The following is a 72089-nucleotide window of genomic DNA, read 5'->3' as shown; positions in this document are numbered from 1 at the left end:
TTGTTTGGAATAAGACCTAACGATCGACCATTCTCAATTCCGTCCAACGAGAATTCTAGCTCAAACTCTGGTTCGGGCTGCTGCTGCTTAATCATGGAAAGTCAACGCAGAGGCTATAAATATGAAACAGATTTCTGCTGCTTTCATCGACAAGTCATCTCTTCCAATTAGTAGTGTCTTTTTCTCTGTCTGAGATGGCGAAGCTCAGATATTTTCTCATCTTCTTGTTCTTCATCTTCTTCTTCCCCTTAGCTGTTTATGGGGATTACAACGTTGTCCAGTTTGGAGCAAGAGGCGACGGTAAGACCGACTCGGGTAGGGCATTCCTTAATGCATGGCAAGCAGCTTGCTCGTCGGTCAGGCCGGCGACGGTTTACGTGCCACGAGGATCATATTTGATCAAGCGGATCATCTTCGAAGGTCCCTGCAGAAATAGCAGAATGTCCATGAAAATGGACGGTATACTGGTCGCATCCACCAACTATGCAGCATATGGTAGCGGAAACTGGGTCCTGTTCCACAAGGTCAAGGGGCTTATCATCGACGGCGGAACACTAGATGGCCGAGGGAAAGGTCTGTGGGCTTGCAAGACTGCCGGCAGGAACTGCCCTCAAGGAGCTCGGGTTGGTACCCGAACATCTCTTAGTCTCTGCAAAGTGTTGTTTTTAGTGGGTGGGGTCCAGCCCATGAGTGGGCCCCACCACTAATCTCTTTCATGTGAAAGAGATAAAGTATAAGAAAGAAAAAGGGGGTTTTTGGCCGAGCGATAGAAACAGAGAGCGAAGAAAAAAACAAAGGGGAACCAGTGCGAGAGAGAAACAGTGCGCGAGAGAAAAGAAAGGGTTTTTCGCCGTGAGCGAAAAACAGTGCCGTGAGCGAGAAACAGTGCCGTCAGCGAGAAGAGAAAGGGGCTCGACCGAGAGGAGAAAGAGAAGAGAAAGAAGAAGAGAGGAGAAAAGAAAGAAAGTTTTTCCGAAGCTTCTCCAAAGTCGTTTTTCTTTCATCCTTATTTTGGTGAAATCTCCATATCCGGTGATCTCTAACCTCTATTTATTTGGTTATCTCTAAATTAGTGTGAATGAGTTTGAATTAGAAACTTGTTTTCTCTCATGATATTTGTAAACCTCAAGTTTGGGCAAACTTGAGAGAAATTGATATTGTAAGCCCATATTTAATAGTGGAAGATTATTCAGATTTGCCCCATGGTTTTTTCCCTTCACACTGAAGGGTTTTTCCACGTAAATCTTGTGTTGTGGTTGTATGATTGAGCTTGGTTGATAGAGCTTCCATTAAGAGCATTTGGTAGTTTGAGAATTTGCTTTGTGGTGCTTCCCATAACAAGTAGTATCAGAGCTTTTGGTTATTTGGGGTTTTTTTATCCAATGGAGAGTTCAAATGCAGCTAATAGAATGGTTGGTTTGAATGGAGAAAATTGGATAATATGGAAAGCAAAGATGGAAGACTATTTGTATTGCAAAGACTTGTATGCACCCATTGAAGGGGAAAAACCTGAAAATATTTCAGATGAAGAATGGAAGAAACTTGATAGAAAAGCAGTTGGACATATCCGACAGTGGGTGGGTGGATGATAGTATTTTTCACCATGTCTCAAGTGAAACTTTAGCCAAATCATTATGGAAAAAATTAGAGGATTTATATGAGAGAAAGACAACTAGAAATTAAGCTTTCCTCATAAGGAAGCTTGTGAATTTGAAGAACAATGACAATAGTTCCATTGCACAGCATCTCAATGAGATAAAGAGCATTGTAAATCAATTGACAGCCATGAAGATGGTTCTTGATGATGAGCTCCAAGCCCTTCTATTATTGTGTTCTCTACCAGATAGTTGGGAAACCTTAGTGGTGTCTTTGAGCAACTCCGCTCCGGATGGAATTGTGAGTATGAGTCTTGTCACTAGCAGCTTGTTGAATGAAGAGACAAGAAGAAAATCACTAGGTTATTCCCACTCTCAAGCATTGGTGTTTGAAAAGAAAGGTAGAAGTAAAAGTAGAAAACCTCAAGAGAGAGGAAAATCTAGAGGAAAGTCAAAGTCAATAAGGGATTTTGAGTGCTACTATTGCCATAAGAAGGGACATATCAAGAGTGAGTGTCGGTTTCTCAAGAAAGCAAAAAAGGAAGGAAAATATAGTGCCAAAGAAGAAGAGAATGAAAAAGATGAAAACACAATAGTGTTGGATAATGAAGTTGCCATTATGACTTGTGATGTAGATTCTCTTTTAGCAAGTGATTTTGAAACAAGTTGGATTGTTGATAGTGGTGCTTCCTTCCATGCTACTCCTCATGCAGAGTATTTTTCTATGTTTCAGTCAGGTGATTATGGAACAGTGAAAATGGGAAACACAGGTTTTTCGAAAGTTAAAGGAAAGGGGGACATAGTCATCAAAACTAACCTCGGGTGCAAGATGATTCTTCGAGATGTAAGGTATGTCCCAGATCTTCGCTTTAACATAATCTCTGCAGGCATATTAGATGAAGAGGGATTTGAGAGTCGTTTTGTTAATGGCAAGTGGAAGCTTTGCAAGGGATCACTTATACTAGCAAAAGGAATCAAGTCATGTACTCTTTACAAAACTGAAGTAGAAGTCATTAATGAAGGCTTGACTACAACCCTAGAAGCAAACTCATCAAATTTATGGCATAAGAGACTTGGACATATGAGTGAGAAAGGGTTAGAGATTCTAGCAAAGAAGGACCTTTTACCTAAAGGTATGAAAATTTCTCCTTGTGATGATTGTTTATTTGGTAAACAACATAGACTTACCTTTGCTAGAAATGCTCACAAGAAAGATAAAAAGATTCTTGATCTTGTCTATTCTGATGTATGCTCCATGGATGTTAAGTCTCTTGGTGGTGCAGAGTATTTTGTTACTTTTATAGATGATGCTTCCAGGAAGGTTTGGGTCTACACTATGAAATTCAAATGGGAAGTTTTTGATATATTTCAAAGGTTTCATGCCATGGTTGAAAGGGAGACAGGTAAACAACTTAAATGCTTACGTAGTGATAATGGAGGTGAATATACTTCTAGAGCATTTAAAGATTATTGTTCAAAACATGGAATTAGGCATGAGTTGACAGTTCCAATGACCCCTCAACACAATGGTGTAGCTGAAAGGATGAATCACACCATTGTGGAAAGAGTAAGGTGTATGCTTTCTACAGCTAAATTACCTAAATCCTATTGGGGGGAAGCTGTGAGGACTGCAGTTTATTTGATAAATTTGTCACCCTCTTACCCTTTGGGAGAGGATATTCCTCAGAGAGTATGGAAAGGAAAAGACATCTCTTATTCCCATTTGCATGTATTTGGTTGTAAAGCTTTTATGCATGTACCCAAAGAAAACAGGTCAAAGCTTGATGTGAAATCTATTCCATGTGTATTTGTTGGATATGGAGATGATGAATTCGGATACAGATTATGGGATCCTAAGAATAGGAAGTTGCATAGAAGTAGAGATGTGGTCTTTCATGAAGACAAAACCATTGAAGACCTTGAAAAAGTTGAGAAAAGTCAAAGTACTCCAGATATTACCTCATTCTTACCTCCTATGTCTCTTCCTACACCAGTTATTGAAGAAAGTGTAGAATCTCATGAAGAGGATGATGTTATCCATGAAGATGTGACTCTTAATGATGCTGAATTGGGGGAGCAACTAAATGAACCCTCTCAAGAAGTTGAAGAAGAAGAAACTCCTATTGAACAACCGGTGGCTGAACTTGAATTAAGAAGATCTCAAAGAGGTAGAATTCCTTCTCAGAAATATCCTTCTAATGAGTTTATTACTCTTACTGATGCAGGTGAACCTGAAAATTTTCAAGAAGCTCTGAAAGATAAGAACAAGAATATGTGGTTGAAAGCTATGAAAGAGGAGATAAACTCTTTGCATAAGAACCACACCTTTGAGTTGGTGACACTGCCGAAGGGTAAGAAGACCTTGAAAAACAAATGGGTTTACAAACTGAAACAAGAAGGGAATAATCAAGTCAAGTACAAAGCAAGATTGGTTGTAAAAGGTTTTAGCCAAAAGAAAGGAGTTGATTTTGAAGAAATTTTTTCACCTGTAGTGAAGATGCCATCAATTAGACTGATTCTTAGTCTAGCTGCTAGCCTAGACTTAGAGATTCAACAAATGGATGTCAAAACAGCATTTCTCCATGGTGACTTAGAAGAAGAGATATATATGGAACAACCAGAAAGGTTCAAAGAAAAAGGGAAAGAACATATGGTTTGTAAGTTGAAAAAGAGTCTCTATGGGTTGAAACAAACCCCAAGACAGTGGTATAAAAAGTTTGACTCCTTTATGATGGGTCAAAGCTACAAGAGGACATCTACAGATCATTGTGTTTACTGTAAAAGGTTCCCAAATAGTTGTTTTATAATTCTTTTGTTGTATGTTGATGATATGTTAATTGTTGGGCAAGATATGAATTCGATTGACAGGTTGAAAAAGGATCTCAGCAAGTCCTTTGATATGAAGGACTTAGGTGCAGCCAAACAAATTTTGGGCATGAGGATTTCTCGTGATAGAAAGAAGAAGAAAATTTGGTTGTCACAACATAAGTACATTGAGAAGATTCTTGAGAGGTTCAACATGAAAGATGCAAAACCGGTAAGTACACCACTTGCAAATCATTTCAAATTAAACTCCCAACAGTGTACTTCAATTGAGAAGGAAAAGGAAGTCATGGAGAAGATTCCCTACTCCTCAGCAGTTGGAAGTTTAATGTATGCTATGGTATGTACTAGACCAGACATTGCTTTTGCAGTTGGTGTTGTGAGTAGATTTCTTGCAAATCCAGGGAAAGAACATTGGGCTGCTGTTAAGTGGATTCTCAGGTACCTCAAAGGGTCTAGCAAATTGTGTTTGTGTTTTGGTGGTTCAAAACCTATATTAGAAGGTTTTACAGATGCAGATTGGGCAGGTGACATAGATGGGAGAAAGTCTACGTCAGGTTACTTGTTTACTTTTGCAGGGGGAGCCATCTCTTGGCAATCTAAACTTCAAAAATGCATTGCTCTCTCTACAACAGAGGCTGAATACATTGCAGCAACTGAAGCTAGTAAAGAAATGTTGTGGTTGAAGAGGTTGATGGGTGAGATAGGCTTCAAACAAAAGAGGTATGCAATTCATTGTGATAGTCAAAGTGCTTTGGACTTGAGTAAGAATTCTACTTTTCATAGTAGGACAAAACACATTGATTTGAGGTATCACTGGATTAGAGATGTGTTGGAAAATGATATGTTATCACTTGTGAAGATCCATACTGATAAAAACCCATCAGATATGATGACAAAAGTGGTGACCAAGGAAAAACATGAGTTTTGCACTAGTCTAGCCGGTATGGAAGATTGTGGTGAGCCCTCCTCATGGTCTGGAGGGGGAGATTGTTGTTTTTAGTGGGTGGGGTCCAGCCCATGAGTGGGCCCCACCACTAATCTCTTTCATGTGAAAGAGATAAAGTATAAGAAAGAAAAAGGGGGTTTTTGGCCGAGCGATAGAAACAGAGAGCGAAGAAAAAAACAAAGGGGAACCAGTGCGAGAGAGAAACAGTGCGCGAGAGAAAAGAAAGGGTTTTTCGCCGTGAGCGAAAAACAGTGCCGTGAGCGAGAAACAGTGCCGTCAGCGAGAAGAGAAAGGGGCTCGACCGAGAGGAGAAAGAGAAGAGAAAGAAGAAGAGAGGAGAAAAGAAAGGAAGAAAAGAAAGAAAGTTTTTCCGAAGCTTCTCCAAAGTCGTTTTTCTTTCATCCTTATTTTGGTGAAATCTCCATATCCGGTGATCTCTAACCTCTATTTATTTGGTTATCTCTAAATTAGTGTGAATGAGTTTGAATTAGAAACTTGTTTTCTCTCATGATATTTGTAAACCTCAAGTTTGGGCAAACTTGAGAGAAATTGATATTGTAAGCCCATATTTAATAGTGGAAGATTATTCGGATTTGCCCCGTGGTTTTTTCCCTTCACACTGAAGGGTTTTTCCACGTAAATCTTGTGTTGTGGTTGTATGATTGAGCTTGGTTGATAGAGCTTCCACTAAGAGCATTTGGTAGTTTGAGAATTTGCTTTGTGGTGCTTCCCATAACACAAAAGGACATGGTTATGGTTTACTTATAACTCATGCTCGTTTCGATTGCAGTCGTTGGCCTGAACCTATGCAAGAACATCAGGTTTCAAGGGATTCAGCTCTTGGCTCCTGATGAGAGCCCCAACACGGACGGTGTCCACGTCCAACTGTCCATTGGCGTCACCATCATCAAAAGCGCCATGAAAACCGGCGACGACTGTATCTCTATTGGGCCAGGAACCAGGAACATGTGGATGGAGCGGATAGAATGTGGCCCTGGACATGGAATCAGGTAAGAATGACAGTAAGAATGAGTATATAAAAGTTAATGGCCGACTCCAGTAAAAGGTCACCTAACTTTCTCATGTGGCAGCATTGGGAGCCTGGCTCAGGAATTCAAAGAAGAAGGTGTCCAGAACATAACAGTGAAAACGGTGGTCTTCAGGGGAACTCAAAACGGGGTGAGGATAAAGTCCTGGGGAAGACCGAGTACCGGATTCGTGAGAGATGTGCGCTTTATGAACCTCGTTATGATAAACGTTCAAAACCCGATCATAATCGACCAAAATTACTGTCCCGGAAACAGAGATTGCCCCGGCAAGGTACAGCCCGGCCAGATACGTCGTTTTCGATCTTCCGAAATGAATTTCATAAATTATTTTACTTTGATTATATGATCCTTCCCGCTAACAATATTGCCGACCTTCAGCATTCCGGGATTAAAATCAGTGGAGTCACCTACAAAAACATCAAGGGGACATCCGCGACGCCGGTAGCTGTAATGTTCCATTGCAGCCAAGCTAACCCTTGCAGTAGAATCGGGTTGAAGGACGTGAAGCTCTCCTATCAAAACAGGCGAGCGCAGTCGTCATGTAGATTTGCAGATGGATCCGTTAGTGGTTTAATTGATCCACCCAGTTGTCTTTGAGCAGCGAGGGTATCGAGGAATATCAGGAAAAACGGAATTAGAAGAAGAAAAAATATCTGCTATGAGCTAACATGATTAACGAACCGGATCGCTACACGATCATGTGTTCGAGTTGTAAATTACTCTATTCTTGTCCTTAACACTGAATTTTGCCATAAGATTGAATCAAATCAATTTGCTCAAGGTTGAGTTTATCTTGTGCTGTTCTTCAGTTGAGATTGGTTAACATATATGCGATCAGATTTGTCGAAATAGAAAAAATACAAGCCTCTGAAACGGCACGAGAGGGGGAAATATGAACCCTTCAAAGCAACAATATCCGCCATTGTATACCCTATTAATACCTTAATGCAATTATTTTACTTCAAGATGTTATTTAATTTAAAACAATATTTAGTAAGAAATTATTTAGTTTTAAAATTCTTATTTGTTGGAACAAATTTTCTACCTTCTTTTATATAATAAAAAATATAAAATTCTTATATTAATTAATTAAAATTTTAATCTTAACTATTTAACACCTTTTATTATAGATTAAATATTTTTATTAAAATTTTATTTGAAAAAACTATTTTAGTGTTTAAAAAAGTAATTTATCAGTACACATTTTATTACCAAATATTTAAAAATATATAAAACTTAATTTATATTTAAAAATATTATTTAACTGTTAAAAATATCTAAAATATTTTTAAAGTATTTTATTAATTTTTAAAATAAATTTAAATGAATTTATAATTTCGAAAATAAATTTTAAAATATGTTTAAAATATTTTTTAATAAAATTTAAAATATTTGTTTACAATGAATCTTTTTATTAAAATATTTATAAATATTAAAAATAATTAAAATATTTTTAATTTTTTTAAAATATACATTTATTTTAAATAATTTCAATTTTTTAATATAGGTAATTTTTATCTAAAATATTATCTTTTCTAAATATTTATTTGATGTCGCGGTATTCTACATGGAGCATGAAGTGGCTTCCTGATGATGTGGCAGGTGACATGCATTAGACTATGTGGGTGACGTAATCAAATTGTATGTGTCACCTTTGACGGTACACATGCAGTAAAACGGTCAAAATTGGGTATTTGTGATATTAAGTTAAAAAGTTTGCTATTTTTGTTTTTATTTTATAAAAAATGGGTAGTAAAGAAAAATTCCCTACTTATAATGGCAGATCAATGTGAAAGTATTTAATTATTTTTAATAATTTTCAAAATATATTTTAATTTCAAAAAAAATTTCAAAATATATTTTAATTTTAATCATAATTTTTTTAAAAATAATTATGATTAAAAAAATTATAAATATTTTTTAATTTTTATAATAATTTTCAAAATATATTTTAAATTTTATAATAATTTTTAAAAAGTATCTAAATTTTTACAACAATTTTAAAAATAAATTTAAATACAAATAAAAATTAAAAAATATTTTTTTAAATTTAAAATTTATTTGAAATTTTTTTAATAATTTTAAAAATATATTTAAAATACTTTCAATAGTTTTCTAAATATATTTAAAATATTTACAATATTTTTGAAATATATTTAAAATGTTTTTAATAGTTTTCAAAATATATTTAAAATGTTTTCAATAGTTTTCAAAATATATTTAAAATATTTTCAATAGTTTTAAAATATATATAATTTTTAAAAATAAAATTTTAAGAAAATATATTTTTATAAATATTTAAAAAATGTTTATATTTTTGTTTAGAAAGTTATTTTTTTAAATACTTTAATTTTTTTCAATATATAATTTTTTTTAATTTTGATTATATATTAAAAATATTTTTGATAATTTTAAAATATATTGAAATTTTTTATGATTTTTTAAATATTTTTATAGAATTTTTTATGACTATTCATGCATATTTAAAATAATTTTATTGATTTGATGGAAAATATTTAAAATATTTTTCATGGATTTTTAAAAAATCTTTAAAATTTTTTATACTTTTAAGAAAAATATTTTTTTTTTTAATTTTTTTTCAAGTTTTAATTTTTTTCTGAAAGTAAAATTTTGGTTTTTAAAAATATTGATATGTATTTTTATGGTTTTGGAAATTTTTTCAAACTTTTAAAAATTTAATATATTTGAAAAAAAATTATGTTAAAATGTTTTATTATAAATTAATTCTTTTCAATATTTAAATTTTTTTTTGTCGAATTTTTTTCCAATGTTTTTTATTTTTAAATATTGAAAAATAAATATATTTAAATTTTGTTTTTTAGTTACACTTTTTTAAAAACTTTTTTCAGTAAATGACCTAACTTTGAAATTATTTTGAAAAGTATCCAACTTTGACTGGTCCACTGTCCATGTGTTGAGTCAAATATGACACGTAAGTTTTAACTAAGTACGTGTTGCCACGTCATGAGCACTACGTAAGTAAATAGACACATCGACTGCCACATCATGATTTTAATCCGTCTACAGCCAAATAAGATGCCAAATTATTAAATGACAAAAAAATTGAATAATTTTTTTAAAATTAAATTTATGTATTCACTTTTTATTACCTTATATTTTAAATAATAATTTATTAAAAAATAATAAATAATTAAAAATTTTATTCTTACCTATTTAACACCATTTATTTTCGATTAAAATATTTATTAATTAAAAATATATGAAATTTCGTAATAATAGTTTAAAAAATAAAAAATAAAATAAGTATAGTTCTTAATTTAAAATCTTACTAACTTATTATCACTTTAAAATATTTATAAATAGAAAAAATCTTACTCTTACCCATTTATTATCGATTAAAAAAAATTATAAATTGAAAAAATTACACAAAAAATTTATTTTAGAGTTTAAAAATACAATTTATCTGAACAAAATAATAAATTATTAAAAATCTATTAATTAAATAAAAATTTTACAAAAAATTTTATTATCGATTTAAAATATTTATTAACTGATAAAATATGAAAATTTTATTTAAGAGTTTAAAAAATAAATGCATCGGTACACTTTTTATTACCTTATATTTAAAATAATAAGATTTTAAAAATTCTTACTCTCACCTATTTAACACTTTTTTATTAGAGATTTAAAATATTTTTTAATTAAAATGTTTTAAAAATTTTAGTTTTGAGTTTAACAATCAGATTTATTAGTACATTTTTTTCAAATTTATCGATACACTTTTTATTACTTTATACTTAAAATAATGAAAAATAAACTAAATATACTAATTAATTAAAAAATCGTACTCTTACTTATTTATCACATTTTATTATCGATTTAAAAAAATTAGTTTTGTGTTATAAAATCAAACATTTCGATACACATTTTGTTACCTTATATTTACAATAATAGAATATAAATTAGTATATTAATTAATTAAAATTCTTACTCTTACCTATTTAATACTTTTTAATTATTGATTTAAAATATTTTATTAAATTAAAAATATTATATTAATTGAGAAAAGATTTTTTAGAGTTTAAAAATCAAATTTATCTTTACACATTTTATTACCTTATATTTACAAAAATAAGGAAGGATGGATGTAACAGGAAGTCATATATTAATAAATGTTTTTACATAAAAATGTCAAATAACATAAAAGTTATTCAACAATATTTAAAAATTAATCTAACTTAGTTAATGAAATGAAATGTGTAAGTTTTTTTAAAACCAAAAATTAGTATTTTTATTTTTTAATTGCAAAATAACCTAAATGGATTGTGAGAGAAATTGGTAGTTTTATATGCACTTACTAACTTGGACTCTTGCATGAAAAATATCTATTGTTTAAAGAAAAGATTTAAGACTTTCTAACAAAGACTTTACAAAAACAAACTACTTAATTGACTTTCACAAAATAAAACTCTCATCTTCATAAGATTTTCTATGTCTTGTTTCTTCTTCTTCTTTGTTTTTTCATAATGCTGAAAAATAGTAAGATAATGATAGAGACATAAGGAGAAAGAAAGAGAATAATGCGTGGGAAATTAACAAAGAAGGAAAGAGTGGAATGGAAGAGGGAAGAAGAGGTTGACTAGGTGTTTCATAACAGAAATATGTTTCTCTCATTACCAATAAAACTGATCCCCTACAGCTAAGCTGAAAAGTTCTCATAGAAAATAAATCATCAGTGAAGACAAGTGATCCCCCACAAAGAATTAAAGATCCATTACACAACAACCAAAATATCTGCAGGTAACCTGTAGAGTAAGCTGCAAAATGGATAATTTTGAACAAAAACATCTTAGAAAATGACAATCTCCAACAAAGAAACTGAAACCCCAAACAAGCACAACAAATCATGACGACAAAGTTCAGATGAAAAGAACCAATAAATCCAAAAAGTCACTTTTAGAGTAAGAAAAGAGATTCCAACAGTTCCCAAACATGAGGAACAAAAGGAAAATTCAAACAAAAGGGAGAGTTTCTTACCGAAGTCATGATGGGATTTTCGCTTCAAACAATACAATATGAGAATATGGAGTTCTCCGAACCTTTTAATTTGTGAGAAAAGGTGAAGGAAATACACAGAGTGCCAAATCTAAGGAGTGCGAGGTGGTGAGTTAAAACATTAATACAAAACAGTTAAAACGCAAAACACAACAGTATGATATGAGCTAGAAACTTAAAAATCAATAGTAGCGGAGAGGCTGAGAGATATTACCTTTGATAAATGAGTAGGAAGGAGCAACATGAGGCGTTCGTCTGATCAAAGATAAATAATAGAATATAGAAGATAAAAAAAATTAATGTTAGGTCGGTGAAAAAAAAACCCAGAAGATTAAGAATAAAACAACTTACCCCTTTTTGTCATTTATGTCGGCGCAGAAGAAGTTTAGAGGAAGAAATTGAAGACGAAGAAGATTAGAGAGTAAGAAATCGAAGAGGAAAAAAATCGGAGACTGAGAGTAAGGAATCAGAGAGGGCGAATGAGGAATAAGAAGACAAAATCTCCCTATTTTTTCTAAATCGCCACCTGATGAACGCCATTTCTCTACTCCCCATGATTCCCGAGAGAACAAAAGATGAAGAGACGAACTCGAAAAGTCGACCTCCCGCTTCCTCTCCCGCCTCCTAAATCCCCGAGTCCTGGACCCTTGTTAAGTTAACGAGTCGACTCGTGAGCTTTCGAACCGAACCATGGTTCGGTCGAGCTTGACCCATTAACTTAAAAGAGCCTCATCTGAATCTCGGTTCGAGATCCAAATAAATCGAATCAAATTGAGTTGGAACTGATCCGAGCTCGAGCCGCTCGTGAACCGGCTCGGTTCGATGCCTCCCCTAGTTCTTCTGCTCAGTATTTTTTCTTTAGACATATTTGCTTGGATTATTGAGACTATTAATTATTCTCAACTATTCTTCTATATAATGCCATAGATGTCTACATAGACTATTGCATTAGATTGATGTTCCTTTCAAGAGTTGCATAAGACCTACTTTTAAGGATTGATGTAGCCACTTGAGTATTAAAATGCAAGAGGGTTTGTTATGCCTTTTGTCTCCTCTATAGATGTTATTTGGATGCTTATTGTTTATTATGGAGGGCATCTTAAGTGCTTGGTGTTTATAATTAAGATGCTTGGGGTTTAAATGAGCTGCAATTTAGAAGCATACAAAGTTCTCTTACAAATATTAGGAGATAAATTCCACTTTTAAGTTTTTTGAGATGTCAAATACAAATGGAGTGGGAGTTGAATGAAACCAAGAGAAGGCTTGGAAGATTGAAGATAAGTGCTCTTAGTATTGATTGTGGAGAGGCCAAATGTGCTTCATCATTAATTTTTTAAAAAAATTTAAGAAAACTAAGATTTGTGTCTAACAAAGTTCACGATGGCAGAAGAAGATTACAAATCATTTGTACTTTTTCCCTCTAGTTCAAATTGTGATTAAACTAATATAATGCATTTGGGATGCTTCATTTTTCTTTCTTCCTTTCATCAGGGGCTTGTTGTAAGTTTTTGTTGTTTTCACTTTTAAGTATTTTGAGATGTCAACTATAGATAGATCTTCTTGTTGAATAAAACCAAGAGAATGCTTGCAAGCTTTAAGATGTGTGCTCTTTGTACTTATTGTGGAGAGGCCAAATATATTTTATCATCCAGTGTTTAAAATGTTTAAGAAAACTAACAGTTTTGTATCTAACAAAGGTCATGGTGGCACAAGAAGATTACAAATTATTTGTACATTTTTCCTCCAAGTTGTGATTAAACTAATATTATGCATTTGGGATGCTTCATTTTTTCTTTCTTCCTTTCTTAAGAGGCTTGTTGTAAGTTTTTGTCCCTTCCACTTTTGTGTTTTTTGAGATTTCACTTACAAATGGATCTTGGGTGTTGGATGACACCAAGAGAAGGCTTGGAAGATTGAAGATAAGTGCTCTTAGTATTCGTTTTGGAGAGGCCAAATGTGCGTTATCATTGAATTTTGAAAAAGTTTAAGAAAACTAAGAGTTCTGTGTCTAACAAAGTTCATGGTGATAGAAGAAGATTACAAATTATTTGTACATTTTCCCTCTTATTCAAATTGTGGTTAAACTAATATTATGCATTTGGGATACTTCATTTTTCTTCCTTCCTTTCTTAAGTTTTTGTTCCATGTGTAGTTATGTTGGTGGTTGTTCTTCTAGTTTATAATGTTAGTTTTTAATTGAAATGAATTTTCATTCTCCTTCATTTGTAAGGTCTCATTAGGATAAACCTAGAGCAAGGAATGTATGAATAGGTTTATTAGATTTTATAACCAATTTATATCTTAATTGCACAAGTAGTAATTAAAATATAATATGATTATTAACCACACTACTACGGATTTTTATATAAATTGTTTCACAATAAATATTTCAGATTGCTAATAAACTCCCAAGGAGCCCTTATCCTGAAATTGTCAGCTACAAGACATCTACTATATAGAGCCTCTAGCCACTCAATTTACAATACCAGCCCAAACACCCTAAACCCTAAACCCTAAGCTCAAACACCTTGGGACTTATGGTCGGTAGCTCCTAGGTACTGGCAACTTGGACCGAAATAAGGGATTTAACAACATTCAATTGAAGTTGGCGGTTTTGCAAGGGGACTTGGTCTCAATATGTCAATACTCCTCTTGTACGGAAGATATTAAAATAAAGTACAAGTTGACTACTCTACTTCTATGGTTAATCTACCAGCAAGAGAAGTATTGAAAATCAATGTTCTTGAATGCTTTATAGAGGTTGGCTATATGGAAAGATTTTTAAAAATATGGTAAAATAATATTAGCGTTAAGAACAATAATGAGTTCACCTTGCAAAAATTAAAGAAAAAGTATTAAATACAGATTTAAAACTTAGTGCACATAAATACTTATCTCTCAATGGTAAACATCACTAAAAACACCCTTTTTTAACTTTTGCTGGCACTAGTACTTTGAGAAATCACTTGGGAGCAAACTTTAAAATTCATGTAGATAGGTGTTGTTCGGGACTTTGGGTCGAGTTTTACATATATAGAATGTTTCTTAACATTCAAAAAAACTAGTTAGAGTGGATAGGGTTGATTTTGGTCTTTTTTTTAAAAATAGGCGAAAAGTACTCCAAAAAATCACAAAAAATGATCAATAAATCATATTTTTGTTATTAAATATGTTGGTAGATCACTTACAAAACTTAAAACTTATAACCTATAGAATTTACCTCTGACATTCTTAAAAGTTGAGATTCTATATCATGGGTTGATTGGTTGCATGAGGGTCGAATTCATTGGTCCCAATGGTCATTTTAAGGTCAAATCACTCTTTAACCACTCGAATACTTATTGTAAGTTGGTGTTGACTTTGTTTCCTTTTTCGTTAGCTATAAGAGGTCGGCTCCAAATTTTAAGTCAAAACATACTATAAGTTGGTGTTGACTCTTTTCCTTTTTCACCATTTGTAAGGGATCAGCTCTACTTGAGTATGCTCAACTCCTTCATTTTTCACACTATTGGGATCGACTACAAATTTTAAACAAAAAACACTTATTTTAAGGTGGTGTTGACTCCTTTAGTTACTTCAGCTCAGTGCTTAGACTCCATTTAGTAAGGGGTCAACTCCACTTTTGAAAATGACTTTTATACTACAATTTTTCAGTACAAAATCCACTTTGTACACTATAATTATTTAAATTAATTTATTATCATCAAAATATTGGTTATTAGAGGAGCCAAAATCATCAACTCCCACGTCTTTTCAAGTAATAGGGACTAAGATGGTATTTTTTTTGTATTAGACATAAGAATTTAAGGAATAAGTGCAACTACAAGTCAATTGCAAGTGCATAGGATTTTGTGCCTTCGAATAATTTTATGAATTTGAATTTGAATATTTTAAATTTTTTGTTATTTTATAGTTTTAATTTTAATATTTTTAATTAAATATTTATAATATTTATAAATTAAATATTTTTTATTAAATTAGTTTATATTTTGTAATTTTATTTCAAATTTATTTTATAATTTATATTTTATGTGATTTATTTAAAACTTTAAATGATTATTTTATTAATTTAAATTATTCATAATAATTTTGTCTTATTAGATTTCATAATGGGTCCCTATTGGATATCCAATAAGGATAGCATATTGGTTATAGGATGTGAATTTGGAGTTAGCTATATTCAATTAAAATCTAGTAAATGTATAGTCAAGATCTTGACTATGATCAATATCCTTTACTTCAAATTTTATATGTATAAAAAATATTTTAAGATTAAACAATAGTTTAAAAGGGTCACACATGAGTCCCCTTCTATTAATAGTTCTCATAAGTGGAGCAAGAGGCCCTTCCACCTCTTTCTTGTCATCAATTGGAGTTGTAAAGTGGACACTCGGCCCCTCCCCCTTAATTTCTTTGATCTAAGAAGGGTCTATCATCCATCCTCCTTCATCTTACCTCACTAGAGCAAGAAAAAGTTTTTTTTGTTAAATATTATTAATACCATTAATTATTATTTTTGTCACATTTAAAAATTATGTTGAACTTGAGAGAATATTATATCTAGACGATATATTTGAAACAAGATATCTAAGGAGCATGCACAAACTGTATTTAAAATAACCCATGTAATGGTCAATCTGAGACATAGCTTTGGTTAGAATAAGAAGCTTAAAACTAAGAAAGAGCAAACAAATTTTAAGAACATATATAAAATGTTTATGAAGTAAAAAATCTTTTATATTCTTGCAAGAAACAAATTAAAATAAAACAAAATATTTTTTAAAATATTTTGATAAATGTTTTAAATGCATAATGTATGATAAATTCTCACTTGGGAATTTTTTAAAATAACTAATTTACAAATTTAATTAAGAAAATACCCAACTTTGAGGGGTAAAAAAACCATGTTGGATAGTCAATTTGCCATCCCTTTTTTTCTTTCGATCCTCCTCATTTTTCTACTGTTTCCTCTTCTTCAGATGACACTTCTCGAGTTTTAATGTGCCACATTGGCGGTCTAGGCTCATGTGGCTCGTTGATCGTCCAATGTGGCAAATCAATATTGGGTATTTTGACTAAGTTGAAAAATAGATATTTTACTAAATATATTTTTGAATATGGTGTTTTTCCCAAAATTCCTTTCTCACTATGATCCATGAGAAGAGCCAGAAGTCGTAATAATTCCATCGTTTCAATGGCATCATGGAAAACTCCTTTTTAATTACAGAGAGTAGTTTACTTAACAATGTCTTCGTGCTCTTTTGAAAAAGAAAGGGAATTTAACAAAAATAACCATTTAAATTAATTATTTTGAAAAATAACGACATCATCAAAATATTTTGAAAACTACCCAACTTTGACTGGTCCACTGCACATGTGTGTAGTCAAAGGTGACACGTAAGTTTTGACTGCTTACATGTCGTTGCCACATTATCAGTGCAGTGAAGTTAGATGAACACGCCGTTTACCATGTCATTATTTCACTACATCATTTGCCACGTAAGCAGCCAAGTCATTAAATAAAAAATTGAATATATTTTTTTTAAAAATAAAAAACTAAAATACACTTTTTTTACCTTATATCTAAAATAATAAATTATAAAAAAATCTAATAAACAATTAAAAACTTAACTCTTAATTATTTAACACCATTAAATATCAATAAAAATATTTATTAATTAAAAAAATTTATCGTTACACTTTTTGTTACTTAATATTTTTTAAAATAACAAATAAAATAAGTATACTAATTAGATTTAAAATATTTAGAAATTTAAAATATTTATAAATTGAAAAAATATACAAAAAATATTTTAGAGTTTAAAAATAAAATTTATTTGTATAATTTTTATCACATTATTTAAAAAATAATAAATTATTAAAAATATATATTATTTAATTAAAAATCTTACAACACCTTTTATTATCAATTAAAAATATTTATTAACTGAAAAAAGATGAAAATTTTTACTTGAGTTTAAAAAATAAATGTACCCGTACACTTTTTATTACCTTATATTTAAAATAATAAGTTATAAAAATCTAACTCTTACCTATTTAAACCTTTTTATTATCGATTTAAAAAATATTTTAATTAAAATTTTGAAAATTTTAGTTTTGAGTTTTAAAATCAAATTTATCAATACATTTTTTTCAAATTTATCGATAGACTTTTTATTTCCTTATATTTAAAATAATTAAAAATAAAATAAATATACTAATTAATTAAAAAATCTTACTCTTACTAATTTAACATATTTTATTATCGATTTAAAATATATTTTAAATTTTTTAATTGAGAGGGGGGCGTTGAGGGTGACACCGAGTGCGAGCGGTGGGGAGCGGCGGCAGGCATTGCGAGAGGGGAGAGGAGAGGAGAGGAGGCTGAGGCCGAGGCCGGGCGGCAACAGCGAGAGGAGAGAGGGCGAGGCCAGAGGAGACCGAGGCCGAGTGACGGCGAGAGGGTGAGAGGAGAGGATAGGAGAGGAGAAAGATGAGCTGAGAAAAAAACAGAGTATTTTTTTTTTAAATTCAATTTTTTATTTAATGACTTGGCAGCTTACGTGGCTATGATGTGGTGAAATAATGACATGGCAGACGACATGTTCATCTAATTTCACTACACTGATGATGTGGCAACATGTAAGCAGTCAAAGCCTACGTGTCGCTTTTGATTGTACACATGTGCAATGGACCGGTCAAAATTGGGTATTTTTCAAAATAATTTGATGACATCGTTGTTTTTCAAAATAAGTTGTTTTAAATAGTTATTTTGGTTAAATTCCCAAAAAGAAAATATTTCTTTTCTTCCAACACACTCCCTCCGCCTTCCGGTTGAGTTTCGCAAACAGCATGGGCGCATGTGTCTTATCTTCTCCACTCAATTCTTCCCTTAATCCAGTTCAGTTTCGAAAAATCTGCCTACTTTTTAAGTTTTAATACGATTGCTTCATTCCTCCTGTTCCAATTCCCAGTTGGAGAAAATTACTGAGAAACCATGGCCTGGTAGGTGTCTAATTTCTCCGCTCAAAGTCAGCAACTCACGCTAGTAGGTTAGTTATATTCGGTTGAAGACTCAACTAATCTATCTTCTTCTTCACCACGCGAAAGCCTCCGAAAATGTAGTTTAATTCATAAATCTACTGTAGCTAACTGGTTCGTGCTCTTTTAACTGCTTCCGTGACTACTTCTGGATTTTGATTTCAAACATTTAAATACTGATGAAAGATACAAGAAACAAATATGGTAGATTACGCTGGTTGACATTTTGGAAGTTAAGACAAGCAAAGGCGGGGATCCCTTTCAGTCACCGTAAAACAGTACTGGGCAGAGAATTCATGAAATCATGGACGTGCTGCTGAGGGAACGAAAAGAATAATACGGTGGGGGTAGACCTTCTTGGCTAGCGTATTGTTTACAGTATCTGAATCGTGAAGATGAACATTTCAGACTTGTAGTTCTTAATTCAAGAACGAGTTTGTAAGAGAATGTCAATTTTCCTGGTGCTGTTTCCATCCTCTCCATCATCAATGGATCATGGAGGTCTCTCCATCGGCTACAAACAAAGTCATAAAAACGAGGTGTGAATTTGTACTTCATGGACATAGCCTTGCCAAGTCGCTCCAAACATGGGCTTCTGCTCCCGTTGCCAACTAGCTCCAAACATGAGCTACTACTTCCATGGCTGGTAGCCATTATCTGGCAAGTTTTGTTCTGTTGTTGCTCAAATTGATCATGTTTCCCTCTTTCAAAAGTACTATAAATTGAGGTACCCAAATAGATATGGTCACCATCAAGTTTTCATCCTCCAACTATCTCCTATGGAAGAGTCAGTTTCTTCCTCTCCTTGACAGTCAAGGATTTGTGCCACCACCTCCGTTTGACCTCTCAAACGCCAATCCCCAAGTATCTGGCATGGAAGGCAACAGATCAGTGTCTTCTTAGCATTCTCTTGTCGTCTCTTTCTAAAGAGGCTATGACTAAAGCCGTCGGGCTGACCACATCCCATGAGGTGTGGATTGCCCTTGAAAACACCTTTAGCCACCGCTCCAAGGCCCGTGAAATTCGTCTCAAAGATGATCTTCAACTGATGAAACGCTGCACTCATCCCGTCAGCGCTAATGCTCAAACTTTCAAGGGCCTATACGACCAACTCCATGCCATCGATCGTCCCATCGATGGCACTGATAAAGTCCTATGCGACCAACTCCATGCCATCGATCGTCCCATCGATGGCACTGATAAAGTGCACTGGTTTCTTCACGGTCTCGGCCCCAACTTCTTGAGTTTCTCCTCTGCTCAAATGGCGCAAACCCCTCTGCCCTATTTTTTGGACCTAGTATCAAAACAGAGAGTTTTGAACATTTTCAAAAATCTCTCGAGCCTCCGGCGACCTCCACTGCCGCATTCACTGCAAATCGGGCTTCTTCTCCTCGTTTCGGAGGCTCCTCTAGGCCAAATCGTGGCCATGGAAATGGTCACGGCCAGAGCAGCCACTCCAGCCATGGCCAGAGCATCGATTTCGCCCACGGCCAGGGCCATTCCAACCCTACCCACCGTCGCCGACCACCGCGTTGCAAGATTTTCGGTTAGGACGGCCATTACGCCGATTGTTGTCGGCAACGGTATGCTCAACACGAGCAATTGGCGAAGATCTCCGAGTCTTTCGCCTCGTCACTCTCCCTGTCCGAAAATAACGACACATCTGACTGGTTCATGGACATAGAAGCTTCGACCCACATGACTCCAACCCATTTAGTGTTGGATCGATCTGTCACCTACATGGGTAAGGATCGTGTAATTGTAGGGAATGGTGCGTCCCTACCATTACCCATATGGGTCAACATTTCCCTTCACCAAATCTTAAATTGTTAGATGTTTTAGTTGTTACCCATCTCACTAAAAATCTTTTGTCCATTAGTAAATTAACGAATGATTTTCCTTTATCTGTTACGTTTATTAATTATTTTGTCACTATTCAGAATCACCAAACAGGAAAGGTGGTGGCAACCGGAAAATGTGATGGAGGCCTATATGTGCTAGAGCGTAGAAATTCACCATTATTTCCATTCTGAAAAATAAATCTTTTTATGCTTCATATGATTTATGACATGCTCGTCTAGGACATGTGCATCATTCTGTTATTTCTTTATTAAATAAAAATGGACAGCTTTATCTTACCTCCTTACTGCCATCTCCTAAATTATGTGATACATGTCAACTTTCTAAAAGTCATCGTTTACCTTATTCTCGAAATGAAAAAATATCGTCTCATGTGTTAGATCTAATTCATTGTGATATATGGGGTCCTTCACCAGTAACATCAAATTTGGGTTTTGTTAACTATATTTGTTTTTATTGATGATTATTCTCGCTTTACTTGGCTTTATCTGACTTCTACGATACATTTCTTCAATTTCAAAAATTTGTGGAAAACCAACATTCCGCTTGTATAAAAAAATTTCAAAGTGATGGTGGTACAAAATTACTAGCAATATTTTTAAAAACCACCTTCGTACTTCTGGAATTCATCATCAACTATCTTGTCCATATACCCCTGCCCAAAATGGTCGCGCTGAACAAAAACACCGTCATTTGACTGAATCCGGTTTGGCCCTGCTTTTCCATTCCCAATTTTTTCCTCGTTTCTAGTTTGACGCTTTTAGCACTGCCGCCTACATCATCAACCGCTTGCCAACACCACTTCTCGGAGGTAAGTCCCCCTTTGAAATTCTCTATGGTCTTTCTCCCACTTATGAAAATTTTCATCCCTTTGGTTGTCGTGTTTATCCATGTTTACGTGATTATATGCCTAATATATTTTCTCCGCGTAGTCGTCCTTATCTCTTTATGGGATATAGCTCATCTTATATAGGGTTTTTTTTATCTTGATCCCATCACCTCTAGGCTATATATCACTCGACATACTCAATTTGATGAGACTTATTTCCCATCCTTAGTTTCTTCCCAGGTTCAACCACTATCCTCTCTCTAATTCTCAAATTTTCTGGAACCCAGTTCCTCTCCTACTGTCATGCCCACCCCCCCCCCCCCCCCCCCCCCCCCCCCCCCCAATCTCTTCTGGCGCCCCATTCTCGACACTTTACTCAATCCGGCTCCCGACTGTGTGTTATTTATACTGATCCCGTGGATGAGTCTTTGCAGACCACTAATTCTCTTACAGGACCACCTTTGCCGCCCGCATATCATAGTCCACTTGGATCCACTACTCCTGTTGCTGCTATTCTGATGGGACCGATGCTCACACGAGCGAAGGCTGGTATTTTCAAACCCCGCCACTCAGCTGATCTTGCTTACTCTGGATCTTCTGGTATTCTTTATGCTGTCCTGACTTCCACTGAGCCTAAAGGGTTCAAATCTGCTGCCAAGAATCCTGCCTGGCTTGCCGCTATGGATGAAGAAGTTAGAGTTTTACAAAATAATCATACCTGGATTTTGGTCCCTCGACCAACTCACACCAATATTGTGGGTTCTAAACGGGTATTTTGGACCAAATATTTGCCCAATGGCTCTATTGAACGTCTCAAAGCCCATCTCGTGGCCAAAGGTTTTACACAAGTCCCAGGTCTTGACTACACCAATACCTTTAGCCCTGTCATCAAAGCTACCACTGTTCGTGTTGTTCTATCACTTGTTTTTTCCCACCGATGGCCTCTCCGTCAATTGGATGTCAAGAATACCTTCCTCAATGGTTATCTTACTAAACAAGTATATATGGAACAACCTCCTGGGTAATTCGATCCTCGCTTCCCTCATCATGTTTGCAAGCTACAAAAAGCTCTCTATGGTCTCAAACACACACCACGTGCCTGGTTTCAGTGCTTCAGTTCCTTCCTCACTCATCTTGGCTTCTACTCCTGTCGTGCCGACACTTCCCTCTTTTTATTTCACAGACACTCTGATATTATTTATTTACTCCTCTATATTGATGATATTATGATTACAGGCAACAATTCCTCTCTTCTTGATATCTTTACTTGCAAGCTTCATTTTGAGTTCACTACTAAGGATTTGGGGTCTCTCAGTTACTTCCTTGGTCTTGAAGCTACACCCACTACTGATGGTCTATTTCTCAGCCAACTGAAATATGCGTGCGACATCCTTGCTCGTGCTCAGTTACTTGACAGCAAGCCTGTTCACACTCCTATGGTTGTTTCTCAGCATCTATCCTCTGATGGTCAGTTATTCTCGTATCCTACTCTTTACCGATCACTTGTTGGTGCTTTTCAGTATTTGACCATCACACGTCCCGATATTGCTCATGCTGTCAACTCAATCAGTCATTTTTTTACACTCTCCCACTGATGACCACTTTCTTGTTGTCAAGCGCATTCTTCGATATGTCAAGGGTACTCTCCATTTTGGCCTCTCCTTCCATCCATCTGCAGATCTTGAATCTTTAGTTGCTTATTCTGATGCCAACTGGGCCAGATGTCCTAACACTCGTCTCTCTACCTCTGGTTACTCTATTTAGCTTGGTGACAACTTAGTTTCCTAGAGTGCCAAGAAGCAACCTATTGTTTCTCGTTCCAGCTGTGAGTCTGAATATCATGTATTTGCTCTCACTACCGCTGAACTTATTTGGCTCATGCATCTTCTTCATGATCTCAAAGTTTTTCTTCCCCAGCAGCCTCTTCTATTATGCGACAACAAAAGTGCTATTTTTTTTGTTCCAATCCTGTTGCTCACAAACGGGCCAAGCAAGTTGAGTTAGACATCCACTTTCTTTGAGAACTTATTATTGCTGGAAAACTTTGCACTCAGTATGTGCCATCTCACTTACAGATTGCAGATATATTCACCAAAAGTGTGTCTCGGCCTCTCTTTCAATTTTTTCGATTCAAGCTACATGGCAGTCCTAATCCAACACTTAACTTGCGAGGGGCTGTTGAAGATCGGGTGCCTCAATCTACTCTGATTGTGAATCACTGCTCTATTTACGGGCTTCCTTACAGAGGCCCTTGACCGTCAATTAGAGGAGATCATAATGCTCCATTCTTCCATTTATTGTACAATCATATCAATTGTAAAATCCCTTCGATTATGCTGTAATCTATTATAAATATCAATTGAACATACTCACCCCGATGAGGAGCTGAACATTTTTTTCAAATATTCTCAGCCTAACTGTGAAAGAATGAAACCAGGAAGAGTTGGGTGGTTTACTATCTAATCTCACTTCGCCTATATATATTTGACTCTGCTGATGTGGGTTGGTGAAAGACAGTCCAACACGTTAATTTGTTTGGATTAAGACCTAACGATCGACCATTCAAAAGTAATGTCAGTGGAATGAAGATGGTCCAGAGTCTACATTCTCATCGAGAATTCTAGCTCAAACTCTGGTTCTGGCTGCTGCTGCTTAATCATGGAAAGTCAACTCAGAAGCTATAAATATGAGACAGACTTCCGCTGCATTCATCGACCAACTCATCTCTTCCAATTAGAAGTGTCTCTTTCTCTGTCTGAGATGGCGAAGCTCAGATATTTTTTCGTCTTCTTGTTCTTCACCTTCTTCTTCCCCCTGGCTGTTTATGGGGATTACAACGTTGTCCAGTTTGGCGCAAGAGGCGACGGTAAGACCGACTCGGGTAGGGCATTCCTTAATGCATGGCAAGCAGCTTGCTCGTCGGTCAGGCCGGCGACGGTTTACGTGCCACGAGGATCATATTTGATCAAGCGGATCATCTTCGAAGGTCCCTGCAGAAATAGCAGAATGACCATGAAAATGGACGGTACACTGGTGGCTTCCACCAACTATGCAGCATATGGCAGCGGAAACTGGGTCCTGTTCAACAAGGTCAAGGGGCTTATCATCGACGGCGGAACACTAGATGGCCGAGGGAAAGGTCTGTGGGCTTGCAAGACTGCCGGCAGGAACTGCCCTCAAGGCGCTCGGGTTGGTACCTGAACCTCTCTTGGTCTCTGCAAAGAACATGGTTATGGTTTACTTATAACTAATGCTCGTTTCGATTGCAGTCGTTGGCCTTCAACGGTGCCGAAGACGTCCTCGTCAGGGGCCTGAAGTCAATCAACAGCCAGTTTTTTCATGTTGCAGTGAACCTATGCAAGAACATCAGGTTTCATGGGATTCAGCTCTTGGCTCCTGATGACAGCCCCAACACGGACGGTGTCCACGTCCAACTGTCCACCGGCGTCACCATCGTCAACAGCGCCATGAAAACCGGCGACGACTGTATCTCTATTGGGCCAGGAACCAGGAACATGTGGTTGGAGCGGATAGTATGTGGCCCTGGACATGGAATCAGGTAAGAATGACAGTAAGAATGAATATATAAAAGTTAATGGCCGACTCCAGTAAAAGGTCACCTAACTTTCTCGTGTATTAAATCGAATCTGTGGCAGCATTGGGAGCCTGGCTCAGGAATTCAAAGAAGAAGGTGTCCAGAACATAACAGTGAAAACGGTGGTCTTCAGGGGAACTCAAAACGGGGTGAGGATAAAGTCCTGGGGAAGACCGAGTACCGGATTCGTGAGAGATGTGCGCTTTATGAACCTCGTTATGATAAACGTTCAAAACCCGATCATAATCGACCAAAATTACTGTCCCGGAAACAGAGATTGCCCCGGCAAGGTACAGCCCGGCCAGATACGTCGTTTTCGATCTTCCGAAATGAATTTCATAAATTATTTTACTTTGATTATAAGATCCTTCCTCTAACAATATTGCCGATCTTCAGTATTCCGGGATTAAAATCAGTGGAGTCACTTACAAAAACATCAAGGGGACATCCGCTACGCCGGTAGCTGTAATGTTCCATTGCAGCCAAGCTAACCCTTGCAGTAGAATCGGGTTGAAGGACGTGAAGCTCTCCTATCAAAACAAGCGAGCTCAGTCGTCATGCATATTTGCAGATGGATCCGCTAGTGGGTTAATTGATCCACCCAGTTGTCTTTGAGCAGCGAGTGTAGCGAGGAGTATCAGGAAAAACGGGAGGTACATAGAAAAAAAATTCTGCTACGAGCTGACATGATTAAGATGATCATGTAAATCTTTTATCATTTTGTAACTATAAATACATGTATCAATGAAAGTAATAGCATCCGGAAAATATAAACCCTTCGGAGCAACAATATCCACCATTGTAGAGGCTTGGATTTATTTGTTTAAGCAAATCTGAAACCCATCACAGGTACGGGGAGATGGTAATTCAGTGAACCAACCCAGTCGCTGCCGCTGGTGTATTCTTTTTCTACTTGCAGTTTGCAGTGTGATGATGATTCAATTGCAGCTTGTTAAAATACTCTCACATAGATCTGCCATTATTTTTTTATAAAATAATAACACAAATAACCAACTTTTTCACTTAATATCACAAATACCTAATTCTAACCGTTTAACTACACCTGTATAGTCAAAGTGACACATACGCTTTGATTGCATACATGGTACCACATCAGCACCCGAATAGTCTAACAACATGTCACCTGCCACATCATCGAGAAGCCACTTCATCCTCCATGTAGAATACCACGTCATCAAATAAATATTTAGAAAAAATAATATTTTAGATAAAATTTTGAAATATTTTAAAAAACTATCAGTTTTGAAATTAATTTAAATAAAATAATATTTTTAAAAATTAAAATTTGAAAATAATTATAAATATTTTATTAAATATAATAAATATAAAATTTATAAAAAAATTAAAACATTTTTAAATATTTTTAAAATTATAAATTTATTTTAAAAATTAATAAAATATTTTAAAAATATTAAAAATATTATTAAGAGTTAAATAAGATTTTGAAAATATAAATTAATTTTTACGTATTTTTAAATATTTGGTAATAAAATGTGTGCAAATAAATTATTTTTTAAAACACTAAAATAATTTTTTCAAATAAAGTTTTCAATTAAAATTTTTTAATTGATAATAAAAGGAGTTAAATAGGTAAGAATAATTTTTTAATTAATTAATATAAAATTTTATTTTTTATTGTAAAAAAGATGGTTGAAAATTTGTACCAACAAATAAGAATTTTAAAACTAAATATTTTTTAACTAAATATTTTTTTAAATTAAATAACATCTTAAAGTAAATAATTGCATTAAGGTATTAAGGTATTAATAGAGTATTAAATAAAATAAAGTATTAGTTATATTAAAAAATATTTTTAAAATAATTAATAATCGTATTATATTTTTTATTATATTAAAGTGAAGCTAATTAAATGAAATGTGTAAGTTTTTTTAAACCCAGAAATTAATATTTTTTATTTTTTAATTACAAAATAACCCAAATGGATTGTGAAAGAAATTGGTAGTTTTATATGCATATATATATATATATATATACACACACACACTTACTAACTTAGACTCTTGCATGAAAAATATCAATTGTTTAAAGAGAAGATTTGAGACTTTCAAACAAACGCTTTACAAAAACGAACTACTTAATTGATGACTTTTAAAAAATAAAACTCTCTTCTTCATAAGATTTTTTGTCTTGTTTCTTCTTCTTTTTCTTTAGTTTTTCATAAAGCTGAAAAATGGTAAGATAATGATAGAGAGATAAGGAGAAAGAAAGATAATAATGTGTGGGAAATTAACAAAGAAGGAAAAAGTGAAAGGGAAGGGGGAAGAAGAGGTTTCAAAACAGAAATATGTTTCTCTCATTACCAATAAAACTGATCCCCCACAACTAAGCCGAAAAGTTCTCACAGAAAACAAATCATTCAATGAAGACAAAGTGATCCCCTACAAAGAGTTAAAGATCCAGCACACAACATCCTAGAAAATGACAATCTACAACAAAGAAACTGAAACCCCAAACGGGCACAACAAATCAAGATGATAAAGTTCAGATGACAAGAACCAATATATCCAAAAAGCCACTTTTGGAGTAAGAAACGAGATTCCAACAGTTCCCAAATACGAGGAATAAAAGGAAAATTCAGACAAAAGGGAGAGTTTCTTATCGAAGTATTGATGGGATCTTCACTTCAAACAATACGATTCGAGAAAATGGAGCTCTCTAAACCTTTTAATTTGTGGGAAAAAGGCGAAGGAAACACAGAGTGCCGAATCTAAGGATCGAGAGGTGGTGAGTTAAAACATTAATACAAAACATTTATAATGTAAAACACAATAGAACAGTAAGAGCTAAAAACATAAAAATCAACAGTAGGCGAGAGGCTGAGAGATATTACCTTTGATAAATGAGTAGTAAGGAGCTCCTAAAACAACAACAACATGAGGCGTTCGTTCAATCTAAGATAAATAATAGAATATAGAATATAAAAATAAAAAATTTAGTGTTAGGTTGGTGACGGAAAAAAAACCAGAAGATTAAGAATAAAACAACTTACCCCTTTCTGTCATTTCTGCCGGCGCGGAAGAATTTGGAGGAAGAAATTGAAGAGGAAGAAGATTAGAGAGGAAGAAATTAAAGAGGAAAAAAATTGGAGACTGAGACTGAGAGTAAGCAATTGGAGACTGGGACTGAGATTAAGGAATCAAAGAGGGAGAATGAGGAATAAGAAGACAAAATCTCCCTATTTTCTCTAAATTGCCGCCTGACAAGCACCATTTCTCTACTCCCCATGATTCCCGAGAGAACGAAAGACGAAGAGACAAACTTGAAGAGTCGACCTCCCACTCCCACTACCGCCTCCTAACTCCCCGAGTCCCGAGCCCTTGTTAAGTTGAAGAGCCGGCTCACGAGCTTTCGAACCGAATCATGGTTCGGTGGAGCTCGGCTCATTAACTTAAACAAGCTTCATTTAAGTCTCGTACTTGGTTCGAGATCCAGATAAATCAAATCGAATCGAGCTGGAACCTAGCCAAGCTTGAGCCGCTTGTGAAGTGGCTCGGTTCGATGCCACCCCTGGTTCTTCTGCTCGGTTCTTTTTCTTTAGACTGGGTCAGGCCGGCGACGGTTTACTTGCCACGAGGATCATATTTGATCAAGCGGATCATCTTCGAAGGTCCCTGCAGAAATAGCAGAATGACCATGAAAATGGACGGTACACTAGTGGCTTCCACCAACTATGCAGCATATGGCAGCGGAAACTGGGTCCTGTTCAACAAGGTCAAGGGGCTTATCATCGACGGCGGAACACTAGATGGCCGAGGGAAAGGTCTGTGGGCTTGCAAGACTGCTGGCAGGAACTGCCCTCAAGGAGCTCGGGTTGGTACCTGAACCTCTCTTAGTCTCTGCAAAGGACATGGTTATGGTTTACTTATAACTCATACTCGTTTCGATTGCAGTCGTTGGCCTTCAACGGTGCCGAAGACGTCCTCGTCAGGGGCCTAAAGTCAATCAACAGCCAGTTTTTTCATGTTGCAGTGAACCTATGCAAGAACATCAGGTTTCAAGGGATTCAGCTCTTGGCACCTGATGAGAGCCCCAACACGGACGGTGTCCACGTCCAACTGTCCATCGGCGTCACCATCATCAACAGCGCCATGAAAACCAGCGACGACTGTATCTCTATTGGGCCAGGAACCAGGAACATGTGGATGGAGCGGATAGTATGTGGCCCTGGACATGGAATCAGGTAAGAATGACAGTAAGTATTAGAATGTAATTATTTTATTTATTATTTCATTTTTGTAATTTACCATTTTACCCTTTTCCCTTTCCTTAATGTATAAAGATACATGTAATTGAAAACAGAGGTAACGGATATATTTTGAATTTACGATTCAACCATCTTCGTCGTTTCGTCTTCGTCGTCCCGACTGCGCCAGTCCGACGAGCAACGGCTCTTTCCGTTCCTAAAACTCTAATATGGTATCAGAGCGGATGATCCTCATCCTCTGAATATTTTCGGTCGGCGGGCCTTCTCTCGTCTATTTCGGCGACATTTTTTTTCGGCAACGGTCCTCGGCGACCTATTCCCGGCGACTGGCTTTGGCTATTGCCTATTTCGACCTTTCCGGCGGAACCTTTCTGGCAGTGGCTGACTTCAGCTCTCTATTTCGGCGGATCTTCAGACAAAAAGGTTAGATTTCGTCGTCCCCCCCCCCAAATTTTTTTTTTTTTTTTCTCGACAGACTTCGGCCTCTGTTTTTTTTTTTTTTTTTTCCGTGAGGGGTGATTTACCTCTGATTGGCCGAGAGGTGTGAAATTTTTTTTTGGTTTGGCCGAGAGCTGTGCTCTCTGGACGTCTTTGCCTCTGGATTGGCCGAGAGGTGTGGTATTTTTTTTTTATTATTTTTTTTATTATTTCATTTTTATTTATTATTATTTTTTATTTCAATTTTATTTTTTTCTGGACCTTTGTGGTTGGGCGAGAGGTGTGCTGTGGTATCTTTGTTGATCACATTTTTTGTTGAATTCTACAAGACTTTCATTTCTTTGGAGATTTTTCCTTGGGGGCTTAATGGAGACTTATTCATCGACGGGTGTTTCCGGTTCTGGTCTTCGTACCAGTTTGACTCGTTCCACTTTTGACGAGCCATCGAACCCCTATTTTCTTCACCATTCAGACAGCCCCGGGCAAGTTCTTGTCTCGCAGTTACTTACCGGTGAAAATTACACCAGTTGGAGCCGTGCAATGACCCTCGCCTTATCCGTGAAAAACAAAGTGGGATTTATTGATGGTTCCATACCTGAACCTCAAAGTGTTGATCCCCCTTTGCTCAACTCCTGGACCCGGAATAACCATATTGTCATATCTTGGATTTTAAATTCGGTTTCCAAGGAAATATCTGCGAGTGTTATGTTTGCTGCCTCTGCCCGCGAAATTTGGCTCACTCTTCGGGATCGTTATCAACAACGCAACGGTCCGCGCATTTTTCAACTTAAACGAGAATTGATGAACTTGCGCCAAGACAAGAATTCTGTTAGCACTTATTTCACGAAGCTGACGACCCTTTGGGAAGAACTGAACAATTACCGCCCTCATTGCTCCTGTGGCAAATGTTGTGGTGGCGTTAAGGACCTTATTGATTACCACAACATGGAGTATGTCATGTCCTTCTTGATGGGCCTTGATGACTCTTTCTCCCATGTTCGTGGTCAGCTGCTTCTCATGGATCCGATGCCTCCTCTTAATCGGGTTTTTTCTCTGGTTGTCCAAGAGGAACAACAACGGCGGAACCCTTATGCCTCGAGTTCGCACACCCCCACCGACACAATGGCCTTCGCGTTTAAATCTGGGCAGACCGACGTTCTTAAACCTGGCCCACAAGCCTCTCAGAAATCTCACTCAACTTACAGTGCTCCCCGGAATCCGAACCCCAATACTTCCCGAAATCAGAATTACCATGCTCCCCGGAATCCGAACAAAGATAAGTATTATTGTACTCATTGTAAGCTTGTTGGCCATACTATTGCTCGGTGCTTCAAGATCCATGGCTATCCGACTGGACCTGCCTCCAAACCCACGCAACATTCTCATGCTGCTGCTCATCAAGTTTCTATTGCTGCTGATAGCCCCGGTTCTACTTCTGTTGGGAGTCTCATGCCGAATCTTGACTCCGCCCAGTTCCAGCAGCTCGTGTCTATGCTTTCCACACATCTGAGTAGCTCCGCACAAGTCACCACTGCTCTGGAATCTTCTACATCCAACTGCGTGGCAGGTATTTGTTTTTCTGTATCCTTAAATCCTTTAATTTCTTCACCTCACTCATGGATTATCGACTCAGGAGCTACTCGACATATTTGCTCTCACGCTCCTGTGTTTGTTTCCTTGCATGCTATCCCTCACACTACAGTTACTTTACCCAATAATACTCAACTCTTAGTCCATCATGCTGGTGATATTAAATTGCATCCTCACCTTGTGCTTAAAAACGTACTATTTGTTCCTCAATTCAAATTCAACTTGATCTCTGTTAGTGCTTTAGTTACTGACTCTGGCCTTACTGTAAGTTTCCTTCCTGATTGTTTTGTTATCCAGGATCTATCCACCCAGAGGACGATTGGCAAGGGTGACAAAGTCCAAGATCTCTATGTCCTCAGTGCTCAAAATTTGCATTTTGTTTCTCATGTTTTTGTTAACAATGTTTCAGCCCATGTTTGGCATAATAGGTTAGGACACATTTCTTTCCAGCGACTTGCATTTTTGAAGGATCAGTTGAACTGCGATGTAACTAAATTACATAAATCAGATCCTTGTTATATTTGTCCTCTTGCTAAACAACGTAGACTATCTTTTGCGTCTCACAATAACTTATCAAAATTTCCTTTTGATCTTGTGCACTGTGATATATGGGGACCCTATCAGACTGTTTCTCACACTGGCCATCGTTTCTTCTTAACGCTTGTTGATGATTGCACTCGATTTACTTGGATCTATCTATTAAAGACTAAATCTGATGCTATCTCCGTGATACCGCGTTTCTTTAAAATGGTTTTTACTCAGTTTAATGCTAAAATCAAAGTTTTCCGATCTGACAATGCCCCTGAGTTATCTTTTGTTGAGTTTTTTCAAGCTCAAGGAGTCTTGCACCAGTTTTCCTGTGTTGAAAGACCTCAGCAAAACTCAGTTGTTGAAAGAAAACATCAACACCTTTTGAATGTGGCTCGATCACTATTCTTCCAATCCCGAATTCCAGTCTCTTTTTGGACAGAATGCATTCTTACCGCGGTTTTCTTGATTAATCGAACTCCTTCTCCTCTCTTGCGAAACAACACGCCTTTTCATTTGCTATACAACACCGCTCCTGATTATCCCTCTTTTCGCGTCTTTGGTTGTTTAGCTTTTGTTTCCACCTTAGCTGCTCATCGAACTAAGTTCCACCCTCGTGCTCGAGTTTGTGTGTTTCTTGGTTATCCAGCTGGTGTGAAAGGATATAAATTCTACGATGTGGAGACCAAACATGTTTTTATCTCTAGAGATGCAGCGTTCCATGAGGAAGTTTTCCCTTTTCATACCATCACCCATTCCAATATAGTTCTTGATCCCTTTCCTGATTTGGTTCTGCCCCACTCCTTCATCCAACCTCCTTCTCTCCCAGAACTTGATTCTTCCCCTATTTATGATTCACCCGCTAGCTATGCTACTCCCGTTGCTGATATTCCAACTCATAATCTTCCATTGCTTGTTCCTTCCACATCTACAAGTACTTCCCTTCGCAAATCTACTCGGACGACCCATCCACCTCATTATCTGCAGGATTATCACTGCAATTTACTTGCTGGTTCCTCTCCATCTGTTTTACCCTCTACGTCTTATCCGATCTCTAACTACCTCTCTTATCATTCACTTTCTGATTCGCACAGACAGTTTGCACTCAATGTCTCTGCTAAAATTGAACCCCAATACTATCACCAAGCTGTGAAGTGCCCTGAATGGAGGTTAGCTATGAGGGACGAATTGAATGCTCTGGAAGCCAACAAAACCTGGACCGTCACTTCTCTGCCTCCTGATAAACATACCATTGGTTGCAAATGGATATATAAAATCAAACTTAAATCTGATGGTTCTCTTGAGCGATATAAGGCTCGTTTGGTAGCCAAAGGCTACACACAACAAGAAGGTTTATATTTTGTTGACACTTTTTCTCCCGTGGCCAAATTGGTTACTGTAAAGGTTCTTCTTGCCCTTGCCGCCTCTCATCATTGGCATCTAGCTCAACTTGATGTCAACAATGCGTTCTTAAACGGTAATCTTTTTGAAGAGATCTATATGGATCTCCCTCTTGGCTACCTTAGACAGGGGGAGTCCCCTTCATCTCACCGCCGACTAGTTTGCAAACTTCACAAGTCTCTTTATGGTCTCAAACAAGCTTCGCGGCAATGGTACTCCAAATTTTCTCATGTTTTAATCAATTTTGGCTTTCTCCAATCGAAATCCGATTACTCTCTATTCACCAAAGGCCATGGTTCCTCCTTTGTTGCACTATTAGTTTATGTGGATGATATCATCCTTACTGGCCCTTCCTCTAGTGTTATTGCTGAGCTCAAACAATTTCTGCATACTCAGTTCAAGCTCAAGGATCTTGGTTGTCTTAAGCACTTCCTTGGTCTTGAAATTGCTCAGTCTCAGGCCGGTATTGTGCTTTCTCAACGCCATTACACATTACAATTACTTGAAGACTCGGGTTACCTAGCTTGTAAACCCACTAATGTTCCCATGGATCCCAAACTTCATTTAACTACCACTGATGGTGACCTGCTTCCTGATATAACCCACTATCGACGGCTTGTTGGGAAACTTCTCTATCTCACTTTATCTCGTCCCGACATTACTTTTGCCGTTCACAAGCTCACTCAATTTGTGGCTCAACCCCACCTTCCTCATCTCCAGGCAGTACATCACCTGCTTCGTTATCTCAAGACCAGCCCTGGTCAAGGTTTGTTGTTTTCTTCTACTTCTTCCTTGCAGGTCCGCGCTTACTCCGATGCTGATTGGGGATCATGCCTTGATTCTCGCCGATCTACTACAGGTTTTTGCATCTTCATTGGGGATTCTTTGGTCTCTTGGAAGGCCAAAAAGCAGACCACCGTCTCTCGCTCCTCCGCCGAGGCTGAATATCGGGCTCTTTCTTCTACTGCCAGTGAAATTATTTGGCTGCAGCAACTTCTTCAAGATTTTCAAGTCAAGATTGCATCTCCTGCATTGCTCTATTGCGACAATCAAGCTGCGATTCATATTGCTTCAAACCCCACATTCCATGAGCGTACCAAACATATTGAGATCGATTGTCATTTTGTTCGTGAACGGGTCACTTCGGGTGCCCTCAAGTTACTTCCCATTCGTTCTCAGAACCAGTTAGCCGACATGTTCACTAAACCTCTTCCTTCTACCCAACTTTTTTCTTTGTTGTCCAAGATGGCTATCAAGGATATTTACAAGCCACCTTGAGGGGGAGTATTAGAATGTAATTATTTTATTTATTATTTCATTTTTGTAATTTACCATTTTACCCTTTTCCCTTTCCTTAATGTATAAAGATACATGTAATTGAAAACAGAGGTAACGGATATATTTTGAATTTACGATTCAACCATCTTCGTCGTTTCGTCTTCGTCGTCCCGACTGCGCCAGTCCGACGAGCAACGGCTCTTTCCGTTCCTAAAACTCTAATAGTAAGAATGAATATATAAAAGTTAACGGCCGACTCCAGTAAAAGGTCACCTAACTTTCTCGTGTATGAAATCGAATCTGTGGCAGCATTGGGAGCCTGGCTCAGGAATTCAAAGAAGAAGGTGTCCAGAACATAACAGTGAAAACGGTGGTCTTCAGGGGAACTCAAAACGGGGTGAGTAAAAAGTCCTGGGGAAGACCGAGTACCAGATTCGTGAGAGATGTGCGCTTTATGAACCTCGTTATGATAAACGTTCTCAGGGGATTGGATCTCAGATCCTCTGGGGATGTTCTCAAGTTAAATAGATGAATAAATTAACCTTCTTTTGTATAATGCAAATGAGATTGGTGAGGTGGATTGGATTGTGTTTGGGAGCTCTTGAACTCAGTTTAGTGTTGAGCTTATCTCCAGGAAAAGCAATATTTTTATTATCGATTAAAAAATTTTAATTAAAAATTTTATTTGAAAAAATTACTTTAGTGTTTTAAAAACTAATTTATCTGTACACATTTTATTACCAAATATTTAAAAAAATATAAAAATTAATTTATATTTTAAATATATATTTAACTCTTAAAAATATCTAAAATATTTTTAAAATATATTAGTATTTTCTTAAAAAAATTTAAATAAATTTATAATTTCTAAAAAATATTAATTTTAAAATATGTCAAAAATATTTTTTAATAAAATTTAAAATATATTTAAAATATTTTTTTATTATGAATCTTTTTAATAAAATATTAATAAATATAAAATATTTTTAAAATATTTTTATTTTTTTTAAATATTATTTTATTTAAAATAATTTCAACATTTTTTTTTATACTAAAATTTTTTATCTAAAATATTATCTTTTCTAAATATTTATTTGATGACGTGGTATTCTACATGGAGAATGAAGTGGCTTCCCGATGATGTGGCAGGTGATATGCGTTAGACTATGTGTCACCTTCGACTGTAAACGTGCAGTAAACGGTCAAAATTGGGTATTTGTGATATTAAGTTAAAAGTTGGATTTTTTTTTATTATTTTATAAAAAAGGGTAGTAAATAAAAATTCCCTATTTATAATGGCAGAGCAAAGTGAGAGAATTAAATTACTTTTAAAAAATTTAAAAATATTTTTTAATTTTGATTATCATTTTAAAATATATTTAATTTTTTAAATCGTCTAAAAATATATTTTAATTTTAAAAATAATTTTATGACATATATTTAAAACTTTAAAATAATTTAAAAATCTATTTAAGTTTTATAATCATTTTATAAATAAATTAAAATATAAAAAAATTCAAAATATATTTAAAATAGGTTTTAATCATTTTTAAAATATATTTAAAATATTTTCAATAGCTATCCAAATATATTTAAAATATTTTCAATAGCTATCCAAATATATTTAAAATATTTTTAACATTTTTAAAAATATATTTAAAATATTTTTAACAGTTTTAAAAATATATTTAAATATTTTGATTATTAAAATTAAATAAAAAATTTCAAAAAATATTTATATTTTTTAATATTTGTTAATTTTTTTTAAATACTTTAATTTTTTTCTATATGAATACTTTTTATTTTTATTATTTTTTATAATTTGAAAATATATTGAAAATATTCTTTATGGTTTTTAAAATATATTTAAATTATTTTTTTATGATTTCTCATATATATTTAAAATAATTTTAATTTTTAATGGAAAATATTTAAAATAATTGTTAATGATTTTTAATAAATCTTTTTATTTTTTTAAGTCTTTTAATAATAATATATTATTTTTTTATTATTTTTTGAAAAAAATTTAATTATGTATTCTTGAAGTAAAATTTTGGTTTATAAAAATATTAACAAATATTTTTTAGTTTTTTGAAAATATTTCAAAATTTAAAAATTATTAAATATTTTAAAAATAATTAATTTTAAGTAAAAATTTTGAATAATAAATTGGTACTTTTTAATATTTAATTGTTTGAATTTTTTAATTTTTAATTTTCAAAATATTTTCTAAAGATAATTATTTAAAAATAAAAAAAATATTTTTTGATATTTATTTTTTAAATTAACCTTGTTTAAAAACTTATTTCAATAAATTTCTTCACTTTGAACTTATTTTTAAAAGTACCCAACTTTGACCAGTCCACTGTCCATGTGTAGAGTCAAATGTGACACGTAAGCTTTAACTAATTACGTATCGCCACATCATCAATACTACGTGAGTAAATAGACACATCGATTGCTACGTCATTAAATGATAAAAACTTGAATAATTTTTTTAAATTAAATTTATGAATAGACTTTTTATTACCTTATAATTAAATAATAAATAATAATTAATTAAAAATTAACTCTTACCTATTTAACACCAATTATTATCGATTAAAATATTTCTTAATATGAAATTTCGTAATAATTGTTTAAAAAATAAAAAATAAAATAAGTATACTACTTAATTTAAAATCTTACTAACATATTATCACTTTAAAATATTTATAAATAGAAAAAAATGTGTTTTAGAGTTTAAAAATACAATTTATCTGAAAAAAATAATAAATTATTAAAAATCTTACAACACCTTTTATTATCGATTTAAAATATCTATTAACTAATAAAATATGAAAATTTTATTCAAGAGTTTAAGAAATAAATGTATCGTTACACTTTTTATTACCTTATATTTAAAATAATAAGTTATTAAAAATTCTTATTCTTACCTATTTAACACTTTTTTATTAGCGATTTAAAATATTTTTCTAATTAAAATATTTTAAAACTTTTATTTTTCAGTTTAAAAATTAAATTTATCAATAAATGTTTTTCAAATTTATCGATACACTTTTTTACACTTATACTTAAAATAATGAAAAATAAAATAAATATACTAATTAATTAAATAATCTTACTCTTACTTATTTATCACATTTTATTATCGATTTAAAAAAAATTAAAAATTATTAAAAAAATTTACTTTGGTGTTTTAAAATCAAATATTTCGATACACATTATATTTAAAATAATAGAATATAAAATTAGTATATTAATTAATTAAAAATCTTACTCTTACTTATTTAATACTTTTTTATTATTGATTTAAAATATTTATTAATTAAAAAATGTTTTATTAATTGAAAAACATATTTTAGAGTTTATAAATCAAATTTATCGTTATACATTTTATTACCTTTTATTTAAAAAAAATAAGCAAGGATGGATGTAAAAGGAAGTCATATATTAATAAATTTTTTTACATCAAAATGTCAAATAACATTAAAATTATTCAACAACATTTAAAAATTAATCGAACTTAGCTAATGAAATGAAATGTGTATGTTTTTTTATAAACAGAAATTTTTATTTTTATTTTTTAATTGCAACATAACATAAATGGATTGTGAAAGAAATTGGTAGTTTTATATGCATATCTATATATATATATATAGATATATATATATATATCTATATATATATATATATATATCTATATATATATATATCTATATATATATATATATATCTATATATATATATATATATCTATATATATATATATATATATATATATATGCACTTACTAACTTAAACTTTTGCATGCAATCCTGTTGCTCACAAGCGGGTCAAGCAAGTTGAGTTAGACATATACTTTCTTTGAAAAATTTTGTTGTTGGAAAACTTCGCACTCAGTATGTGCCCTCTCACTTACAGGTTGTAGATATATTCACCAAAAGTGTGTCTTGGCCTCTCTTTCAATTTTTTCGATTCAAGCTACACGTCAGTCCTAATCCGACGCTTAGTTTGCGGGGGGCTGTTGAAGATCGTGTGCCTCAATTTACTCTGATAGAGAATAACTGCTCTATTTACGGGCTTCCTTAGAGAGGCCCTTGACCCACAATTACAGGAGATCATCAAACTCCATTCTTCTATTTATTGTACAACCATATCAATTGTAAAATCCCTTTGATTATGATGTAATCTATTATAAATATCAATTGAACATACTCACCCCGATGAGAGAGCTGAACATTTTTTTCAAATATTCTCAGCCTAACTGTGAAAGAATGAAACCAGGAGGAGTTGGGTGGTTTACTATCTAATCTCACTTCGCCTATATATATTTTACTCTGTTGATGTGGGTTGGTGAAAGACAGTCCAACAGATTAATTTGTTTGCATTAAGGCCTAACGATCGACTATACAAAAGTAATGTCAATGGAATGAAGATGGTCCAGAGTCCGCCATCTCATCGAGAATTCTAGCTCAAACTCTGGTTCTGGCTGCTGCTACTTAATGATGGAAATTCAACTCAGAAGCTATAAATATGAGACAGACTTCTGCTGCTTTCATCGACCAACTCATCTCTTCCAATTAGAAGTGTCTCTTTCTCTGTCTGAGATGGTGAAGCTCAGATATTTTCTCGTCTTCTTGTTCTTCACCTTCTTCTTCCCCTTGGCTGTTTATGGGGATTACAAAGTTGTCCAACTTGGCGCAAGAGGCGACGATAAGACCGACTCGAGTAGGGCATTCCTTAATGCATGGCAAGCAGCTTGCTCGTCGGTCAGGCTGGCGACGGTTGACGTGCCACGAGGTCATATTTGATCAAGCATATCATCTTCAAAGGTCCCTGTAGAAATAGCATAATGACCATGAAAATGGACAGTACACTGGTCGCTTCCACCAACTATGCAACATATGGCAGCGGAAACTGGGACCTGTTCAACAAGGTCAAGGGGCTTATCATCGACGGCGGAACACTAGATGGCCGAGTCAAAGGTTTGTGGGCTTGCAAGACTACCGGTAGGAAATGCCCTCAAGGAGCTCGGGTTGGTACCTGAAACTCTCTTAGTCTCTGCAAAGGACATGGTTATGGTTTACTTATAACTAATGCTCATTTCGATTGTAGTCGTTGGCCTTCAACGGTGTCGTAGACGTCCTCGTCAGGGGCCTGAAGTCAATCAACAACCAGTTTTTTCATGTTGCAGTGAACCTATGCAAGAGCATCAGGTTTCATGGGATTCAACTCTTGGCTCCTGATGAGAGCCCCAACACGGACGGTGTCCACGTCCAACTGTCCACCGACGTCACCATCATCAACAACACCATGAAAATCGGCGACGACTGTATCTCTATTGGGCCAGGAACGAGGAACATGTGGATGGAGCGGATAGTATGTGGCCCTATGTTAGGAAAAAACCGATGATAACAAGACAAGCAACACCTGAGATGGATCCCTGGTGCCTTTGCCAGCAGCACCTGAGACGGCCTCTCTGCTGCCTCTACCAACAGCACCTGAGACGGCTCCCTACTGCCTTTGCTAGCAACACCTGAGATGGCTCCCTGCTGCCTCTACCAGTAGCACCTGAGACGGCCTCCCTGTTGCCTCTACCAGCGGCACCTGAGACGGATCCTTGTTGCCGCTGCCAACAGCACCTGAGACGGTTTCCTTTCTGCCTCTACCAGCAACACCTGAGACGGTTCCATGCTACCTCTGCTAGCAGCACCTGAGATTGCCTCCCTACTCCCTCTACCAGCAGCACCTGAGACGGCACCCTGCTGCCTCTACTTGCAGCACCTGAGACAGCCTCCCTACTGCCTTTACCAGCAGCACCTGAGACGGCTCCCTGCTGCCTCTACCATCAGCACCTGAGACGCCTCCCTGCTGCCTCTGCCAGCAGCACCTGAGACGGCCTCCCTGTTGCCTCTACAAGCAGCACCTGGAACTCCTCCCTATTCTGGCGACAGCGCCGAGACCCAAGCCAGTCTCTTCTGGCGACAGCTCTGAAACCCAAGCCAGTCTCTTCTGGCAATAGCGCTGAAACCCGAGCCAATCTCTTCCGGCGACAATGCCGAAACCTCGCAACGGTGAGAATGTTCCTCTGTATCTGAGTCCCGAGCTTTCTCCCACTTGCCGCACACACCGATGTAGAGATCCGAAGTCCCGAGCCTCCACGACTCTCTTTTCTTTAGCAACAGTGACGATGTCACTTGGTTACGACAACAACAAGAGTCCCATAGACTCTCTCCTCTCTGGCAACAATGAGAGCCACCCGAGCTCTCTCTCTTCCCTTCTCGTAGTGACCTGAACCTGCTTTGTTTCGACAGCTATGCCGATCGGCAGTGCTCACGGTGTCGAGACCCGAGCCTCCCTCTGTTTCTCTCTCGGCGCCGAGAGTCCCAAGATTACCTTTGGTTTTCTCCCGGGGTCAAGATGTCTCCGAGAAGCTTGTCTGTTTCTCTTCCGCTACAGTCTTTGTAAGTCCCGATGGAGCCCTATTTTTTCACTGCGTGTTGGTCAATTTGAAAGAGATAAATATCAACATAGAGAGAAACTTAATTTTCCCTTTGAGTGAGCTACACGCTAACGAAAATAAACTCGAGTGGTGTGGGCCAGGCTCCACCACTCAACAATTCTCCCACTTGGAGACTGGTACACCCACTGTATCGTCCTCCACCTCTGCAACTCATTGCTCCTCTCTTTATGCTAGAAAACCAACTGAAGTAGCACACAACTTCAGTTTCTCAAGGGTCACACCCTTTGTGGCCAACTCCCACTTGCTAGACTTTCATCTTGTAAGGTTTATTCGTAACTCTACGAACTGTAGCTGTATGAGTGGACAGCTCTCGATCTGATTGCAAAATAATAGGAGTGTGTGCTCTGGACCCACTCTCCCCGTCACTCGCATCTCTGCACTACACGGTGTCCTTGTACACAATCTTCTCATCTCTCTCTAGCCATCTTTTTCCTCAAACCCAAACCTCAGCTCTGATACCAGTAAAACTAATGACAACAAAGTAACAAGTAATCACACGGCACAAAAAATTTACGTAGTTCGGCAAATTGCCTACGTCTACGGGAGTTGTAGAGGATTTCATTTCAAATCAAAGGAATCACAATACAATAGAGATGCTTATCTGTTATATTAGCAGCGTCATCACACTCTCTCTCACAGCAATGACTCCCTGTTGCCTCTACCAACAGCACCTGAGACGCCTCCTCTACCAGCAGCACCTGAGATGGCTCCCTGCTGCCTCTGCTAGCAGCACCTAAGACAGTTCCCTGTTGCCTCTGCCAGCAGGACCTGAGACGGCCTCCCTGCTGCCTCTACCAGCAACACCTGAGACGGCTCCTTGCTGCCTCTGCCAACAACAATTAAGATGGTTCCATGCTGCTTCTGCCAACAGTACCTGAGACTGCCTCCCTACTGCCTCTACAAGCAGCACCTGAGACGGCTCCCTACTGCCTCTACCAGCAACACTTGAGACGGCCTCCCTACTGCTTCTACCGGCAGCACCTTAGACGGCTCCCTGCTGCCTCTACCATCAGCACCTGAGACGCCTCCCTGCTGCCTCTACCAGCAGTACCTGAGACGGCCTCCCTGTTGCCTCTACAAGCAGCACCTGGAACGCCTCCCTATTCCAGCGACAGCGCTGAGACCCGAGCCAATCTCTTCCGGTGACATCGCCGAAACCTCACGACGGTGAGAAAGCTCCTCTGTATCTGAGTCCCGAGCTTTCTCCCACTTGCCGTACACACCGATGCAGAGATCCGAACTCCCGAGCCTCCACGTCTCTCTCTTCTTCAGCAACAGCGACGACCTCGCTCATTTACGGCAACAACAAGAGTCCCACATACTCTCTCTTCTCCGGCAACAACGAGAGTCACCCGAGCTCTCTCTCTTCCCTTCTCGTCATGACCAAAACCTACTCTGTTCCGACAGCTACGCCGAGCGGCAGTGCTCACGGTGTTGAGACCCGAGCCTCCCTCTGTTTCTCTCTCGGCGCTGAGAGTCCCGAGCTTACCTCTGGTTTTCTCCCAATGCCAAGATATCTTCGAGAAGCTTGTCTGTTTCTCTTCCGCTGTAGTCTCTGTAAATCCCGATGGAGCCCTATTTTTTCGCTGCGTGTCGATCAGTTCGAAAGAGATAAATATCAACATAGAGGGAAACTTAATTTTCCCTTTGAGTGAAGCACACATTAACGCAAATAAACTCGAAGAGGAAGAAGACTAGAGAAAAAGAAATTGAAGAGGAAAAAAATTGGAGACTGAGACTGAGAGTAAGCAATCGGAGACTGGGACTGAGAGTAAGTGTTATGGTCCTGGGTGGTTAAGTACCTATGTCTTCCGCTCCTAACAGGCCGGTCTTTTGAGTAGTATTGACTAGGTGCTTAACATTTGGTATCAGAGTAGGCGCTACGTCCTAACTTCGAATCCCCACGATTAACGGCGCAGGTGGACCTCACGCCCCTGGCGTGATGCCGACAGGGAGTACGGGATCCCTCCACCGGCAAGCATTGTTGTGTTATTGTCACCGTGGTCGTTGGCTTGGGAGGGCGGGGTGTACTGTTATGGTCTTGGGTGGTTAAGTACCTATGTTTCCGCTCCTAACAGACCGGTCTTTTGGGTAGTATTGGCTAGGTGTTTAACATTTGGTATCAGAGCAAGCGCTACGTCCTGACTTTGAATCCCCGCGATTAACGGCGCAGGTGGACCTCACGCCCCTGGCGTGATGCCGACAGGGAGTATGGGATCCCTCCACCGGCGAGCGTTGTTGTGTTATTGCCACCGTGGTCGTCGGCTCGGGAGGGGGGGATGTACTGTTATGGTCCTGGGTGGTTAAGTACCTATGTTTTTCACTCCTAACAGGCCGCTCTTTTGGGGAGTATTGGCTAGGTGCTTAACAGTAAGGAATCAAATAGGAGAATGAGGAATAAGAAGACAAAATCTCCCTATTTTCTCTAAATCACCGCCTGACGAGCACCATTTCTTTACTCCCCATGATTCCTGAGAGAACGAAAGACGAAGAGACGAGCTTGAAGAGTCGACCTCCCACTCCCATTACCGCCTCCTAATTCCCTAAGTCTCGAGCCCTCGTTATGTTAAAGAGCCGGCTCGCGAGCTTGTGAACCAAACCATGGTTCGGTGGAGCTCGATTCATTAACTTAAACAAGCCTCATTTAAATCTTGAACTTGGTTCGAGATCCAGATAAATCTAATTGAACCGAGCCAGAACTGAGCCAAGCTCGAGCCGCTTGTGAATTGGCTCGGTTCGATGCCACCCCTAATTCTTCTGCTCAGTTCTTTTTCTTTAGACACATTTGCATGGATTATTGAGACTATTACTTATTCTTAACTATTCTTATTTATAATCTCATAGATGTCTACATAGACTATTGCATTAGATTGATGTTCCTTTCAAGAGTTGCATAAGACGTACTTTTAAGGATTGATGTAGCCTCTTGAGTATTAAAATGCAAGAGGGCATCTTAAGTGCTTGGTGTTTATAATTAAGATGTTTGGGGTTTAAATGAGCTGAAATTTAGAAGCATACAAAGTTCTCTTACAAATATTAGGAGATAAATTCCACTTTTAAGTTTTTAGATATGTCAATTACAAATGGATCTTGGGTGTTGAATGAAACCAAGAGAAAGCTTGGAAGATTGAAGATAAGTGCTCTCAGTGTTCATTGTGGAGAGGCCAAATGTGCTTTACCATTAATTTTTTAAAAACATTTAAGAAAACTAAGAGTTTTGTGTCTAACAAAGTTCATGATGGCATAAGAAGATTACAAATCATTTGTACTTTTTTCCTATAGTTCAAGTTGTGATTAGACTAATATAATGCATTTGGGACGTTTCATTTTTTCTTTCTTCCGTTCTTAAGGGGCTTGTTGTATGTTTTTGTTCTTTCCACTTTTAAGTTTTTTGAGATGTCAACTGATGGATCTTCGTGTTGAATGAAATCAAGAGAATGCTTGAAAGCTTGAAGATATGTGTTCTTTTTACTTATTGTGGAGACGCCAAATATGTTTTATCATTGAGTGTTTAAAATGTTTAAGAAAACTAACAATTTTGTATCTAACAAAGTCGTGGTGGCACAAGAAGATTACAAATTATTTGTACATTTTTCCTCCAAGTTGTGATTAAACTAATATTTTGCATTTGGGATGCTTCATTTTTTATTTCTTCCTTTCTTAAGGGGCATGTTGTAAGTTTTTGTCCCTTCCACTTTTGAGTTTTTTGAGATTTCACTTACAAATGGATTTTGGGTGTTGGATGACACCAAGAGAAAGCTTGGAAGATTGAAGATAAGATCTTTTAGTATTCGCTGTGGAGAGGCCAAATGTGTGTTGTCATTGAATTTTAAAAAGGTTTAAGAAAACTAAGAGTTATGTCTCTAACAAAGTTCATTGTGATAGAAGAAGATTACAAACTATTTGTACATTTTCCATCTAGTTCAAGTTGTGATTAAACTAATATTATGCATTTGGGATACTTCATCTTTCTTCCTTCCTTTTTTAAGTTTTTGTTCCATATGTAGTGATGTTGGTGGTTGCTCTTCTATTTTATAATGTTAGTTTTTAATTGAAATGAGTTTTCATTCTCCTTCATTTGTAAGGTCTCATAAGGATAAACCTAGAGCAGGGAATGCATGAATAGGTTTATCAGATTTTATAACCAATTTATATCTTAATTGCATAGGTAGTAATTAAAATATAATATGATTATTAACCACAATACTAAGGATTTTTATATAAATTGGTTCACAATTAATATTTCAGATTGATACTCAACTCCCAAGGAGCCCTTATCCTGGAATTGTCAGCCAAAAGACATCTACAATATAGAGCCTCAAGACACTCAATTTACAACACCAACCCAAACACCTTGGGACTTATGGTCGGTAGCTCCTAGTAGGGGTGGCATCAAACTGAGCTGAGCCCGAACTTGCCTATGTTCGAGTCGAGCTTGATTTAAATATTTTGAACTCAAACTCGAGCTGAGCCCAGGCTCAAGCCTAAAATTGTTATTGAGCTCGAGCCCAATAATTTTAACCGAGTTCCAGCCAAGCTCAAGCTTCAACATTCATTTAATTTTTTTCAAAAAATACATATCAAATAAATTGTATATAAAAGTATGCATACAGTTTACATTAAATTGGGCATACATTTTACATAAAATTAGGAATGACCTCTACATAAAATTGGGCATGACCTCTACTTAAAATTGGGCATAAGGGTGGCATCGAATCCAGCTGAGTCCAAACCTTCCTATGATCTAGTCGAGCTTGATTTAAATATTTCAAACTCGAGCTCAAGCCGACCCTAACCTCAAGCCTAATAATTTTAACCGAGTTCGAGTTTAACCTACATTTAATACTCTAGATAAAATATATGTTAAATAAATTATATATAAAATTATGCATACATCTTAAAAAAAAGAATGATAGAAGAGGTTCAGGATTGAATTTCAATAATGGATTAGAACGCACCAATATTAATCTTTTTTACCCCAAATGTTGTCTAGCTTATTTTTTTATTTTTGAATCTGACCATAAATTTACTATGACCTCCTTAGTGCCCCTGGTTGAAAATTTATATTCTAGGAAAAACTAGAAATATTTTTCCATTGATACATATTTCCAAAAATTCCTTTAAATAAAATCCTATTACTATTAGTGACTTACTAGAAAATTACAAGAAATATTTTAAAATTATCTTAGGAAACTTAAATGGACCTCTTATAGCCTCTTCTAGGAAAATTAATAATCAATCTAATATATTACTATACTTATTGATAAATTTTTAATCAAATAAAAATTCAAACACAAAATTGCTACTTGCTAAAAGTATTACATCATAAATTGTCAAATACTTATTCAAAAATTATCTATACGGTTTTCTAGCCCATCTTGGCAGGAAAATCTTACTTAGAAAATTAAAAGATTTTTTTAATAAGAATTTTCAATTAGAAAAATATTTCCAAAAAACATGAGGCTCTAATAGTCCCTAGAAACGCATTTCTACAAGAGCTATCTTCTCAATATTTATTGAAAAAACCATCAATAGTCCCTAGAAATGTATTTCTACTAAAACGTTGGTGGGGGGGGGGGGGGGGGGGGGGGTGATGATGGAGGCGACAAAAGCGGCGGTGACGGAAACAGAGGCGAAGGCAGACTAGGGGAGGAAGAAATCGAATGAAGAAAATGGAACCAAGCGGCGAAGGCGGCCGACGATCAGCTGTTGACGGCGATAGCAGCGGACAGAGGACTCGGCGGTGACGAGGGAAGGAAGCTGCCCCCCCCCCCCCCCCCCTTGGTCCTGCTCCCGAATCCCCGACTCTCGAGCCCGTTAACGAGCCGGCTTGGGAACTTTGAAACCGAATCATGGTTCAGTCGAGCTCGGCTCAATAACACAAACGATCTTTATCTAGATCTCGAATCAAACCGAGCCGAGCTCAAGCCACTCACGAACCGGCTCGATTCGATGCCACCTCTAGCTCCTAGGTACTAGCAACTTGGACCAAAATAAGGGATTTAACAACATTCAATTGAAGTTGGAGGTTTTGCAAGGGCACTTGGTCTCAATATATCAATATTTGTAAGGAAGATATAAAAATAAAGTACTAGTTGATTACTCTACTCCTATGGTTAATCTACCAGCAATATAAGTATTGAAAATCAATGCTCTTGAATGCTTTAGAGAGGTTGGCATAAACGTTAAGATCAATAATGAGTTCACCTTCCACAAATTAATAAAAAAGTATTCGATACAAATTTAAAACTCAGTGCACATAAATACTTAGCTCTCAATGGTAAACGTCACTAAAAACACCCTTTTTTTTACTTTTGTTACCACTAGCACTGTGAAAAATCACTTGGGAGCAAACTATAAAATTCCATCGTTTCGGTGGCGTCATGGAAAACTCCTTTTTAATTACAGAGAGTAGTTTACTTACCAATGCCTTCCGGTTGAGATTCGCTAACAGCAAGTGCCACGCATGTGTTTTATCTTCTCCACTCAATTCTTCTCTTAATCCAGTCCGGCTTCGAAAAATCTACCTGCTTTTAAGTTTTAATAATATTTCTTCATTCCTCCTGTTCCAATTCCCAGTCGGATCAAATTACTGAGAAACCATGGCCTGGTAGGTGTCTAATTTCTCTGCTCAAAGTTAGCAATTCATGCTAGTACGATAGTTATATTAAAATTTAATTATTTTTTTCCTAAATTAAAATTTTGGTTTTTAAAAATATTAGCATATATTTTTAATTTTTTTGAAAATATTTCAAAATTTTAAAATTATAATATATTTTAAAAATAATTAATTTATGTCAAAAAATTTATAATAAATTAATTCTTTTTAATATTAATTTTTTTTTAAATTTTTTTTCAAAATTTTTTCAAAAGATAATTATTTTAACATATTGAAAAAAAATATTTAAATATATTTTTTTAAATTACCCTTTTTTAAAAACTTATTTCAGTAAATAACATAACTTTGAAATTATTTTGAAAAGTACCCAACTTTGACCCGTCCACTGTCCATGTGCAGATTCAAATATGACACGTAAGCTTTAACTAAGTACATGTCGTATTGTCATCAACACTATGTGAGTAAATAGACACATCGACTACCACATCATGATTTCAACCCGTCTGCAGCCAAATAAGATGCCACATCCTTAAATGACAAAAAAATTGAATAATTTTTTAAATTAAATTTATGAATACATTTTTTATTACCTTATATTTTAAATAATAAATTATAAAAAAAAAATAATTAAAAAATTAACTCTTACCTATTTAACACCATTTATTATCGATTAAAATATTTATTAATTAAAAATATATGAAATTTAGTAATAATAGTTAAAAAATAAAAAATAAAATAAGTATACTACTTAATTTAAAATCTTACTAACATATTATCACTTTAAAATATTTATAAATATAAAAAATCTTACTCTTACCCATTTATTATCGATTTAAAAAAATTATAAATGGAAAAAATTACACAAAAAAGTTATTTTAAAGTTTAAAAATACAATTTATCTGAAAAAATAATAAATTATTAAAAATCTATAATTAATAAAAAATCTTACAACACCTTTTATTATATATTTAAAATATTTATTAATTGATAAAAAATGAAAATTTTATTTAAGATTTTAAAAAATAAATGTATCGGTACACTTTTTTTTTACCTTATATTTAAAATAATGCATTTTTTAAAAATTCTTACTCTTACCTGTTTAACACTTTTTTATTAGATATTTAAAAATAAAATTTAATTAAAATGTTTTAAAAATTTTAGTTTTGAGTTTAAAAATCAAATTTATCAGTACATTTTTTTTCAAATTTATCGATACACTTTTTATTACTTTATACTTAAAATAATGAAAAATAAAATAAATATACTAATTAATTAAAAAATTTTACTCTTACTTATTTATCACATTTTATTATCGATTTAAAAAAATTAAAAATTATAAAAAAATTTACTTTAGTGTTATAAAATCAAACATTTCGATACACGTTTTTTTACCTTATATTTACAATAATATAATATAAAATTAGTGTATTAATTAATTAAAAATCTTACTCTTACATATTTAATATTTTTTATTATCGATTTAAAATATTTATTAATTAAAAAATATTATATTATTTGAAAAATAAATATTTTAGACTTTAAAAATCAAATTTATCATTACACATTTTATTACCTTATATTTACAAAAATAAGAAAGGATGGATGTAACAGGAAGTCATATATTAATAAATGTTTTTACATCAAAATGTCAAATAACATAAAAATTATTCAACAACATTTAAAAATTTATTGAACTTAGCTATTGAAATGAAATGTGTAAGTTTTTTTAAAATCAGAAATTTGTATTTTTATTTTTTAATTTCAAAATAATCTAAATGGATTGTGAAAGAAATTGGTAGTTTTATATACTAACTTAGACTCTTGCATGAAAAATATCTACTGTTTAAAGAAAAGATTTTAGAGAGATAAGGAGAAAGAAAGAGAATAATGATAGAGAGATAAGGAGAAAGAAAGAGAATAATGTGTGGGAAATTAACAAAGAAGAAAAAGTGGAACGGAAGAGGGAAGAAGAGGTTGACTAGGTGTTTCATAACAGAAATATGTTTCTCTCATTACCAATAAAACTGATCCCCTACAACTAAGCCGAAAAGTTCTCACAAAAAACAAATCATCAGTGAAGACAAAGTGATCCCCCACAAAGAGTTAAAGATCCAGCACACAACATCCAAAATATCTGCAAGTAACCTGTAGAGTAAGCTGCAAAATGGATAATTTCGAACACAAACATCCTAGAAAATGACAATCTCCAACAAAGAAATTGAAACCCCAAACAAGTACAACAAATCAAGACGACAAAGTTTAGATGAAAAGAACCAATAAATCCAAAAAGCCACTTTTGGAGTAAGAAACGAGATTCCAACAGTTCCCAAACATGAGGAATAAAATGAAAATTCAAATAGAAGAGAGAGTTTCTCACCGAAGTCATGATGGGATTTTTGCTTCAAACAATACAATTCGAGAATATGGAGTTCTCCGAACCTTTTAATTTGTGGGAAAAGGCAAAGGAAACACACAGAGTGCCGAATCTAAGGAGTGAGAGGTGGTGAGTTAAAACATTAATACAAAACACTTAAAACGCAAAACACGACAGAATGATATGAGCTAAAAACTTAAAAATCAACAGTAGCGGAGAGGCTGAGAGATATTACCTTTGATAAATAAGTAGGAAGGATCAAAGATAAATAATGAAATATATAAGATAAAAAAAAGTCAATGTTAGGTCGCCGGAAAAAAAAAACCCAGAAGATTAAGAATAAAACAACTTACCCTTTTTGTCATTTATGTCGGTGCGGAAGAAGTTCAGAGGAAGAAATTGAAGACGAAGAAGATCAAAGAGGAAAAAATAGAAGAGGAAAAAAATTGGAGACTAAGAGACTGAGAGTAAGGAATCAGAGAGGGAGAATGAGGAATAAGAAGACAAAATCTCCCTATTTTTTTCTAAATCGCCGCCTGATGAACGCCATTTCTCTACTCCCCATGATTCCCGAGAGAATGAAAGATGAAGAGACGAACTCGAAGAGTCGACCTCCCGCTGCCTCTCCCGCCTCCTAAATCCCCGAGTCCTAGACCCTCGTTAAGTTAACGAGTCGGCTCGTGAGCTTTTGAACCGAACCATGGTTCGGTCGAGCTCGACTCATTAACTTAAACGAGCCTCATCTGAATCTCGGTTCATGATCTAGATAAATCGAATCAAATTGAGCTGGAACCAATCCGAGCTTGAGCTGCTAGTGAACCAGCTCGGTTCGATGCCTCCCTAGTTCTTCTGCTCACTTCTTTTTCTTTAGACATATTTGCTTGGATTATTACGACTATTACTTATTCTCAACTATTCTTATATATAATCTCATAGATGTCTACATAGACTATTGCATTAGATTGATGTTCCTTTCAAGAGTTGCATAAGACCTACTTTTAAGGATTGATGTAGCCTCTTGAGTATTAAAATGCAAGAGGGTTTGTTATGCCTTTTGTCTCCTCTATAGATGTTATTTGGATGCTTATTTTTTTTATTATGGAGGGCATCTTAAGTGCTTGTTATTTATAATTAAGATGCTAGGGGTTTAAATGAGCTGCAATTTAGAAGCATACAAAGTTCTCTTAAAAATATTAGGAGATAAATTCCACTTTTAAGTTTTTTGAGATGTCAATTACAAATGGATCTTGGGTGTTGAATGAAACCAAGAGAAGGGTTGGAAGATTGAAGATAAGTGCTCTTAGTATTCATTGTGGAGAGGGCAAATGTGCTTTATAATTATTTTTTTAAAAACATTTAAGAAAACTAAGAGGTCTGTGTCTAACAAAGTTCATGATGGCAGAAGAAGATTACAAATCATTTGTACTTTTTCCCTCTAGTTCAAGTTGTTATTAAACTAATATAGTGCATTTGGGATGCTTCATTTTTCTTTGTTCCTTTCATAAGGGGCTTGTTGTAAGTTTTTGTTCTTTCCACTTTTAAGTATTTTGAGATGTTGACTATAGGTAGATCTTCTTGTTGAATGAAACCAAGAGAATGCTTGAAAGCTTTAAGATGTGTGCTCTTTGTACTTATTGTGGAGGGGCCAAATATGCTTTATCATTGAGTGTTTAAAATGTTTAAGAAAACTAACAGTTTTGTATCTAACAAAGGTCATGGTGGCACAAGAATATTACAAATTATTTGTACATTTTCCCTCCAAGTTGTGATTAAACTAATATTATGCATTTGGGATGCTTCATTTTTCCTTTCTTCCTTTCTTAAGGGCTTGTTGTAAGTTTTTGTCCCTTCCACTTTTGTGTTTTTTGAGATTTCACTTACAAATGAATCTTGGGTGTTGGATGACACCAAGAGAAGGCTTGGAAGATTGAAGATAAGTGCTCTTAGTATTCGTTTTGGAGAGGCCAAATGTGCGTTATCTTTGAATTTTTAAAAAGTTTAAGAAAACTAAGAGTTCTATGTCTAACAAAGTTCATGGTGATAGAAGAAGATTACAAACTATTTGTACATTTTCCCTCTTGTTCAAGTCGTGATTAAACTAATATTATGCATTTGGGATACTTCATTTTTCTTCCTTCCTTTCTTAAGTTTTTGTTCCATATGTAGTTATGTTGGTGGTTGTTCTTCTAGTTTATAATGTTAGTTTTTAATTGAAATGAGTTTTCATTCTCCTTCATTTGTAAGGTCTCATAAGGATAAACCTAGAGCAAGGAATGCATGAATAGGTTTATTAGATTTTATAACCAATTTTTATCTTAATTGCACAAGTAGTAATTAAAATATAATATGATTATTAACCACACTACTAAGGATTTTTATATAAATTGGTTCACAATAAATATTTCAGATTGATAATAAACTCCCAAGGATCCCTTATCCTAGAATTGTCAGCTAAAAGACATCTACTATATAGAGCCCCTAGACACTCAATTTACAATACCAGCCCAAACACCTTGGGACTTATGGTTGGTAGCTCCTAGGTACTGGCAACTTGGACAGAAATAAGGGATTTAACAACATTCAATTGAAGTTGGCGGTTTTGCAAGGGGACTTGGTCTCAATATATCAATACTCCTCTTGTAAGGAAGATATTAAAATAAAGTACTAGTTGATTACTCTACTCCTATGGTTAATCTACCAGCAATAGAAGTATTGAAAATCAATGCTCTTGAATGCTTTATAGAGGTTGGCTATATGGAAAGATTTTTAAAAATCAGGTAAAATAATATTAACGTTAAGATCAATAATGTGTTCATCTTCCACAAATTAAAGAAAAGGTATTAAATACAGATTTAAAACTTAGTGCACATAAATACTTATCTCTCAATGGTAAACGTCACTAAAAACACCTTTTTTTAACTTTTGTTGGCACAAGTACTTTGAGAAATCACTTGGGAGCAAACTTTAAAATTCGTGTAGAAAGGTGTTGTTCGGGACTTTGGGTCGAGTTTTACATATATAGAATGTTTCTTAACAATCAAAAAACCTAGTTGTTAGAGTGGATAGGGTTGATTTTGGTCTTTTTTAAAAAAATAGCCAAAAGTACTCCAAAAAATCACAAAAAATGATCAATAAATCATATTTTTGTTATTGAATATGTTGGTAGATCATACTTCGCAAACAGCAAGTGCCGCGCATGTCTTATCTCCTCCACTCAATTCTTCCCTTAATCCAGTTCGGCTTCGGAAAATCTGCCTGCTTTTAAGTTTTAATATGATTGCTTCATTCCTCCTGTTCCAATTCCCAGTTGGAGCAAATTACTGAGAAACCATGGCCTGGTCGGTGTCTAATTTCTCCGCTAGGTTAGTTATATTTGGTTGAAGACTCAACTAATCTATCTTCTTCTTCACCCCGCGAAAGCCTCCGAAAATGTACTTTAATTCATAAATCTACTGTAACTGACAGGTTCGTGCTCTTTTAACTGTTTCCGTGACGACTTCTGGATTCTGATTTCAAACATTTAAATACTGATGAAAGCTTCAAGAAACAAATACGGTAGATTACGCTGGTTGACATTCTGGAAGTTAACAAGCAAAGGCTCCGTAAAACATTTCAGACTTGCACTCCTTAATTCAAGGACGAGTTCGTAAGAGAATGTCAATTTTCCTGGTGCTGTTTCCATCCTCTCCATCGTCAATGGATCACGGAGGTCTCTCCATCGGCTGCAAACAAAGTCATAAAAACGAGGCGTGAATTCGTATTTCATGGACATAGCCTTGCCAACTCGCTCCAAACATGGGCTTCTGCTCCCCTTGCCAACTAGCTCCAAACATGAGCTACTGCTTCCATGGCTGCTAGCCATTATCTGGCAAGTTTTCTTCTGTAGTTGCTCAAATTGATCATGTTTCCTTCTTTCATCAGAGTTCGAGATCTCGCTCTTCTATCTTTAAAATTTCAACCCTCAAAATCAGAGATTGGATAACTTAGATACCAAGTGATTCATTTGATATCTAAATTGCAAATTAACATCTATGTAACTCCCACAGAAACATCTTTTCTTTCTCTACGAAGTTTTCGGAACTGTAGATCGAGAAAAGGAATCCATGATCGAACCAGCAGTTTTTTCCTGCAAATTAAACCATGCTCCAGTGATCGATGGCGTGCGATCTTACGGTATTTACGGACGGTGATGTCTTTTTACGTTATGAGTTCGCATCACCGGCGTCATCGTCGGAGAGTGGGCAGCCATGAGCCGGGATTTGCGGCTGCATCGGTGTAGATACCGATACGTCCTTTGGGATTCCAGTAAATGAAGCAGAGTCAGCTACAATGACATCCGTGGGACGTCAGGGACAGAGGTGGCGCTGAAACTGGACTGCAGCGGGAGCAACCCATGCACAGGGATCGGGCTGGAAAACATTAAGCTCACTTATCAGAACCGGCTGGCGGAATCCTCCTGCACAAACGTGCATGGAACCATTCGTGGCCTCGTCGTTCCAAGATGTTCCGAGACTTAAAACATAGAAGATTATGTGCTTGAATAGATAGATATTGCAGAGGCCTGATTTTGCCATGTACTGCAGGGCCCTGAATCTTCCGCCCCGACGTGTGGTGTCAAGCTATATAGATATTGAATAAGAAAGAAAACTGTTTCTTTCTCTGGATTAATTTCTTCTCTTCACAATAATCTCTTACTCAATGCACGAACCTAATTAGTGTGGATTCTACTACTGCATGGTATCAAATATATGATCAGATTTCACACAACTAGTCCGGCAGACAACCATGAAGAACCTAATTATCTGATAACAACTAAACCACTGAATGATAACAACTAAACGGAATATAATATTCATCATCTGAGATGAATACTGTCTCACTCAGCCCAGCAGCTGTTGCACTTGTTGTCGATTAAAAAAGAAAACTAAACCACTGAATGAATTCAAACTTGTGCAAGTGCAAGTAAGCTACCGTATATGGTTCCTATAAGTGGACAATTTGGAGCATCACGTATGAACACCTGCTCTGATACTATATAAAGATGAACCTAAGACTCATCCTAAAATGACTAGTCAAGTTAAAAACCTTATTTTCAAACTAATATACCCAAGATCTTATTCTCACTAATCTATACGGGACTATCTTCTAATAGTTTCTTCACACTTTTTCTTCTTTTGTCATATCCCAACTGTGTTAGAGTTGCATGCACCAAGTTTTTGTGGGAATTGAGGCTTACTGTTCCTCTAAGAACCCATATTTTAATGATAACAAACTAATATATTTCTCCATAATTTTTTTCTAGAAATCAAAGGCACTTATTTTTGATTGCCTATACAATCTGGTGGACTGGTACTTTTATTTACCACTAATAACTCCTTCACTCTTCCTCGTACTCTTTATCTTCCTACTATAATGATTTCAGTTCATAAGTTTACTAAAAATAATAATTGCTCCATTGATTTTTTGCTAATTACTTTGATGTTATGTCTTTGTAGAATGACACTTTAATGGCTCAAGGGACTATATATAAAGGGCTGTTTGCTTTTCAAAACAAGGAGCATGCTTTATCTGCCTCTACATTTTTTCTTGCTGAATTTGGTACAATCAATTAAGACATCTCTCTAAGAGATCTCTTTCTAGTATAGTCAATAAGAAGTTAATAAAATTATCTTGTAAGCATGAAATTTGTGTGGATTTCAAATTGCTAAAAGCCAAAAGTTATCTTTTATTTCTAGGACTAGTCGTGCTAGATTTTACTTAGATACTATTCATGAGGACATTGTTAGGAATTAGATGCGCTAATTTCAAACTAACGAGAGCAATAATAATAAATGCAGAAGAACGAAAAAGCAAACACGAGAACAAACAAGATTTGTACAGGTTCACCTCGAAGTGAGACTATGTCCTATCTTCTGCCGCTGTAGTAATCTACTATGAAGATGAAATAGTTCACAAGAGAAATCGCACACAGTTGCATGTGATTTTTCTCTAACCTCTCTCAGCCGCAACTAATGATGTTTCTGAAATTGATGATAAAACCCTAATAGTGATGGCTCAAATATAAAGAAAACACTAGGGCAACAGCGATACAAGATTAAAATTCCCAAACTGCCCTTAATGAAATAGCATAGAGCATTGATTAGGTACCACAACTTAACAATCTCCCACTTGGAGACTAATTCGTCATCAATATCTCCTCTACAACGGCAACAACTTCTCAATTCTCAGAGCGAAGTCCAACTAAAGTTTCACACAACTTCAGTTTCTCAATCGTAATGGTCTTTGTCAACATATCAGCCGAATTCTGACTTCCTTGAATCTTCTCAAGTGCTATGACTACATCCTCAAAAGCCGATCTGACAAAGTGAATGCACCTGTATGTGCTTTGTTCTGGCATGATCAATAAGATTCTTTTCTAAAGGAATAACACTTTGACAGTCACAATACCACACATTCTTTCCATGCTTGAGCCTAATTCTTCTTAGAAAGACTACAGCCATACCATCTCTTTGCTGGTTTTGGTCACAATGGTATATTCCGCCTCAGTAGTGGAAACAGAAACAATCTTCTACAACTTTGAGATCCAACTAATTGTTGTATCACCCAATGTGTATACATATCCAGTGGAACTCTTCCTGCCATCTATGTCTCCAGCCATGTCTGCATCTACATAACCCTTTAATCCCAAATCTGACTTTCTGAAACATAAGGTTGAGTTTGCAGTGCCTCTCAAATACCTGAGAATCCACTTCACTGTTTCCCAATATTGTTTACATGGATTACTCATATATCTGCCCACAACTCCCACTACATGAGCTATGTCTGGTCTAGTGCACATCATGGCATACATGAGACTGCCAATTCCAGAAGCATAAGGCACATTGGCCATGCAGGCTCACTCTAGCTCTATAGAAGGTGACTGCTCCTTAGATAGCCTAAAGTGACTAGCCAAAGGAGTACTCACTGGTTTTGCATCATTCATGTTAAATCTGCTCAACACCTTCTTCACGTATTCTTCTTGTGACAGTTTCAAGACATCAATGTCCCTAGTAATCCTTATCCCAAGGATTTGTTTTGCAGCCCCTATATCCTTCATTGCAAACTTCTTGGACAAAATCCCTTTTCTATTTATCTATTTCTTGTTTGTAAGTTGTAGAATAATGTAGGACTCATCAAGCTTCTTCACATAACAATAATGATTCGCGTGGCACCTCAATAAACCATTACTACTCATAAAGGTGTCAAACTTTTTATACCATTATCTTAGAGCCTGTTTAAGACTATACCAACTCTTTTAAAGTTTGCACACTATTTTCTCTTTTCCTTGTGTTTTGAAACCCTACGGCTATATCATGTAAATTTCTTCCAGGAATGGTCTTCTTTATCCTGGTTCCATTATCAGCACAGTACCGTATGAAATCATCATCTATGTATTCTCCCCTATTATCTGACTGGAAGCACTTCACCTTCAAATATGTCTCATTCTCAACCATTGTTCTCCATCTTTTGAATGTATCAAAGACATCAGATTTTCTTTTTAGAAAATAAACTCATACTTTTCTGCTTACATCATCAATAAATATCACATAGTAGTTAGAACCACCAAGGAAAGGAGAAACGGGTTCGTGCAGGGAGTTATTTTCCAGGATGCGATCATGAACAATGTCGACAATCCCATCATTATTGACAAGAATTACTGCCCCGAAAATCATGGCTGCCCTGATCAGGTAAGAATATCGAATCGCCTCAGAAGGTCCAATTAGCCCATAACAAACGTTTTGCATTAGGGATTTTGAATCGGGTTGCGTAAATGATGATGACAGCATAAATGTCCTCCAATTTCGGTCGACTTTTTTAGAGTCAAGCGATCAAATGTCAAAAAGTGTCAAACCCAGTTTTACATCATCTTCATTGGAGGGATCAATTTGATGTCAACCTAAAATCGAAAACACTAAAAGAGATCCTCTGGTTAATTTCAGTTGCTTGAATCTTCTGATCTCTGCCTTTTTCTATGGTTCTACAGTCTTCTGGTGTCAAAATTAGCAGAGTCAGCTACAATGACATCCGTGGGACGTCAAGGACAGAAGTGGCACTGAAACTGGACTCCAGCGGGAGCAAACCATGCACAGAGATCGGGATGGAAAACATTAAGCTCACTTATCAGAACCGGCCGGTGGAGTCCTCCTGCAGAAACGTGCATGGAACCACTCGTGGCCTCGTCGTTCCCAGATGTTCCGAGACTTAAAACATAGAAAATTTTGTACTTAAATAGATAGAAATTGAAGAGGCCTGATTTTGCCATGTATTGAAAGGCCCTGAATCTTCCACCCTGACGTGTGGTGTCAAGCTATATAGATATTGAATAAGAAAGAAAATTGTTTCTTTCTCTTGATTTATTTATTCTCTTCACAAAAATCTCTTACTCCACGCATGAACCTAATTAGTGTGGATTCTAATACTTCGTGGTATCAAATTTATGATCAGATTTCACACCATTAGTCCGATAGACAACCATGAAGAACCTAATTAGCTGATCAAATTTCAGGATAAGCACCTTCACTTCTGTCTTGTCAGAGTGGATGTATTGTCAGAGTAGATGATCGAGAAAGAAGATGTTGCTAGTTTACTTGGATATATGGATCATCTTTGACAAATAGAGAAGAGGTTAGGAAGGGGTTAGTTATGTCTGACAAAGGTGCATACTAGTAACCTCACTCACAGTGTTGAAGTCATTTAAAGTGTCACCCTCTGCCCATTATGCATGGTCCAAACTCCAAAGATAACAACTAAAAGGAATATAATATTCATCATCTGAGATGAATAATGTCTCACTCAGCCCAGCAGCTATTGCACTTGTTGTCGATTAAAAAGAAAACGAAACCACTGAATGAATTCAAACTTGTGCAAGTGCAACCACCATATATAGACTCTAGGGCATCAAGTGCAACCACCATGTAGAGAAAGTAGTAAACATCATCTGCCGCATTCATAGTTTTACTCAAGTGTACGTGAGGGAGCATCTTAGTGAAGGATTGTAAAAGCATGAAAAAGTAAAAGAACAAAATTAGAACATCTAAATTATTAGACGTTTATGTTGTTTTTGTGAAGTTGGGTTCAAAGTTCATTCCAAAATGACTTGTCAAGTTAGAAAGTCTATCTTCCAACTAATAAACTAAAATCTTATACTCACTAATCCATATGAAACTGTTTTTTAACAGTCACCCTCGTAAGTAAACCACCGTATATGGTTCCTAAAAGTGGACAATTTGGGTGGAGCCTCACATATGCACACCTGCTCTGATGCTATATAAAGTTGGGCCTAAGACTCATCCTAAAATGAATAGTGAAGTTAAGAACCTTATTTTCAAACTAATATACCCAAGATCTTGTTCTCACTAATCTATACGGGACTATCTTCTAATAGTTTCTTCACACGTTTTTTTCTTTTGTCATATCTCAACTGTATTAGAGTTGCATGCACCAAGTTTCTGTGGGAATTGAGGCTCAATTTTCCTCTAAGAACCCATATTTTAATGATAACAAACTAAGATGTTTAACCATAATGTTTTTGTAGAAATCAAAGGCATAAAAGTTATTTTTGAAAGAGGAGTCGATTCCTTACTAGTAGAGTCCAACCCACTTGCTACAAACAATAGAAAATGGGGTCAAATTTCACTTATTGTGAGTTTCGAATTAAAAGGCGGAGTTGACCCCAATACAGAAGTTAAAAAAAGGAGTCGAACTCATTTAGAAGGAGTCAGCCTCATCCAATAAGCAGAAAAGAAAAGAAGATTCGATATTCGACTTAGAAAAAAATTTGGATTAGAAAGTAAAGTCGACTCCTATACTGAAGTTAAAAGGAGTTGAGACCATAAGGGAGGAGTCGAGTCCATTATAAAGAAAAAGAAACAAAGGGAAGTTGACCCTTGCCACTTATAGTCGCCCTCTATACTTGAAATCTTAGTGGCTAATTTAGAGACTATATATATTCAAACTTTATTAGTGACCCACCAATATGATCAATAACAAAGATAGAATTTGTTGACTCTTGTCAATTTTTGGAACTTATTTTGTTTTAATTTTACAAAATACCAAAAAAAAAAACTTATCCACTCATAATGGCTAGTATTCAAAACATTGAGAAATGTGTTATATACATCAAACTCGACCAAAACTTCAAGAGATGTTTGCTCACTCTAATTTCTTAACTCCCAAATGCTCCCAATTGTTTTCTCAAAGTGCAAGAGCCATTATTAGGTGCTCAAGAAGTACCTTTGCAAGGTTTCTCATTGAAGGCCAACTATTTATGAACATTGTTTATAATATTATATTAGAGTACTTGGTGTTTGATGTTGGAAGTCTAGTTTCACATGGTTAGGGTTGGCATCGAACCGAGCCGAGCCGAGCCCGAACCTACCTATTTTCGAACCGAGTTTGATTTAAATATTTCGAACTCAAGCTCGAGCCTAAAATTGTTATCGAACTCGAACCCAATAATTTTAACGGAGTTCGAGCTGAGCTCGAGCTTCAACATTCATTTAAAACATTTAAAAAAATACATGTCTCGAGTTCGAGCTCCAACATACATTTAAACTTTCAAAAAATACATGTCAAATAAATTGTATATAAAATTATGCATACATTTTACATAAAATTGGGCATACATTTTACATAAAATTGGACATAACCTCTACATAAAATTGGGCATAAGGGTGGCATCAAATTGAGCGGAGCCCAAACCTTCTTATGTTCGAGCCAAGCATGATTTAAATATTTCGAACTCGTGCTCGAGCTGACCCTAGCCTTGGGCCTAATAATTTTAACGGATTTCGAGCCAAGTTCAAGCTTCAACCTATATTTAATGCTCTGCATAAAATATATATCAAATAAATTATATATAAAATTATGTATACATTTAAAAAAAATGATAGGGGAGGTTCGGGATTGAATCTCGATAATGGATTAAAACGTACCAATATTAATTCATTTTACCCCAAATGTTGTCTACCTTATTTTGTAATTTCTGAATTAGGCCATAAATTTACTATGGCCTCCTTAATGCCTCTGGTTGAAAATTTATATTCTAGGAAAAACTAGAAATATTTTTTCTAGGATATATATTTCAAAAAAACCTTTAAATAAAATCCTATTACTATTAGTGACTTACTAGAAAATTACAAGAAATATTTTAAAATTTTCTTAGTAAAGTTAAATGGACCTCTTATTGTCTCTTCCAGGGAAATAAATAAAAATTAATAATCAATCAAATATATTACTATGCTTATCGGTAAATTTTTAATCAAATAAAATTTCAAACACAAAATTGCTATGAAAATTGCCTCATACTGAAAGTATTACAGTATCAAATGTCAAATACTTATTCAAAATTTTTCTATACGGTTTCTAGCCCATCTTGGCAAGAAAATCTTACTTAAAAAATAATATGATTTTTTAAGTAAGAATTTCCAATTAGGAAAATGTTTCCAAAAAATATGAGGCACTAATAGTCCCTAGAATTGTATTTCTACTAAAAATGTCTTTTTGACATTTCTTAAAAAACCCACTAATAGGCCCTAGAAACGTATTTCTATTGAAATGTCTTTTCAATTTCTTCAATAGCTATGAGGAAGGGATAGCCGGAACATGCGAAATCGTACGAGCGAAAGTCGAACGAAATCGCCCATTGTCTTAGTGCAAGGGGAAAAATTATTTCCCCATAGTTGACGCCAGGGGAAGGGGTCTACCGGTGCCGGAGAGGACCTGTCGTCGGGGCTGACAACTGAGATGGAGGCGGCGGTAGTGGAAGCGGTGGAAAAAAATAGCAGTGAAGACGGAAGCAGCGTCGAAGGTAGACGAGGGGAGGAAGAAATCAAAGGAAGAAAAGGAAGGAAGAAATCGAACCGAGCAACGGTGAAGGCGGCCGGTGAGCAGCTGTCAACGGTGAAAGATGCCGCCCCAACAACGGATGGGAGGGGCTAGGCGATGACGAGGGGCTAGGCGATCACTTTAGCTACTTGCTATCTTCGGAAATATTTTCCGGAAAGTTTCCTCTGCTTCCGCCGAGCTCTATTTCAGTCGATTGATCCGTTGGCTTTCCGCTTATTGCCATTCCAACTGATTGTCTTTGCTCGCCGAGAAGAGACTTTCCATTTTTGGATGCCGAAGACGATGGCATTTTGCCAAGACGCTGGCTGATTGCTCAAACCAGTGGGTTTCCATTTCTGGACGATAAATCAGGAAACCAGCGTGTGGGGAAGAAGCACTGTTTCCCGATTAAAGTTTGTCCTAAGTTAAGAAATTTTATTAGTTCAGCACCGGGTTCAGCGCAGCAAGACCCTGACTCACCTGAGTCGACTCGGGCCAACTCGGGTCTGGATCAACTTGAATCGGGCCACTTATTTTCTACTTCGGTATACATGCCCAAAATTTTTTTGGCGCGACTCGGTAATTTTTTTTCTATAATTGGATTATTATTTTTTAAGAATAAAATTTCTATTACTATTAGTGACTTACTAGAAAATTACAAGAAATATTTTAAAATTATCTTAGGAAAGTTATATGGACCTCTTATTGCCTCTTTTAAGAAAATAAATAAAAATTAATAATCAATCTAATATATTACTATACTTATTGATAAATATTTAATCAAATAAAATGTCAAACACAAAATTGTTATGAAAATTGCCTCTTGCTAAAAGTATTACAACATCAACTGCCAAATACTTATTCAAAAATTTTCTATACGGTTTTCTTGCCCTTCTTGGCAGGAAAATTTTACACAAAAAATTAAACAATTTTTTAATAAGAATTTTCAATTAGAAAAATGTTTCCAAAAAACATGAGTCTCTAATAGTCCCTAGAAACGTATTTCTACTAAAATTGTCTTCTCAATATTTTTTGAAAAATCCACCAATAGTCCCTAGAAATGTATTTCTATTAAAATGTAAAGAAAGGGATGGGGGGGGGGGGGGGGGGGGGGGGGGGGGGGGGGGGGTTGAGGGATGATGGCGGCGACAGAAGCGGTGGTGACGGAAACAGAGGCGAAGGCAGACGAGGGGAGGAGGATATCGAATGAAGAAAATGGAACCAAGCGGCGAAGGCGGCCGACGATCAGCTGTTGACGGCGATAGCAACGTCCTCGACTCCGCTCCCGCTCCCGAGTCCCCGACTCTCGAGCCCGTTAATGAGCCGGGTCGCGAGCTTTTAAACCGAACCATGATTCAATCGAGCTTGGCTCATTAACATAAACAATCTTTATCTGGATCTCGAATCAAACCGGGCCAAGCTCGAGCCGCTCATGAACCGGCTCGGTTCGATGCCACCTTTAGCTCCTAGGTACTAGCAACTTGGACCAAAATAAGGGATTCAACAACATTTAATTGAAGTTGGCGGTTTTGCAAGGGGACTTGGTCTCAATATATCAATATACCTCTTGTAAGGAAGATATAAAATAAAGTACTAGTTGATTACTCTACTCCTATGGTTAATCTACCAGCAATATAAGTATTGAAAATCAATGCTCTAGAATGCTTTAGAGAGGTTGGCTATATGGAAAGATTGTTAAAAATCAAGTGAAATAATATAAACGTTAAGATCATTAATGAGTTCACCTTCCACAAATTAAAGAAAAAGTATTCAATTTAAAACTCAGTGAACATAAATACTTAGCTCTCAATGGTAAATGTCACAAAAATCACTCTTTGTTTTACTTTTGTTGTCACTAGCACTTTGAAAAATCACTTGGGAGCAAACTATAAAATTCCATCGTTTCAGTGGCATCATGGAAAACTCCTTTTTAATTACAGAGAGTAGTTTACTTACCAATGCCTTCCGGTTGAGTTTCGCTAACAGCAAGTGTCGCGCATGTGTCTTATCTTCTCCACTCAATTCTTCCCTTAATCCAGTTCGGCTTCGAAAAATCTACCTGCTTTGAAGTTTTAATATGATTTCTTCATTCCTCCTGTTCCAATTCCCAGTCGGATCAAATTACTGAGAAACCATGGCCTGGTAGGTGTCTAATTTCTCCACTCAAAGTCAGCAATTCATGCTAGTGCGATAGTTATATTAAAATTTAATTATTTTTTCTTAAATTAAAATTTTGGTTTTTAAAAATATTAACATATATTTTTAAGTTTTTTGAAAATATTTCAAAATTTTAAAATTATAATATATGTTAAAAATAATTAATTCATGTAAAAAAATTTATAATAAATTAATTCTTTTTAATTTTTTTTTAAAATTTTTTCAAAAGATAATTATTTTAACATATTGAAAAAAATATTTAAATATATTTTTTTAAATTACCCTTTTTTAAAAACTTATTTCAGTAAATGACATAACTTTAAAATTATTTTAAAAATTACCCAACTTTGACCCATCCACTGTCCATGTGCAGATTCAAATATGACACGTAAGCTTTAACTAAGTACATGTCGCATTGTCATCAGCACTATGTGAGTAAATAGACACATCGACTACTACATCATGCTTTCAACCCGTCTACAGCCAAATAAGATGCCACATCATTAAATGACAAAAAAATTGAATAATTTTTTAAATTAAATCTATGAATACACTTTTTATTACCTTATATTTTAAATAATAAATTATAAAAAATAATAATTAAAAAATTAACTCTTACCTATTTAACACCATTTATTATCGATTAAAATATTTATTAATTAAAAATATATGAAATTTAGTAATAATAGTTTAAAAAATAAAAAATAAAATAAGTATACTACTTAATTTAAAATCTTACTAACATATTATCACTTTAAAATATTTATAAATACAAAAACTCTTACTCTTACCCATTTATTATCGATTTAAAAAAATTATAAATGGAAAAAATTACACAAAAAAGTTATTTTAAAGTTTAAAAATACAATTTATCTAAAAAAATAATAAATTATTAAAAATCTATAATTAATTAAAAATCTTACAACACATTTTATTATATATGTAAAATATTTATTAATTGATAAAAAATGAAAATTTTATTTAATATTTTAAAAAATAAATGTATCGGTACACTTTTTATTACCTTATATTTAAAATAATACGTTTTTAAAAAATTCTTACTCTTACCTGTTTAACAATTTTTTATTAGAGATTTAAAATAATTTTTTAATTAAAATGTTTTAAAAATTTTAGTTTTGAGTTTAAAAATCAAATTTATAAGTACATTTTTTTCAAATTTATCAATTTTTAAAAATTTTAGTTTTGAGTTTAAAAATCAAATTTATCAGTACATTTTTTTCAAATTTATTGATACACTTTTTATTAATTTATTCTTAAAATAAATAAAAATAAAATAAATATACTAATTAATTAAAAAATCTTACTCTTACTTATTTATCACATTTTATTATCGATTTAAAAAAATTTACTTTAGTGTTATAAAATCAAACATTTCGATACACATTTTGTTACCTTATATTTACAATAATAGAATATAAAATTAGTATATTAATTAATTAAAAATCTTACTCTTACCTATTTAATATTTTTTATTATCGATTTAAAATATTTATTAATTAAAAAATATTATATTATTTGAAAAATAAATATTTTAGACTTCGAAAATCAAATTTATCATTACACATTTTATTACCTTATATTTACAAAAATAAGAAAGGATGGATGTAACAGGAAGTCATATATTAATAAATGTTTTTACATCAAAGTGTTAAATAACATAAAAATTATTCAACAACATTTAAAAATTAATCGAACTTAGCGATTGAAATGAAATGTGTAAGTTTTTTTAAAATCAGAAATTAGTATTTTTATTTTTTAATTGCAAAATAATCTAAATGGATTGTGAAAGAAATTGGTAGTTTTATATGCACTTACTAACTTAGACTCTTGCATGAAAAATATCTATTGTTTAAAGAAAAGATTTTAGAGAGATAAGGAGAAAGAAAGAGAATAATGTGTGGGAAATTAACAAAGAAGAAAAAGTGGAACGGAAGAGGGAAGAAGAGGTTGACTAGGTGTTTCATAACAGAAATATGTTTCTCTCATTACCAATAAAACTGATCCCCTACAGCTAAGCCGAAAAGTTCTCACAAAAAACAAATCATCAGTGAAGACAAAGTGATCCCCCACAAAGAGTTAAAGATCCAACACACAACATCCAAAATATCTGCAAGTAACCTAAAGAGTAAGCTGCAAAATGGATAATTTCGAACAAAAACATCCTAGAAAATGACAATCTCCAACAAAGAAATTGAAACCCCAAACAAGCACAACAAATCAAGACGAAAAAGTTTAGATGAAAAGAACCAATAAATCCAAAAAGCCACTTTTGGAGTAAGAAACGAGATTCCAACAGTTCCCAAACATGAGGAATAAAATGAAAATTCAAATAGAAGGGAGAGTTTCTTGCCGAAGTCATGATGGGATTTTCGCTTCAAACAATACAATTCAAGAATATGGAGTTCTCCGAACCTTTTAATTTGCGGGAAAAGGCGAAGGAAACACACAGATTGCCGAATCTAAGGAGTGAGAGGTGGTGAGTTAAAACATTAATACAAAACACTTAAAACGCAAAACACAACAGAATGATATGAGCTAAAAACTTAAAAATCAACAGTAGCGGAGAGGCTGAGAGATATTACCTTTGATAAATAAGTAGGAAGGATCAAAGATAAATATGAAATATATAAGATAAAAAAAAAATCAATGTTAGGTCACCGGAAAATAAAATCCAGAAGATTAAGAATAAAACAACTTACCCCTTTTTGTCATTTATGTCGGTGCGGAAGAAGTTCAGGGGAAGAAATTGAAGACAAAGAAGATCAGAGAGGAAAAAATAGAAGAGGAAAAAAATTGGAGACTGAGAGTAAGGAATCAGAGAGGAAAAATGAGGAATAAGAAGACAAAATCTCCCTATTTTTTCTAAATCGCCACCTGATGAACGCCATTTGTCTACTCCCCATTTCCCGAGAGAATGAAAGATGAAGAGTCGACCTCCCGCTCCCTCTCCCGCCTCCTAAATCCCCGAGTCCTGGACCCTCGTTAAGTTAACGAGTCGGCTCGTGAGCTTTTGAACCGAACCATGGTTCGGTCGAGCTCGACTCATTAATTTAAACGAGCCTCATATGAATCTCGGTTCATGATCTAGATAAATCGAATCAAATTGAGCTGGAACCGATCCGAGCTCGAGCCGCTAGTGAACCGGTTCGGTTCGATGCCTCCCTAGTTCTTCTGCTCACTTCTTTTTCTTTAGACATATTTGCTTGAATTATTGCGACTATTACTTATTCTCAACTATTCTTATATATAATCTCATAGATGTCTACATAGACTATTGCATTAGATTGATGTTCCTTTCAAGAGTTGCATAAGACCTACTTTTAAGGATTGATGTAGCCTCTTGAGTATTAAAATGCAAGAGGGTTTGTTATGCCTTTTCTCTCCTCTATAGATGTTATTTGGATGCTTTTTTTTTTTTATTATGGAGGGCATCTTAAGTAGAGTCGACTCCTATACTGAAGTTAAAAGGAGTTGAGACCATAAGGGAGGAGTCGAGTCTGTTATAAAGAAAAAGAAACAAAGGGAAGTTGACCCTTGCCAATTATAGTCGCCCTCTATGCTTGAAATCTTAGTGGCTAATTTAGAGACTATATATATTCAAACTTTATTAGTGACCCACCAATATGATCAATAACAAAGATAGAATTTGTTGACTCTTGTCAATTTTTGGAACTTATTTTGATTTAATTTTACAAAATACCAAAAAAAAACTTATCCACTCATAATGGATTGTATTCAAAACATTGAGAAATGTGTTATATACATCAAACTCGACCAAAACTTCAAGAGATGTTTGCTCACTCTAATTTCTTAACTCCCAAATGCTCCCAATTGTTTTCTCAAAGTGCAAGAGCCATTATTAGGTGCTCAAGAAGTACCTTTGCAAGGTTTCTCATTCAAGGCTAACTATTTATGAACATTGTTTATAATATTATATTAGAGTACTTGGTGTTTGATGTTGGAAGTCTAGTTTCACATGGTTAGGGTTGGCATTGAACCGAGCCGAGCCCGAACCTACCTATATTCGAGCCGAGTTTGATTTAAATATTTCGAACTCAAGCTCGAGCCTAAAATTGTTATCGAACTCGAACCCAATAATTTTAACGGAGTTCGAGCTGAGCTCGAGCTTCAACATTCATTTAAAACATTTAAAAAAAATACATGTCTCGAGTTCGAGCTCCAACATACATTTAAATTTTCAAAAAATACATGTCAAATAAATTGTATATAAAATTATGCATACATTTTACATAAAATTGGGCATACATTTTACATAAAATTGGACATAACCTCTACATAAAATTGGGCATAAGGGTGGCATCAAATTGAGCGGAGCCCAAACCTTCTTATGTTCGAGCCAAGCTTGATTTAAATATTTCGAACTCGTGCTCGAGCTGACCCTAGCCTTGGGCCTAATAATTTTAACGGATTTCGAGCCAAGTTCAAGCTTCAACCTATATTTAATGCTCTGCATAAAATATATATCAAATAAATTATATATAAAATTATGTATACATTTAAAAAAAATGATAGGGGAGGTTTGGGATTGAATCTCGATAATGGATTAAAACGTACCAATATTAATTCATTTTACCCAAATGTTGTCTACCTTATTTTGTAATTTCTGAATTAGGCCATAAATTTACTATGGCCTCCTTAATGTCTCTGGTTGAAAATTTATATTCTAGGAAAAACTAGAAATATTTTTTCTAGGATATATATTTCCAAAAAAACCTTTAAATAAAATCCTATTGCTATTAGTGACTTACTAGAAAATTACAAAAAATATTTTAAAATTTTCTTTTTAAAATTTTCTTAGTAAAGTTAAATGGACCTCTTATTGTCTCTTCCAAGGAAATAAATAAAAATTAATAATCAATCAAATATATTACTATGCTTATCGGTAAATTTTTAATCAAATAAAATTTCAAACACAAAATTGCTATGAAAATTGCCTCATACTAAAAGTATTACAGTATCAACTGTCAAATACTTATTCAAACTTTTTCTATACGGTTTCTAGCCCATCTTGGTAAGAAAATCTTACTTAAAAAATAATATGATTTTTTAAGTAAGAATTTCCAATTAGGAAAATGTTTCCAAAAAACATGAGGCACTAATAGTCCCTAGAACTGTATTTCTACTAAAAATGTCTTTTTGACATTTCTTGAAAAACCCACTAATAGGCCCTAGAAACGTATTTCTACTGAAATGTCTTTTCAATTTCTTCAATAGCTATGAGGAAGGGATAGCCGGAACGTGCGAAATCATCCGAGCGAAAGTCGAACGAAATCGCCCATTGTCTTAGTGCAAGGGGAAAAATTATTTCCCCATAGTTGACGCCAAGGGAAGGGGTCTAGTTGAGCTCGGCTCGTTAACTCAAATGAGCCATATCTGGATCTTGAACTCGGTTTGAGATCCAGATAAATGGAATTGAACCGAGCTGAGCTCTAGCCGCTCACGAACTGGCTCGGTTCGATACCACCCCTACACATGGTCATATCATTACAAGCCTTTTCTTTTAATACCAAGTGTAGTTCTTCTTTGAAAACTTCTAATATTGCCAACAATAAAAAGTTCTCAATTGCATCTATTTTAAATCTTAGGTAGAGCTACTGAAACTTATATTGTCCAATATTGTAGATATTAGGTAATAATAAATGTATTTGATTTTTTTTTTTAAATTATAATTTTTTTTCATTTAATGACGTGGTAAAATAATGACGTGGTAGACGACGTGTCAATCTATGTTTACTGCACTGATGAAATGGCGACACATAAGCAGTCAAAGCTTACGTGTCGCTTTTGACTGCACACATAGGCATTTGACCGGTCAAAGTTGGGTAGTTTTAGAAATATTTTGATGATGTCAGTATTTTTGAAAATAATTTATTTTAAATGGGTATTTTAGGAAAATTCCCTAATTTGTTTATTTCTTGGCAAGCCGAGAACAGAGACGAAAGATGACTATTCCAGCCTGTTTAGAATGCGCTTTTTTGTTCAACTTTGTTCGGCTAACGGGGAAGACAACCCACCGTCGCCGTAGAAGACGACTTTGCACCTGAGAGAGAAAAATTCTGCTGCATTGTTTTTGCGCGAGGACGATGACTCCGAGTTGCTAGACTTTTTCTGTCGATAATTCTTCGGCGCCGAGAAGGACTCACTGTATCTATCGGAAAGATCACTTTAGCTACTTGCTATCTTCGGAAATATTTTTCGGAAAGTTTCCTCTGCTTCCGCCGAGCTCTGTTTCAGTCGATTGATCCGTTGGCTTTCCGCTTATTGCCATTCCAACTGATTGTCTTTGCTCGCCGAGAAGAGACTTTCCATTTTTGGATACCGAAGACGATGGCATTTTGCCAAGACGCTGGCTGATTGCTCAAACCAGCGGGTTTCCATTTCTGGACGATAAATCAGGAAACCAGAGTGTGGGGAAGAAGCACTGTTTCCCGATTAAAGTTTGTCCTAAGTTAAGAAATTTTATTATTTCAGCACCGGGTTCAGCGCAGCGAGACCCTGACTCGCCTGAGTCGACTCGGACCAACTCGGGTCTGGATCAACTTGAATCGGGCCACTTATTTTCTACTTCGGTATACATGCCCAAAATTTTTTTGGCACGACTCGGTAATTTTTTTTCTGTAATTGGATTATTATTTTTGAAGAATCGACAGATTATTCCTTGGTCTGCATATTATTTGGTACAAATGTGTGTATTTGATTATTTCATTCGTCATTTTATAAAAAATATTTTGCTAATGTTAAATGGGCCCAAGCCAAGCCGATTTTTGCTGCTGCTATTGTGTCTATGTTGTTGAGACATTATTATTGAAGAAGGGGTAGCTTCATACCTTTATTTATTTATGTCACCTTAAAAAATATCAAAATTATTTGTGGTTGGAAGTCTATGACGGAGGAACTTCATCCCCGTCAAAAATATCAAATTTTTGTTATTGGGAGTCCATGACGGAGGAACTTATCCCCGTAAAAAATATAAAAAATATTTGTTGTTGGGAGTCCATGACGGAGGACCTTCGTCCCCGTAAAAAATATCAAATTTATTTGTGGTTGGGAGTCCATGACGGAAGAACTTCATCCCCGTAAAAAATATCAATTTTTTTTTGTTGAGAGTCCATGACGGAGGAACTTCATCCCCGTCAAAAATATTAAAATTATTTGTGGTTGGGAGTCCATGACGGAGGAACTTCATCCCCGTCAAAAATACCAAATTTTTTGTGGTTTGAAGTCCATGACGGAGGAACTTCATCCCCGTAAAATATATCAAAGTTTTGTCATTAGAAGTCCATGACGGAGGAACTTATTATTATTTTTATATTACTTTCCCCCATTAATATCATATATTACTCTACCACTTGAGAGTCGTTGTCCTGTAGAGGGACACGGTGGTGGAGGTGGACACTTCAGAGCAATGTCTTAGCGGATAGAAGTGATTTACTCTCACTGATATTATACCAGCTGGGGCTCATGAAAGAGAGCACCAGCATGAGGGGGAGTTGGAAGATGAAGGCATATTATACAAAAAATATTTTATATATCATTTGCCACAAGCTGGGAGTTCATGTTATTCTCTCACCCCCAGCTTGAGGGGGAGTGCTGGAAGACAGGGCCCAAGCCCACATGACCAAGGAAGGCTCACATATCCAAGTGTATTATAAGATGGGCCCAAGCCCATCAGACCAAGGAAGAGCCATGCAACCAAGAGACATAGAAGGTGGGCTAAAGGCTCATAAATAAAGAAGGCGGCCCATAGGCCCACATACATTGATGGTGGGATGGTAAATAAATGGTCATCTCATTGAGATGGCATTGATGTAACTAAGTTAAAGTTCTAGGGCTAAAACCCTAAACCCTAAGTTCAGGGGTATTATTATTTAATACTCTAGATAAAATATATGTCAAATAAATTATATATAAAATTATGCATACATCTTAAAAAAAAGAATGATAGAAGAGGTTCAAGATTGAATTTCGATAATGGATTAGAACGCACCAATATTAATCTTTTGTACCCCAAATGTTGTCTAGCTTATTTTGTAATTTTTGAATCTGGCCATTAATTTACTATGACCTCCTTAGTGCCCCTGGTTGAAATTTTAAATTCTAGGAAAAATTAGAAATGTTTTTCCTTTGATACATATTTCCAAAAAGGCCTTTAAATAAAAATCTATTACTATTAGTAACTTACTAGAAAATTACAAGAAATATTTTAAAATTATCTTAGGAAAGTTAAATGGACCTCTTATTGCCTCT

General features: G+C 35.2%; 2 protein-coding genes across 2 annotated transcripts; both read left to right on the top strand.

Moving 5' to 3' along the window:
* Window positions 1-23943: 23943 nt before the first annotated feature.
* On the top strand, window positions 23944-25393 carry LOC137959243 (polygalacturonase-like). Its single transcript, XM_068806627.1, has 4 exons — window positions 23944-24372; window positions 24453-24742; window positions 24840-25068; window positions 25175-25393. The coding sequence occupies exons 1-4, from the start codon at window positions 23944-23946 to the stop codon at window positions 25391-25393; spliced, it is 1167 nt and encodes a 388-aa protein (XP_068662728.1).
* A 2925-nt stretch (window positions 25394-28318) lies between these two features.
* LOC137946046 (polygalacturonase-like) lies at window positions 28319-58023 on the top strand. The gene is made up of 5 exons (XM_068792216.1): window positions 28319-28630; window positions 28711-29000; window positions 34569-34722; window positions 57425-57505; window positions 57802-58023. Exons 1-5 carry the CDS (start codon window positions 28319-28321, stop codon window positions 58021-58023), a joined length of 1059 nt encoding a protein of 352 aa, XP_068648317.1.
* The last annotated feature ends 14066 nt before the right edge of the window (window positions 58024-72089 follow it).

The sequence above is a fragment of the Aristolochia californica genome, unplaced genomic scaffold (assembly GCF_029961685.1).
Source record: "Aristolochia californica isolate CCGP_79_NKW_82.1479 unplaced genomic scaffold, dmAriCali1.0.hap1 SCAF_1, whole genome shotgun sequence".
Lineage (NCBI taxonomy): Eukaryota > Viridiplantae > Streptophyta > Magnoliopsida > Piperales > Aristolochiaceae > Aristolochia > Aristolochia californica.
This window is presented reverse-complemented; position numbering and strand designations above follow the sequence as displayed.

Bases quoted from the DNA above. Each gene is read 5' to 3' on its own strand.
- LOC137959243 (XM_068806627.1), top strand. From the start codon at position 23,944: ATGGCGAAGCTCAGATATTTTTTCGTCTTCTTGTTCTTCACCTTCTTC. The intron at 24,373-24,452 runs GTTGGTACCTGA...TTTCGATTGCAG, and splicing joins ACTGCCCTCAAGGCGCTCGG to TCGTTGGCCTTCAACGGTGC. The intron at 25,069-25,174 runs GTACAGCCCGGC...GCCGATCTTCAG, and splicing joins ACAGAGATTGCCCCGGCAAG to TATTCCGGGATTAAAATCAG.
- LOC137946046 (XM_068792216.1), top strand. From the start codon at position 28,319: ATGCCACCCCTGGTTCTTCTGCTCGGTTCTTTTTCTTTAGACTGGGTC. The intron at 28,631-28,710 runs GTTGGTACCTGA...TTTCGATTGCAG, and splicing joins ACTGCCCTCAAGGAGCTCGG to TCGTTGGCCTTCAACGGTGC. The intron at 57,506-57,801 runs GTAAGAATATCG...ATGGTTCTACAG, and splicing joins ATCATGGCTGCCCTGATCAG to TCTTCTGGTGTCAAAATTAG.